Genomic DNA, 72,089 nt, shown 5'->3' with positions numbered 1-72,089 from the left:
TGGACTTTACAGTGTCCCAAAACCTTTTGGAGTTAGAGCTAAAGGATGTGAATTTCTGCTTGAAAAAGCTAGCCTTTGCTTTCCTAACTGTGTATATTGATTCCTAACTTCCCTGAAAAGTTGCATATCACGGAGGCTGTTTGATGCTAATGCAATACGCCACAGGATGTTTTTGTGCTGGTAAAGGGCAGTCAGGTCTGGAGTTAACCAATGGCTATATCTTTTCCTAATTCAACATTTTTTGAATGGGGCATGCTTATTTAAGATGGTGAGGAAAGCACTTTTTAAGAACAACCAGGCATCCTCTACTGACGGAATGAGGTCAATATCCTTCCAGGATACCCGGGCCAGGTCGATTAGAAAGGCCTGCTCGCTGAAGTGTTTTAGGGAGCGTTTGACAGTGATGAGGGATGGTCGCTTGACCACAGACCCATTACGGATGCAGGCAATGAGGCAGTGATCGCTAAGATCCTGGTTGAAGACAGCAGATGTGTGTTTGGAGGGCAGGTTGGTTAGGATGATATCTATGAGGGTGCCTGTGTTTACGGATTTGTGGTTGTACCTGGTAGGTTCATTGATCATTCGTGTGAGATTGAGGGCATCTAGCTTAGATTGTAGGATGGCCGGGGTGATAAGCATGTCCCAGTTTAGGTCACCTAACAGTACAAGCTCTGACGATAGATGGGGGGCAATCAATTAAAATATGGTGTCCAGGGCACAACTGGGGGCAGAAGGTGGTCTATAGCAAGCGGCAATGGTGAGAGACTTGTTTCTGGATAGCCAGAAGAGTTCTGTCATACTATCTCTGCTCCGTCCCCTTTGGCAGTTCTATCTTGTCGGAAAATGTCATATGGATGGAAATTTCAGGGTTTTTGGTGGCCTCCTAAGCCAGGATTCAGACACGGCTAGGACATCTGAGTTGGCAGAGTGTGCTGAAGCAGTGAATAAAACAAACTTAGGCTAATAATGTTAACATGCATGAAACTAAGGCTTTTACGGTTACAGAAGTCAACAAATGAGAGCACCTGGGGAATGGGAGTGGAGCTAGGCACTGCAGGGCCTGGATTAACCTCTACTTCACCAGAGGAACAGAGGAGGAGTAGGATAGGGGTACGGCTAAAGGTTATAAGAACTGGTCGTCTGGTGTGTTCGGAACAGAATTTTGGATGAAAAGCGTGCCCAAAATAAACTGCCTGCTACTCAGGCCAAGAAGCTAGGATATGCATATAATTAGTATACAGTGAGGCAAAAAATTATTTAGTCAACCACCAATTGTGCAAGTTCTCCCACTGAAAAAGATGAGAGAGGCCTGTAATTTTCATCATAGGTTCACTTCAACTACGACAGACAAAATGAGAAGAAAAAATCCAGAAAAACACATTGTAGGATTTTTAATGAATTTATTTGCAAATTATGGTGGAAAATAAGTATTTGGTCAATAACAAAAGTTTATCTCAATACTTTGTTATATACCCTTTGTTGGCAATGACAGAGGTCAAATGTTTTCTGTCAGTGTTCACAAGGTTTTCACACACTGTTGCTGGTATTTTGGCCCATTCCTCCATGCAGACCTCCTCTAGAGCAGTGATGTTTTGGGGCTGTTGCTGGGCAACAGAGACTTTCAACTCCCTCCAAAGATTTTCTATGGGGTTGAGATCTGGAGACTGGCTAGGCCACTCCAGGACCTTGAAATGCTTCTTACGAAGCCACTCCTTCCTTGCCCGGGCGATGTGTTTGGGATCATTGTCATTATGAAAGACCCAGCCACGTTTCATCTTCAATGCCCTTGCTGATGGAAGGAGGTTTTCACTCAAAATCTCACGATACATGGCCCCATTCATTCTTTCCTTTACACGGATCGGTCGTCCTGGTCCCTTTGCAGAAAAACAGCCCCAAAGCATGATGTTTCCACCCCCATGCTTCACAGTAGGTATGGTGTTCTTTGGATGCAACTCAGCATTCTTTGTCCTCCAAACACGACGAGATGAGATTTTACCAAAAAGTTATATTTTGGTTTCATATGACCATGACATTCTCCCAATCTTCTTCTGGATCATCCAAATGCTCTCTAGCAAACTTCAGACGGGCCTGGACATGTACTGGCTTAAGCAGGGGGACACGTCTGGCACTGCAGGATTTGAGTCCCTGGCGGCGTAGTGTGTTACTGATGGTAGGCTTTGTTACTTTGGTCCCAGCTCTCTGCAGGTCATTCACTAGGTCCCCCTGTGTGGTTCTGGGATTTTTGCTCACCGTTCTTGTGATCATTTTGACCCCATGGGGTGAGATCTTGCGTGGAGCCCCAGATCGAGGGAGATTATCAGTGGTCTTGTATGTCTTCCATTTCCTAATAATTACTCCCACAGTTGATTTCTTCAAACCAAGCTGCTTACCTATTGCAGATTCAGTCTTCCCAGCCTGGTGCAGGTCTACAATTTTGTTTCTGGTGTCCTTTGACAGCTCTTTGGTCTTTGCCATAGTGGAGTTTGGAGTGTGACTGTTTAAGGTTGTGGACAGGTGTCTTTTATACTGATAACAAGTTCAAACAGGTGCCATTAATACAGGTAACGAGTGAAGGACAGAGGAGCCTCTTAAAGAAGAAGTTACAGGTCTGTGAGAGCCAGAAATCTTGCTTGTTTGTAGGTGACCAAATACTTATTTTCCACCATAATTTGCAAATAAATTCATTAAAAATCCTACAATGTGATTTTCTGGATTTTTTTTCTCATTGTGTCTGTCATAGTTGAAGTGTACCTATGATGAAAATTACAGGCCTCTCATCCTTTTTAAGTGGGATAACTTGCACAATTGGTGGCTGACTGAATACTTGTTTTTGCCCCACTGTATGTGGATAGACAACACTCTAAAGTTTCCAAAACTGTTAAAATAATGTCTGTGAGTAAAACAGAACTGATATGGCAGGTGAAAACCTGAGGAAAATCCATCCAGGAAGTACTATTATTTTGAAAGGCTGTTTTTCCATTGAAAGCCGATCCACCATACAAAGACTTAGGACCCAGTTCTCTATGGCTTCTTATACATGTGGCCAGTCTTTAGGCATTGTTTCAGGCTTTTATTCAGAAAAATGAGAGAGATACAGCACTTTCTATAAGAGGACAGATGAAATTTCCAGTCATGAGCCCAGCGCGTGATCGGGAGCGAGCATTTTTTGTTTACCTTTTCTATTGACGAAGCTTTTGTACGGTTGAAATATTATTGATTATTTATGACACAAACAACCTGAGGATTGATTTTAAACATTGTTTGAATTGTTTCTACGGAACAATTATTTATTGTACTTTTTAAAACTTTTCATCTGGATGTTGTGAGTGCACATTGTGCGCATTGAGGTTTTTGGACATAAAGTGGGACATTATCGAACAGAACAAAACAAACATTTATTGTCTACCATGGAGACCTGGGAGTGCTTACCCAAGGTAAGTGATTCATTTTAATGCCATTTCTGACTTTTGTGACACCTCTCCTTGGTTGGAAAATGGCTGTATGGTTTTCTGTGGCTAGGCATTGACCTAACATAATCGCATGGTGTGCTTTTGACATAAAGCCTTTTTGTAATCTGACACAGAGGTTTCATTAAGGAGAAGTTGATCTTTAATCGTATGTTAACCTGTTGAAGCTATGGGTGCGCTGTGTCATTATTGGATAAAAAGACGTGCCCGTTTTAAGCGCAATATTTTGTCACGAAAAGATGCTCGACTATGCATGGAATTGACAGCCTTGGAAAGACACAACTCTGACGTCTCCAAAACTGCAAAGATATTATCTGTGCGTGCCCCAGAACTAATGCAACAGGCGAAACCAAGATGAAGTTTCATACAGGAAATGCCCCGGATTCTGAAGGCGCTGTGTTCCAATGTCTCCTTATATGGCTGTGAATGCGCCAGGAATGAGCCTGCGCTTTCTGTCTATTCCCCGAGGTGTCTGCAGCATTGTGACGTGTTTGTAGGCATATCATTGGAAGATTGACCATAAGAGACTACATTTACCTGGTGTCCCGCCCGGTGTCCTGTGTGCGTAATCTGTAAGTCCATGCGCGTTCCATTTCTTCAGAATTGAAAGTAAACTGCCACAATGGATTTTATCGTCGATAGATATGTGAAAAACACCTTGAGGATTGATTCTAAACATCGTTTGCCATGTTTCTGTCGATATTATGGAGTTAATTTGGAAAAAAGTTGCGTTTTAAATGACTTACTATGATTAGTTTTTCCTTACCCAAACGCGATGAACAAAACGGAGCAATTAACAGAATCTCCTCATTGAAAACATCTGAAGTTCTTCAAAGGTAAATGATTTTATTTGAATGCTTTTATGGTTTTGTGGAAAATGTTGCATGCTGAATGCTAATGCTAAATGGTACGTTAGCCATCAATACTGTTACACAAATGCTTGTTTTGCAATGGTTGAGAAGCATATTTTGAAAATCTGAGATGACAGTGTTGTTAACAAAAGGCTAAGCTTGAGTGCAAATAGATTAATTTCATTTCATTTGCGATTTTCATGAATAGTTAACGTTGTGTTATGCTAATGAGCTTGCTGATAGATTTACACAATCCTGGATACAGGGGTTTTTTCGTAGCTAAACGTGACGCAGAAAACGGAGCGATTTGTCCTAAACAAATAATCTTTCAGGAAAAACTGAACATTTGCTATCTGAGAGTCACCTCATTGAAAACATCTGAAGTTCTTCAAAGGTAAATTATTTTATTTGAATGCTTTTATGGTTTTTGTGGAAAATGTTGCATGCTGAATGCTAATGCTAAATGGTACGTTAGCCATCAATACTGTTACACAAATGCTTGTTTTGCAATGGTTGAGAAGCATATTTTGAAAATCTGAGATGACAGTGTTGTTAACCTGTTAGTACTCTAGGGGCAGTATTTCATTTTTGGATAAAAAGACGTGCCCGTTTTAAGCGCAATAATTTGTCACGAAAAGATGCTCGAATATGCTTGGAATTGATCGTTTTGGAAAGAAGACAGTCTTACGTTTCCAGAAATGCAAAGATTTTCACTGTGAGTCCCTTAGAACAAATGCTTCGGGCAAAACCAAGATGTATGACCGACCAGGAAATGCACAGGATTTCTGAGGCTACGTTTTCCATGATCGCCTTATATGGCTGTGAATGCGACAGGAATGAACGGACTCTTTCTCTTGTTTCCCCAAGGTCTCTGCAGCATTGTGACGTATTTGTAGGCATATCATTGGAAGATTGACCATAAGAGACTACAATTGCCAAGTGTCCCTCTTGGTGTCTGCGTGGCATTCGGTGCGCAAAAATCAACTCCCAGTATTTTTCCATTCAAATCTCAGAACAAAGCAGGGTACAAGGCCGATGCTTTCAATGGAGAGAAATATGACAAACCACCTTCAGGATTGATTCAAACAACGTTTTCCATGTTTCAGTCGATATTATGGAGTTAATTCAGAAAAAAGTTCGACATGTAGGTGACTGAATTTTCGGTTAGTTTCGGTAGCCAAATGCATAGTAACAAAAGGGAACGATGTGTCCTACACAAGAATCTTTCAGGAAAAACTGGACATCTGCTATGTAACTGAGAGTCTCCTCATTGAAACATCTGAAGTTCTTCAAAGGTAAATTATTTTATTTGATTCCTTGGCTGGTTTTTGTGAATATGTTGCGTGCTAAATGCTAACGCTAAATGCTAAGCTAGCTATCACCACTCTTACACAAATTATTGATTTTCTCTGGTTCTAAAGCATATTTTGAAAATCTGAGACGACAGGATTGTTAAGAAAAGGATAAGCTTGAGAGCAGGCATATTTATTTTATTTAATTTGCGATTTTTAGAAATCGCTAACGTTGCGTTATGGTAATGAGCTTGAGGCTGTAGTTACGCTACCGCATACGGGTTTGGGCGGACTATGAGGTTAACAAAAGGCTAAGCTTGAGAGCAAATAGATTAATTTCATTTCATTTGCGATTTTCATGAATAGTTAACGTTGTGTTATGCTAATGAGCTTGCTGATAGATTTACACAATCCTGGAAACAGGGTTTTTTTCGTAGCTAAACGTGACGCAGAAAACGGAGCGATTTGTCCTAAACAAATAATCTTTCAGGAAAAACTGAACATTTGCTATCTGAGAGTCTCCTCATTGAAAACATCTGAAGTTCTTCAAAGGTAAATGATTTTATTTGAATGCTTTTATGGTTTTTGTGGAAAATGTTGCATGCTGAATGCTAACGCTAAATGCTACGCTAAATGCTACGTTAGCCATCAATACTGTTACACAAATGCTTGTTTTGCAATGGTTGAGAAGCATATTTTGAAAATCTGAGATGACAGTGTTGTTAACAAAAGGCTAAGCTTGAGAGCAAATAGATTAATTTCATTTCATTTGCGATTTTCATGAATAGTTAACGTTGCGTTATGGTAATGAGCTTGAGGCTGTAGTCACGACACCGGATCCGGGATGGCTCGACGCAAGAAGTTAAACACTTGTATCTTTCATCAATGTTTATGATGAGTATTTCTGTAATTTGATGTGGCTCTCTACACTTTCACCGGGTGTTTGTTTGAGAAAATGATTACATACCTTAATAGAGCTTGGGACAATTTTTTCAACATTTTGTTAAAAATCGTGCAAAATTTCAAAGTCCTGCTACTCATGCCAGGAATATGGTATATGCATATGATTAGTATGTGTGGATAGAAAACACTCTGAAGTTTCTAAAACTGGTTAAACCATGTCTGTGACTATAACAGGACGTGTTTAACATGCGAACTCCAAGGAAAACTGTTCACCCCCCCAAAAAAAACAAGATCAATCCGCCAGTTGGCTGTATTGTCTATGGCCTGCGAAAATATATACCTCTCAGTTTACAAGTCCTACAGCTTCCACACGATGTCACCAGTCTTGGCAATTTCCTTGACGTTGTTCCTTGGTCAAACGAAGAAGAGACACTTGATTTCATCCGGTCCACGACAGGAAGTTTTGGAAGAGACAATTATCGACCCTCATTTCAAGACGTGGAGCTATTGAATACACATCGCCCCGCGATCAATTTGATCGATTATTAACGTTTACCTAATACCTAAAGTTGGATTACAAATGTATTTTGTAAAACTCTCAGTATGGTGTCTCCTACTAGCAGCACTATATCACCAAGTAAAACTCTCAGTATGTTGTCTATCACTAGCAGCACCATATCACCAAGTAAAACTGAGTATGTTGTCTATTACTAGCAGCAACATATCACCAAGTAAAACTGAGTATGTTGTCTATCACTAGCAGCACCATATCACCAAGTACAACTGATTACGTTGTCTATTACTAGCAGCACCATATCACCAAGTACAACTGATTACGTTGTCTATTACTAGCAGCAACATATCACCAAGTACAACTGATTACGTTGTCTATCACTAGCAGCAACATATCACCAAGTAAAACTGAGTATGTTGTCTATTACTAGCAGCACCATATCACCAAGTACAACTGATTACGTTGTCTATTACTAGCAGCACCATATCACCAAGTACAACTGATTACGTTGTCTATTACTAGCAGCAACATATCACCAAGTACAACTGATTACGTTGTCTATCACTAGCAGCAACATATCACCAAGTAAAACTGAGTATGTTGTCTATTACTAGCAGCAACATATCACCAAGTACAACTGATTACGTTGTCTATCACTAGCAGCAACATATCACCAAGTAAAACTGAGTATGTTGTCTATTACTAGCAGCAACATATCACCAAGTACAACTGATTACGTTGTCTATCACTAGCAGCAACATATCACCAAGTAAAACTGAGTATGTTGTCTATTACTAGCAGCAACATATCACCAAGTACAACTGATTATGTTGTCTATCACTAGCAGCAACATATCACCAAGTAAAACTGAGTATGTTGTCTATCACTAGCAGCACCATATCACCAAGTAAAACTGAGTATGTTGTCTATTACTAGCAGCAACATATCACCAAGTACAACTGATTACGTTGTCTATTACTAGCAGCAACATATCACCAAGTACAACTGATTACGTTGTCTATTACTAGCAGCAACATATCACCAAGTACAACTGATTACGTTGTCTATTACTAGCAGCAACATATCACCAAGTACAACTGATTATGTTGTCTATCACTAGCAGCACCATATCACCAAGTAAATCTCTCAGTATGGTGTCTATCACTAACAGCACCATATCACCAAGTAAAACTCTCAGTATGTTGTCTATCACTAGCAGCACCATATCACCAAGTAAATCTCTCAGTATGTTGTCTATCACTAGCAGCACCATATCACCAAGTAAAACGGATTATGTTGTCTATCGTTAGCAGCACTATATCACCAAGTACAACTCTGAGCATGTGTAAATATACTTGGTGAATGAAGGTGATTCTGATTCTGATCATAATGGTTTGTAATTGACACAGGCCACCTACAATACTGAGCTCAAATAAACAAGGCAAAATAAAGGACGCACAATAGTACTATAAAAACATATAACATCTGATCAAGTTGTTTCTATAGACTGTGTGCAAAATATGTTTTCCCCTTTCAGTTGTGTAAGTGCCTCTATTTTTCAGAGCAGTATGACATTGCATACCAATCAATCAATCACATTTATTTAGAAAGCACTTTTTACATCAGCAGATGTCACAAAGTGCTATACAGAAACCCAGCCTAAAACCCCAAACAGCAAGCAATGCAGAGGCAGAAGCCAGACACCATGGGATGTAGAAGTGAGATGTGATCCGTGTTAAGAACCTCCCCTCCTGACAGAGGCAACACCATCACTTGGTTTCCCGAATCAACCACCTCACTACTTGTTTGACAACTAGGTTAATCAAAAGGCAATACATTTCTGGCTTTAAGGATCAGTTACTGTAACTATTTTATTTTTTAATATAACTGGACTCTGGATTGTTGTGTGAAGAGACATGGAGGCTATGTTTGGACTACTGTTGGTGCTGTTAACAGGAGTGTCTCATGGTAAGATGCTTCTCATCCTCTTATTCTGCATCAGCTACATGGTTTTTATTGTCTACTTTGTTTTGTAAAGATGTGAATGGTTATTGAGTCAAATGCACATACAGCATCATGCATTAGATGAGTGCCACTATCGCCACAAATTATTTAAAGAGAGACGTAAATTTTTGGGGCATTATGTCTTTCATTGAGATCCCAATGACAAGATTGTGATTATCATTAGTTCTCTCTGTCTGTCTTTCTGTCTCTCTCTCTCTCTCCTCAGCCACAGACATGGTGACCACCTGTAATGCTACTCATAACTCATCCCAGTGTTCCGTGGTTCTGAATGGAACTCTGAATCTCCAGCTGATGACCAACGCGAGTGGATGTGAATTGTTGTTTAAATAGAACCTCATCGATGGTCCCACACTGATATTCTCACTGAAAAGAAACAAGGTGACCTTTAGGGGAACGAGTGAAAAAAGATCAAAGTTCTTTATCAACAATGGGACCTTAAGGTTAACCAATGTGGAGAGGACTGATTCTGGGCAATACCTTGCGGAGATCTACAATTCCAATGGGTTACTTTTGGGAACCAGACGAGTACAACTGGACATTGAAGGCAAGTAACATCATATAACACAAGATATGTTCATCTATATTTTATCCTCCCCTATCTACTAAAATGACCAAATACAAAACAAATGTAATAAGGTGCAGCAGATCAAAGTAGCCATGATACTGCCAGATAAACCATCAATATCTCCATTATGCAGAGGTCACAAGTACTACTTCTTAGACCTAGTAACAATTTCCTTAAACGGCTGGAAATTGCAACAAATTGAGTAACATAGGTGAATACAACATGCTGATACACAGCACATGTGGCAACACTGAAAAATCCACATTCATGTTGGCTTACAAGTGCCTATAGAATGTCTAAACCCCCTTGAATTTCTGAAAATTTTATCGTTTACAAAGTGGAATTAAAATGGATTGCATAGTATTTTTGTTTTGTTTACCAATGATCTAAACATAATACCCTAATGTCAAAGTGGACAAAAAATTCAAACATTTTCTTTAATGAATCCACTCCCAGAAATAAAACGCATGAAACTCCTGTCAATTTGGTGAAAGCCTCTGTTCTATCAGTGGGTAAAATAACAAATGTCCCCATGATTTAACTTCTAAGTGGTCCGTCTGTGAAAGTTAGGAAATTGTTTAGAAACACGTCATAGCTACATCATTCTCGTCACTGGAGATTGGGGATAACAAACTATCACATTTCGTAATGCTTTTAAAACAATTACCAGAAAACCAGATCGCAAAGTCATGACAAAGTATATATTTTGTTTAGATGTGCCCAATCTAAACAGTGTCCCAAATGATTCAACTCGGTTTCTCCTTCAAGTATCATGTCGCAGTGCATCCTGTGTGTCTGGAAAACAGAGATATTACAGAAAGGAGGTGATAGGAATCCCATTGTGCAATGAATGGAGAAACGTCCCACCCAACTGACTGTCAACCCATCACATTCACGTTGTTAAGCTGCGTCATGTGGTTGCTAAACTAATCGTCACTCAATCCCTTCTCAAAGTTAGGGGTATGAGTTGAGAAAACTGCCTATTTTCCTCGAAAGTATGTAATGTCCAAAACTATACGATATTACAGAGAACAAGTTAATTATCTCAAATGACTCCCATTCACTCCTTGAAGGAGAGCTCTCAGAATCACCCAGAATGCACAGCACGGTCCATACACAATGAGCGTTAATACGAGTCTATTGGAGTTTCCCATCTCCTCAAAAGTGGGACAGAAACATGCTCTGCTCTCACTCTGGGCAGAGATGAGCAGCAAGTTGAATTCAGTGAGATAGAGTCCTAAATTGATAGTGCAGTTTGTTTAGCCGATTTTACAGCTACAGTAGCTAGCTACTTCACATGCTGATATAGAGTAAGATGGTGCAGACAGACATGGCAGCTCTGCTTCTAAGCAACTTTGCAGTATTTCGTTTTTTTGGTGTGTTATTTCTTTCATTATTTGCCCAGAATTTGTTTTTGTGTTATTACATACTGCCGGAAATAACTTTTGGATATCAGAGCGGCGGTAACTCAACAGCACTACAACCAGGAATACGACTTTCCCGAATTGGATCCTTTGTTTGTTCTCCCCAGGGCAATTGAACTTATCCCGAGGCTTCTCCAAGACGCCGCCGGTGGAGAAGAGGTATTCAGAGTGGACTTATAATCCGATTCAGGAGGCGTGCACACCATCCACCACTTCTGAGTATATCACTTGCTAATGTTCTGTCTCTGGACGAGCTCAGGGTGAGGATCTCTTTCCAGAGAGACATCAGGGACTGTAACATAATATATTTCACGGACTCATGGCTCTCTCGGCTCATGGCTGTCCCCATCCATAGAGCCAGCTGGGTTCTCAGTTCATCACGCAGACAGGAATAAAGAACTCCCCATGCTAGAAGAAAGGCAGTGGTGTATGTTTCATGATTATCTACTTGTGGTGTGATTGTGATAACATACAGAAACTCAAGTTCTTTTGTTCACCCAACCTAGAATAGCTCACAATCAAATGCCGAACGTATTACCTCCCATGAGAATATTCTTCGGTTAAGGTCACAGCCATTTATATTCCCCCTCAAGCCGATACCACGATGGCCCTCTAGGAACTACACTGAACTTTTTACAAACTGGTAACCACAACTCCTGTGGCTGCATTTATTGTAGTTGGGGATTTTAACAAAGCAAAGCAGCTAGCTACTTCACATGCTGATATTGACTTTATTATTGTGTGTAACTATGTTTTTTTTAGCTAGCTAGCCAGCCAGCCAAGAAATAGAGTGCATTGCATTGTGGGCTTTGTTGTAGATTTGAGTTGCAACAGATTTCCCAAAATTATTTTCACATGTTTCTACCAACATTGACATAAGAACAAAATTAAGCATTAGTTCACCTACACAACATACAGTTGAAGTCTGAAGTTTACATACACTTAGGTTGGAGTCATTAAAACGTGTTTTTCAACCACTCCACTAATTTCTTGTTAACAAACCATAGTTTTGGCAAGTCGGTTAGGACATCTACTTTGTGCATGACACAAGTAATTTTTCCAACAATTGTTAACATAAAGATTATTTCAGAAGTTTACATACACTAAGTTGACTGTGCCTTTAAACAACTTGGAAAATTCCAGAAGTTATGTCATTGCTTTAGAAGCTTCTGATAATTTAATTGACATCATTTGAGTCTATTGGAAGTGCACCTGTGGATATATTTCAAGGCCTACCTTCAAAATCAGTGCCTCTTTGCTTGACATCATGGGAAAATAAAAAGAAATCAGCCAAGACCTCAGAAAAATCCATTGAGACCTCCACAAGTCTGGTTCATCATTGGGAGCAATTTCCAAATGCCTGAAGGTACCACTTTCATCTGTACAAACAATAGTAAGCAAGTATAAACACCATGGGACCACGCAGCCGTCATACCGCTCAGGAAGGAGACGCTTTCTGTCTCCTAGAGATGAACAAACATTGGTGCGAAAAGTGCAAATCAATTCCAGATGTTGGAGGAAACAGGTACAAAAGTATCGATATCCACAGTAAAACGAGGCCTATGTCGACATAACCTGAAAGGCCGCTCAGCATGGAAGAAGCCACTGCTCCAAAACCGCCATAAAAAAGCCAGACTACGGATAGTAACTGCATATGGGGACAAAGATCGTACTTTTTAGAGAAATGTCCTCTGGTCTGATGGAACAAAAATAGAACTGTTTGGCCATAATGAACACTGTTATGTTTGGAGGAAGAAGGGGGATGCTTGCAAGCCTAAGAACACCATCCCAACCGTGAAGCACAGGGGTGGCAGCATCATGTTGTGGGGGTGCATTGCTGCAGGAGGGATTGGTGCACTTCACAAAATGTATGTCATCATGAGGAAGTGAAATTATGTGGATATATTGAAACAACATCTCAAAACATCAGTCAGGAAGTTAAAGCTTGGTCGCAAATGGGTCTTCCAAATGGACGATGACCCCAAGCATACTTCTAAAGTTGTGGCAAAATGGCTTAAGGAAAACAAAGTCAAGGTATTGGAGTGGCCATCACAAAGCCCTGACCTCAATCCTATAGAAAATTTGTGGGCAGAACTGAAAAAACATGTGTGAGCAAGGATGCATACAAACCTGACTCAGTTACACCAGCTCTGTCAGGAGGAATGGGCCAAAATTCACCCAACTTATTGTGGGAAGCTTGTGGAAGGCTACCTGAAACGTTTGACCCGAGTTAAACAATTTAAACGTTACCAAATACTAATTGAGTGTGACCCACTGGGAATGTGATGAAAGAAATTAAAGCTGAAATAAATCATTATCTCTGCTATTTTTCTGACATTTCACATTCTTAAAATAATGTGGTGATCCTAACTGACCTAAGACGGGGATTTTTTTATCATTTTTTATGTATTTGGCTAAGGTGTATGTAAACTTCCCACTTCAACTGAATATATTTATTAACACTATTTAACACGGTTAATCCCACAATTAGTTTTTTGGGGTGGATAATTCCTTTAACAAAAAATAAACGCCAATATACAGTACCTTGATAAGTATTCACTCCCTGAGTCAATACATGTTAGAAACATGCAGTGATTACAGCTGTGATTCTTCTTGAGTAAGTCTCTAAGAGCTTTGCACACCTGTATTGTGCAATATTTTCCCATTATTCTTTTCAAAAGGTGTCTGGGATCATGGCTGGAAAGCAATTTTCAAGTCTTGCCTTAGATTTTCAAACAGATTTACGTCACAACTTTAACTTGGCCACTCAGGAACATTCACTGTCTCCTTGGTAAGCAACTCCAGTGTAGATTTGTGTTGTATGTTATTGTCCTGCTGAAATGTGAATTCCTCCCAGAGTGTGTGGTGTAAAGCAGCCTGAAGCAGGTTTTCCTCAAAGATTTTACCTCTGCTTTGCTCCATCTCACTTCTTTTCATCCTGAAAAACTCCCCAGTCTTTGCCAAAAATAAGTAGGCAGTTACTCAGTGATGTGTTGTGTTGGATTGGCACCAAACATAAAGGCTTTGCATTTAGGCTAAAAATGGTATTCCTTTGCCATGTTTTTTTTCAGTATTACATTAGTGCCTTGTTGGAACATTTTCATTCTGAATATTTGCATTCTTCTTTTCACTCTGTCATTTAGGTCATTATTGTGGAGTCACTACAATATTGTTGATCTATCCTCAGTTTTCTACCTTAACAGCTTTTCAACTCTGTAGCTGTTTTAAAATCACCAATGGCCTCATTGTGACATTCAAAGGGGGTAGTCATTCAAAAATCATGTCAAAGCATATTGTTTCAGTCCATATAACTTATGTGATTTGTTAAGCCACATTTTACTTCTGAACTAACTTAGGCTTGTCTAAACAAAAGGGATGAATACTTATTCCATGACTATTGGAGTTGTTACATTTTTATTAATATGAAAAACAATTATGTAAAATGTTCTTTCCACTTTGACATTTATGGAGCATTTTGTGTAGATCAATGTAAAACAAATTAAAATTAAATAATTTAAAATCCCACTAACAAAATTAGACTTAGACTTCTATAGACTCCGTATGTATAAGGGGCTTAAAAGCCATGGAATCATTGAATGCAAACAGCCAGTAGGAGTTTAAGAAAAATGTAGACCTTCAGTTTAGGATGCTATACTTGTATTCTCAAAAAGGAAGTGGTCAGTATGCTATATTTGCTTCTGCGTTACCACCTTCTGTAGATGAGTGCTGTTGTTGTGCTCTGTGGGTGTTGTTGCCTGGTAACGGTGGCCTGAATTCAGTCAGGGGGTCCTCATCAGCTATAAACAGGGCTGCCCATATGGGCCTGTTTCAAAAATAGAAATGGAAACTGTACCAACTGTCTCTGTTTCCAAATGTCAATATGTATAGGCCAATTCATTATGGCCTCATCACAGATTGTAAGCAAGTAAGTTACATTAACTCCTAGTAACTGGTCTAGAGAGGACTAAATTATTGACAGTAGGAAAAGAGTGGCTATCAGCTGATCATAGTGAATGATGTAATTCTGCTAGCTAGTGTCGTGTCTTTGGAATCATTAAAGTGAAGACTGTTATTTTATCAAATCAATTCTCTGTAATTATTATTACGTGATTAAACTAATCTTGTATATGTAATTAACTAGGAAGTCGGTGCACCAAGGAAAATCTTCAGATTACAAAATTATAATTTTCCTAATATAACACTTCAGATAATTTAATATCTGATCAATTAGTCTTCTTGTCACGTTCTGACCTTAGTTCCTTTGTTTTGTCTTTGTTTTACTATGGCCAGGGCGTGAGTTGGGGTGGGCTGTCTGTTTGTTTTTCTATGTTGTATTTTGCGTTTGGCCTGGTATGGTTCTCAATCAGAGGCAGGTGTCGTTAGTTGTCTCTGATTGAGAATCATACTTAGGTAGCCTTTTCCCACCAGTGTTTCGTGGGTGATTGTTTTCTGTGTCTGTGTGTTCCACACGGAACTGTTTCAGTTTTCGTTTCTGTCTTTCTATTTGTTATTTTGTATTTTCGTGTTCAGTGATTTTGTTCATTAAAACATGATGAACACAAGGGGCCTCCCGGGCGCAGCTGTGCCTTCAGAGACTCTGGGTTCGCGCCCAGGCTCTGTCGTAACCGGCCGCGACCGGGAGGTCCGTGGGGCGATGCACAATTGGCCTAGTGTCGCCCGGGTTAGGGAGGGGTAGGCGGTAGGGATGTCCTTGTCTCATCGCGCACCAGCGACTCCTGTGGCGGGCTGGGTGTGTGCGCTAGCCAAGGTGGACAGGTGCACAGTGTTTCCTCTGACACATTGGTGCGGCTGGCTTCCGGGTCTGTGTTAAGAAGCAGTGCGGCTTGGTTGGGTTGTGTATCGGAGGATGCATGACTTTCAACCTTCGTCTCTCCCGAGCCCGTACGGGAGTTGTAGCGATGAGACAAGATAGTAGCTACTAAAACAATTGGATACCACGAAATTGGGGAGAAAACGGGGTAAAATAAAAAAAAAAATTAAAAACATGACGAACATGTACCACGCTGCATATTGGTTGCATATCGAGATCGATAGTCTCAGAGTTGAACCATTTCCCGTCGTGTACCCAATGCTCCACGTGGTATGGTTAGGAATTCAACAACAATTGCAACCTTAGCTTAAACTGAGGTTTTTGTGATCTGAAGAGGATATCCTCAGGGGTGGGGGGTTAGAAAAGGGCTGTTCCATGACACCAGATCATGTCTGTGCTCATGGGGGCGGGCCAATGACTTAGTTAAACTTTAAAGGGAATACAATTCTTTCACACTAAAGGTTTAACATCACATTACATCATTTCACAAATTACTTCATCTTTACTCATTCATTTAATACCAGACTTAGATGCAAACCCCATTATTGAGAAATGTACACTTTCAGAGATATAGTTATGAGTGTTTCCTGTCCTCTCTGAGGTCACCAAATGAAACACACTCGTTATACCTCACAAGTGGACATTTTGTATCAAATTCTCATTTTGGGGATGTAGGAGTTCGCCATGTGAAATCCTTTATTCTCTCTGTGTCTCTCTTTCTGCATGGCCAGGGGGAGAGAGTCTACACCAGGAATTTACGACCTGAGATAACAGAACTTGGGTGTAGGAGGAGAGAGAGAGAGAGAGCGAGGGGGATGCCACGATCTATACCCAGAAAGGGCCACGTCATGACACCAGCTAATTGGCTGTGGTGTCTCATTTTTAGTTGATTTGAGTTTTTTCTGGTGCTGCTGCTGACATCTGCCTCATACAAACAAGCAGTCCAATGGCTACCTTCGCTGCCCCTAACAGAGAGAGATACACATTACCGGTCCAACTCAAACATAGCCTTCCAGTATGCACACTCTCCTCCCAGTGTCCGTAGTCAGAGTCCACTGCATGGAGAAGTCAGACACGTGAAAATGTGGGGCTGGAGTGTGGGTGAGGGGCTGAAGTGCAGGGGAGGGGACCTTTTCCAAGATTCAAGTTTATGAAATGAGCCAGTTTGATGTGCACTTTCTTACATTTAAAAGTAAAACATTTGAAAGAGACTGAAAGTATTTCTTTCAATGACTATTACATTTGACAAAATGCCACTATGCTGCTAGGGCACTTTTTTTTTAATAAGAGGGCACATCTACACTGAGAGTACAAACACTAGGAACACCTATTTCCATGACAAAGACTGACCAGGTGAATCCAGGTGAAGCTACGGTCCCTTATTGATGTCACTTGTTAAATCCACTTCAATCAGTGTAGATGAAGGGGAGGAGACAGGTTAAAGAAGGATTGTCTTGAGACAATTGAGACATGGATTGTGTATGTGTGCCATTCAGAGGGTGAACGGACAAGACAAAACATTTCAGTGCCTTTGAACGGGGTATGGTATTAGGTGCCAGGCGCACCAATTTGTGTCAAGAACTGCAATGCTGCTGGGTTTTTCAGGCTCAACAGTTTAGTGTTTATCAAGAATGGTCCACCACTCAAAGGACATCCAGCCAACTTTTCACAACTGTGGGAAGCATTGGAGTCAACATGGGCCAGCATCCCTGTGGAACACTTTCGACACCGTATAGAGTCCATGCTCCGACAAATTGAGGCTGTTCTGAGGGCAGAAGGGGGGTTGCAACTCAATATTGGGAAGGTGTTCTTAATGTTTTGTACAGTCAGTGTATGTTGTGTCGTGTTTATTACTATTCATTAATATGCTCATCACCTCTCCACCATGTTAACGTTCCTCAATTTAGGACCAGGTTTACCCATGGTGCTCATCTTGGGGTCAGGTTCAGCTGTTGGTCTCCTCCTAGCAGTGATGCTGGTAGCCTGCTGTATTCAGAGGAGAAGGAGAAGTCCAGCACCACAGGTTAGAACACAGCAAGCACCCCACCTATAATCTTACCATAGTTACTATCAATGAGGCTACAGTACAGCACATATGTGTGTCACCACTACTTAGGATCTGACTTACTGTGTCATCACACCACTGATTTACCTCATCTCACATTTCAGATGGAGAAAACTAAGGACCTCAGCCTTCAGAATGAGGAAAGCGGCGACCAAACCTTTGATACCTGCTAACAGAGGGGAGATAGAGGTTTAGGACTCATTAGTAGGCTTCCAGAGAGTAGTCATTGATAAGTAACTAGAATGGAGACAAAATACTCATTCCTTTTTCAAAACAGCCAAAACAATTTCCTTTGTTTTTTCTGTGTGTGCATTAAATATTTTTATGGTAGTAGCTTATTTTTTATTCATTGTTTTTCTGTTTTGTTGGCAGCTGTGAATCAGCACTGGTATTAAATTACATGAATACTTTTTCTGAGGATATTGAAAAAATACTTTTTCTCATGACAGTTATTATAGCCTAAAAATCACTCTTGTTTTGCAGCTTTCTCTTTTCAGAGAAGCTAAATAATGTTAAATGATAATTTTACTCAAATAGAACAACCTGTACTGGCACATGTGAACAGTCCTGATACAAATTTCTGAATAGAAATTCAATGGTTCAGTGGATCAGTCTAACATTTGCACATACACTGCTGCCATCTAGTGGCCAAAACCTAATTTGCGCCTGGGCTGGAATAATACATGATGGCTTTTCTCTTGCATTTCGACGATGATGGTACAAAAAATAGAGATTTGACCAGATCTTTCACCAGATCTAATGTGTTATATTCTCCTACATTAATTTAACATTTCCACAAACTTCAAAATGTTTCCTTTCAAATGGTATCAATAATATGCATGTCCTTGCGCCTGGTCCTGAGCCACAAGCAGTTAGATTTGGGTATGTCATTTAGGTGACATTTTTAAATAAAGGGGCGGATCCTTAAAGATTCAATGTCCATTTCTCATTTTTGCTTTATTTCTCTCTTCATACATTTAGAGGATTGTAATAGTTATAAATGTATGTTATTGTCATGTTCAAGCCTCAAAATCAGATAATTAGATTATAAACAATTGTACCATTGCATTGTTTAATACTCGTTTTTGATTGGCTTGAATTGCATTCTAGAGCGTGCATTATTTCACTATATCGCACGGTATAATTGCTTCCTGTAATTCAATGACTTTGAAGCTCATTCTTACATGTTTTATTTTTTAGCTGCTTTTGAAAGCAAACATAAAATTGAAAACATTTAATGGTATTGTTGAATTCGACTTTCATAATAGTAAGCAAGAGTGATGGTTTGGTTAGCTGAGCTAGCAATTATTATTTTTATTATTATTACCAAGACAACTACTGTACTGTAGCTATTTAGCTAGCTATACTTGCTAGCTACTTCAGTGGCTGTTGGCACATTTCTATTGGCAAAGGAATACATTCTAGAGGAAAATATGTTAATTTATAGCCATGGTATGAAATGAATAATCAATTCAGGGCTCTGTGCCTTCTTCGGAAAATAATGCAACTCCACGATGCCTTAGCAGACCTTCCACATCGTGCACTATATTCCAAAGAATGCAATTCAGGCATGTTAACCTCCTCCGGTGATGCTAGAGAGAGTGGATGTCAGTGTTATGGAGCTCTGGGAGGTACTGTCTATCTCCAGCTGACTGATACCAAGGGATATACATTCTTATTATAAAAAGACCCCAATGATAAAGCTACAGACATAGTCAACATTTTAAATGATTTAGTGAGAATGCATGACTCCATTAAAGCTAGATCAGAGTTCTTCATGAACAACAAGACATTTAGGATGGATAACACAGAAAGGACGGATTCTGATGAATACCTCTTAGAAACATTTCATTCTAATGGAAGTTCAATGGCCACCAGAAGACTACACCTGTTCATTGAAGGTAAAGGGCTATCTCAACAACAACAAAAAGACATATGACTATTAGCTTCCAAAGAAATATACAGTAATATGATACATAATGTAGATATTTGTTTTGTCTGTTTGCTGAAGTTGCCTTATTCCCCACAGCTCCAGTGTTCTTCCCATGGAGAGATGAGGGTGTCCTGCTCCTCTGAGGGGGACGGTAGTGTAACAGTACAGCTGAACTCTGGGTGGACAGATACTGAGAGACACTGAGACCTCTCCTGGTGAAGAGATAAACACCATCACTCTGAAGAAAGGCCTGTCAGGAGATCTCACCTGTACCGTCAGAAACAACATCAACAGGTGTCCAGGTAAGCTACTGTACGGTCACATTTTCATTCTTATATCTGTGCCATTATTTGTTTTGCTTTAGCAGACACATCATGCAAAATAATACATGATCATATTAATAATGATGATGATGACGATTGATGGCATCATAATCATCATTGTCATTATGACCTCTAGGGTCATTCCACGAAATGAGTTCCTTTGCGTCCCTTTGATATTTTTTTTATATAGACAACATGGAGAACTAAATATATCTGATTTTTGACAAATTTGATTAATTAGCTGAGCACTTAATTTAAGTTTTATTCTGTCTCTCGTCTGTCCCCCAGGACCAGGGTTCAGTGTGTTTGTTAATTTCCAACCTGCTGAAGTCTTCATTCTGCTGGCAGTCTGTCTGGGATCATACTGTTTCTACAGGAGAAAACCTGTCCTCAAGAACAATGTCAGTAACCATGCATTGTACATTTAATTAAGAGAGAGATTCCTCTAGAACAGGGTCAATAATGCATCATTGTACATTTAATTAAGATGAGGCTGTATATTTGTTTGAGGAAGCTTATCATTTTATTCTGTTCAACTATCCTAATTTCTCTATATCTTTCTCTCCTCCCTCTCTCTCTTATTCACTCTCTCTTCATCATTCTATCACTCTGTCTCTCTCTCCTGGGCCATATACAACGTTCCTCATTGAGTTCCCTGAATTCCTATTGGACCTTGTAGTCATAGCAGATAATATTCACATTTTTGGTGACTTTAATATTCACATGGAAAAGTCCACAGACCCACTCCAAAAGGCTTTTGGAGCCATCATAGACTCAGTGGGTTTTGTCCAACATGTCTCTGGACCTACTCACTGTCACAGTCATACTCTGGACCTAGTTTTGTCCCATGGAATAAATGTTGTGGATCTTAATGTTTTTCCTCATAATCCTGGACTATCGGACCACCATTTTATTACGTTAGCAATTGCAACAAATGATCTGCTCAGACCCCAACCAAGGAACATCAAAAGTCGTGCTATAAATTCACAGACAACACAAAGATTCCTTGATGTCCTTCCAGACTCCCTCTTTTAAGCCAAGGACGTCAGAGGACAAAAATCAGTTAACCACCTAACTGAGGAACTCAATTTAACCTTGTGCAATACCCTAGATGCAGTTGCACCCCTAAAAACTAAAAACATTTATCATAAGAAACTAGCTCCCTGGTATACAGAAAATACCTGTGCTCTGAAGCAAGCTTCCTGAAAATTGGAACGGAAATGGCGCCACACCAAACTGGAAGTCTTCCGACTAGCTTGGAAAGACAGTACCGTGCAGTATCGAAGAGCCCTTACTGCTGCTCGATCATCCTATTTTTCCAACTTAATTGAGGAAAATAAGAACAATCCGAAATTCCTTTTTGATACTGTCGCAAAGCTAACTAAAAAGCAGCATTCCCCAAGAGAGGATGGCTTTCACTTCAGCAGTAATAAATTCATGAACTTCTTTGAGGAAAAGATCATGATTATTAGAAAGCAAATTATGGACTCCTCTTTAAATCTGCGTATCCCTTCAAAGCTCAGTTGTCCTGAGTCTGCACAACTCTGCCAGGACCTAGGATCAAGAGAGACACTGATGATGAAAATAATCATGGCCTCTAAACCTTCAAGCTTCAAGACCCTATTCCAACTAAACTACTGAAAGAGCTGCTTCCTGTGCTTGGCCCTCCTATGTTGAACATAATAAACGACTATTTTTCCACCGGATGTGTACCAAACTCACTAAAAGTGGCAGTAATAAAGCCTCTCTTGAAAAAGCCAAAATTTGACCCAGAAAATATAAAAAACTATCGGCCTATATCGAATCTTCCATTCCTCTCAATTTTTTTTTAGAAAAGGCTTCCTGAAGACAAACAATGTATACAAAATGCTTCAGTCTGGTTTTAGACCCCATCATAGCACTGAGACTGCACTTGTGAAGGTGGTAAATTACCTTTTAATCGCATCAGACCGAGGCTCTGCATCTGACCTCGTGCTCCTAGATCTTAGTGCTGCTTTTGATACCATCGATCACCACATTCTTTTGGAGAGATTGGAAACCAAATTGGTCTACACGGACAAGTTCTGGCCTGGTTTAGATCTTATCTGTCGGAAAGATATCAGTTTGTCTCTGTGAATGGTTTGTCCTCTGACAAATCAACCGTAAATTTCGGTGTTCCTCAAGGTTCCGTTTTAGGACCACTATTGTTTTCACTATACATTTTACCTCTTGGGGATGTTATTTGAAAACATAATGTTAACTTTCACTGCTATGCAGATGACACACAGCTGTACATTTCAATGACACACGGTGAAGCCCCAAAATTGCCCTTGCTAGAAGCCTGTGTTTCAGACATAAGGAAGTGGATGGCTGCAAACTTTCTACTTTTAAACTCGGACAAAACAGAGATGCTTGTTCTAGGTCCCAAGAAACAAAGAGATCTTCTGTTGAACCTGACAATTAATCTTAATGGTTGTACAGTCGTCTCAAATAACACTGTGAAGGACCTCGACGTTACTCTGGACCCTGATCTCTCTTTTGACGAACATTTCAAGATTTTTCCATCTACATAACATTGCAAAAATCAGAAACTTTCTGTCCAAAAATGATGCAGAAAAATTCATCCATGCTTTTGTTACTTCTAGGTTAGACTACTGCAATGCTCTCCTTTCCGGCTACCCAGATAAAGCACTAAATAAACTTCAGTTAGTGCTAAATATGGCTGCTGGAATCCTGACTAGAACCAAAATATTTCATCATATTATTCCAGTGCTAGCCTCCCTACATTGGCTTCCTGTCAAGGCAAGGGCTGATTTCAAGGTTTTACTGCCAGAAAGTGTTACATGGGCTTGCTCCTACCTACCTCTCTGATTTGGTCCTGCCGTACATACCTACACGTACGCTACGGTCACAAGACGCAGGCCTCCTAATTGTCCCTAGAATTTCTAAGCAAATAGCTGGAGGCAGGGCTTTCTCCTATAGAGCTCCATTTTTATGGAATGGTCTGCCTACCCATGTGAGAGAGGTAAACTCGGTCTCAAACTTTAAGTCTTTACTGAAGACTCATCTCTTCAGTGGGTCATATGATTGAGTGTAGTCTGGCCCAGGAGTGTGAAGGTGAACGGAAAGGCTCTGGAGCAACGAACCGCCCTTGCTGTCTCTGCCTGGCCGGTTCCCCTCTTTCCACTGGGGTTCTCTGCCTCTAACCCTATTACAGGGGCTGAGTCACTGGCTTGCTGGTGCTCTTTCATGCCGTTCCTGGGAGGGGTGCTTCACTTGAGTGGGTTGAGTCACTGATGTGATCTTCCTGTCTGAGTTGGCGCCCCCCTTGGGTTGTGCCGTGGCGGAGATCTTTGTGGGCTATACTCGGCCTTGTCTCAGGATGGTTAGTTGGTGGTTGAAGATATCCCTCTAGTGGTGTGGGGGCTGTGCTTTGGCAAAGTGGGTGGGGTTATATCCTTCCTGTTTGGCCCTGTCCGGGATGTATCATCGGATGGGGCCACAGTGTCTCCTGACCCCTCCTGTCTCGGCCTCCAGTATTTATGCTGCAGTAGTTTATGTGTCGGGGGGCTAGGGTCAGTTTGTTATATCTGGAGTACTTCTCCTGTCCTATCTGGCGTCCTGTGTGAATCATTGTTATTATTTTTATTTATTTTGAATTTCTCCCCAATTTCGTGGTATCCAATTGTTTAGTAGCTACTATCTTGTCTCATCGCTACAACTACCGTACAAGCTCGGGAGAGACGAAGGTTGAAATTCAAGTGTCCTCCGATACACAACCCAACCAAGCCGCACTGCTTCTTAACACAGCGGTCATCCAACCCGGAAGCCAGCCGCACCAATGTGTCGGAGGAAACACTGTGCACCTGGCAACCTTGGTTAGCTCAAACTACGCCCGGCCCGCCACAGGAGTCGCGCTGAGACAAGGATATCCCTACCGGCCAACCCCTCTCTAACCCGGACGACGCTAGGCCAATTGTGCGTCGCCCCACATACCTCCTGGTCGCAAACCCAGAGTCTCTGGTGGCACAGCTGGCGCTGCAGTACAGCTCCCTTAACCACTGCGCCACCCGGGAGGCCCGTCCTGTGTGAATTTAAGAATGCTCTCTCTAATTCTCTCTTTCTTTCTCTCTCTCAGAGGACCTGAGCCCTAGGACCATGCCTCAGGACTACCTGGCATGATGACTCCTTGCTGTACCCAGTCCACCTGGCCCTGCTGCTGCTCCAGTTTCAACTGTTCTGCCTGTGATTATTATTATTTGACCATGCTGGTCATTTATGAACATTTGAACATCTTGGCCATGTTCTGTTATAATCTCCACCCGGCACAGCCAGAAGAGGACTGGCCACCCCACATAGCCTGGTTCCTCTCTAGGTTTCTTCCTAGGTTTTGGCCTTTCTAGGGAGTTTTTCCTAGACAGCTGCCTCTGATTGAGAACCACACCCGGCCAAACAAAGAAATACAAAACATAGAAAATAAACATAGAATGCCCACCCTAGTCACACCCTGGCCTAACCAAAATAGAGAATAAAAGCCTCTCTATAGCCACGACAGTAAAGACAGTACCTCCCCCCCCCCAAAGGTGTGGACTCTGGCCGCAAAACCTGACTCTAAAGGGGAGGGTCCGGGAGGGTCTTCTTTACGGCGGCGGCTCTGGTGTGGGACGTGGGCCCCGCTCCACCTTAGGCGTGGCCCACTTAGGTGGCGCCTCTGGAGTGGGGACCCTCGCCGCCGACTCTGGACTGGGGACCCTCGCAGACAGCCCCGGACTGGAGGGAGACTCTGGCAGCTCCGGGCTGGAGGGAGACTCTGGCAGCTCCGGGCTGGAGGGAGACTCTGGCAGCTCCGGGCTGGAGGGAGACTCTGGCAGCTCCGGGCTGGAGGGAGACTCTGGCAGCTCCGGGCTGCAGGGAGACTCTGGCAGCTCCGGGCTGGAGGGAGGCACAGGACTCACCGGGCTGGGGAGACACACAGGAGACCTTGCTCTGGGAGCAGGCACAGGACTCACCAGGCTGGGGAGACATCCAGGAGGCCTCTTCCTTGGCCGAGGCACAGGATACACTGGGCCTTGGAGGCGCACTGGTGGTCTCGAGTGCAGAGCTGACACCACCCGTTCTAGCTGGATGCCAGCTTCCACCCGGCAAATGCGGGACTCTGGCACCGAGCACACCGGCCTGTGAATACTCGGCTGAGACACAGTGCGTATCACCTCATAGCACAGGGCCTGACCAATCCCATGCTCGTCACAGTAAGCACGGGGAGTGGGCTCAGGTCTCCAACCTGACTCTGCCACACTCCCTGTGTGCTTCCCCCCAAAAAGGCCTCTCGGGCTTCCTTGCCAGCCGTGTTCCCTCAAATGGGGCGGCAGGGTAGCCTAGTGGTTAGAGCGTTGAACTAGTAACTGGAAGGTATCAAGTTCAAATCCCCGAGCTGACAAGGTACAAATCTGTCTTTCTGCCCCTGAACAGGCAGTTAACCCACTGTTCCTAGGCCGTCATTGAAAATAAGAATTTGTTGTTAACTGACTTGCCTAGTTAAATAAAGATAATAAAGGTAAAAATCACTGGTTCCCTTCTCCTGCTGCCTCCACCTGTTCCCATGGGAGGTGATCCCTTCCAGCCAGGATCTCCTCCCATGTGTAGGATCCCTTGCTGTCCAGTATGTTCTCCCATGTCCATTCCTCCTTTTTACCAAGCTGCTTGGTCCGTTGGTGGTGGGTAGTTCTGTAACACGTTGTTGGTGGAAGAAGGTGAGGACCAAGGTGCAGCGTGGTACATGTTCATCTTTTTATTTTGAACTGAACACTGAAAAATAAAACAAAAAAGAGAATGACCGAAACAGTTCTGTCTGGTGCAGACACAAAAACAGAAAACAACTACCCACAAAACCCATGTGGGAAAAAGCTACCTAAGTATGGTTCTCAATCAGAGACAACGATAGACAGCTGCCTCTGATTGAGAACCACACCCGGCCAAACAACAAAGAAATACAAAACATAGAAAATGAACATAGAATGCCCACCCTAGTCACACCATGGCCTAACCAAAATAGAGAATAAAAGCCTCTCTATGGCCAGGGTGTGACAACTCCCCTCTTTATCTCTCTCTCTCTCTCTCTCTCTCTCTCTCTCTCTCTCTCTCTCTCTCTCTCTCTCTTGTCTACTACTGTTTGTTTAAAGCACAACAAACTAACAATTATTTTTGAAATACGAAGCGGGGACCCCCTTTGTGAGTCAATGGTTGCAGGACATACTATGACATATCTATAAACATTTGTTGTGACAGACTATCAACATGCTTTTCTCATTGACTTGACAGACACCGTCATACTGAAGAAGTGTGAGGACAGAAGCAAGTACAGGTAGTGAATATTTAAAAACAAACAGACATGAGGCAAAAGACGGACAGCGTCTGGGCAAGGTATACATAATGACCTTAATGCTGACACGGGGATGAAACATTGCTGATATAGTTTGGCATGCAACAGGTAAGAGTCCCCACAATGTCCTTCTTGTCACGCCTTCTCAACATAAAGCTGTTGTTTTAGAGAATTTTGCAGTACGTCCATCCGGCCTCATTCTCTAAAACAACAGCTTTATGTTGAGAAATTCACATTCAATTCTCTGTCAAGTGTTCTGGTGGACATTCCTGGAGTCAGCATGCCAATTACATACACCCTCAAAGCTTAAGACAACTGCTGCATTGTGTTTTAGTGACAAAGCTGCCCATTTCAGAGTGGCCTTTTATTTTCCCCAGCACAAGGTGCACCTGTGTAATGATCACACAGTTTTATTTAACCTTTATTTAACTAGTCAAGTCAGTTAAGAACAAATTCTTATTTACAATGACAGCTTAGGAACAGTGGGTTAATTGCCTTGTTCAGGGGCAGAACAAGATATTTTCACCTTGTCAGCTCAGGGATTTGATCTAACAACCTTTTGGTTACTGGCCCAACACTCTAACCACTAGGCTACCTGCCTCTACCTGACTCTGTTTAATATGCCACACCATTCAGGTGGGTGGATTATCTTGGCAAAAGAGAAATGCTCACTAACAGGGACATTTGTGCACAACATTTTAGAGAAATAAACTTTTTGTACATAATGAACATTTCTGGCATCTTTTATTTCTGCTCATGAAACATGGGACCAACACTTAACATGGTGCGTTAATATTTTTTATTCAGTGTAATAGGAGATCCAAATGACCTGGATTGCAGTTGAGATTACATTAAAAGTATTCCACAACACGGATTCCACGACACAGCCTTTACGACTGGAACCCCATGTTTGTGTCCCGGATTCCTGTTAAGTAGCAGTTAGCTGTTACTTAAGCTAGTTAACCCAGCAAGCTAAAGCAAGCAGTAGGCTGGAAACAACATTTTTAACAACGTTTTTTTTCTGATAAAAACAAGTCAATTGAATCCGACATGGAGCCCGGTTTCATAACACAGATAGAACAATGAGACAGATATTTCACTGGATGTATGAAGCAAAGGCTTGGCAGCCCACTGGCAGTGGGAGAAGATGGAATGAGATGGATTTTGACCTACATTCTGCAACTGATCTCATCGATGAAACATTTGATCTCAATACAGTTTTTTGTTCCCAAAAGTAGAATCCGAGTGGACTAAGTTTTGTAGACTTTAGCCTTTGACAAAAAAAATGTAATCACGTTGTTTAGGAGGAGTGCAATGTCGAATTGAGTTATTGCACACGCGCATTTCACAGAGTAGGCATTCCCTAATGGAAATATGCAAATGTATGCTAGAACGGGCCAATAGAACCTCACTAGCTCATGCTTGCCTCTGTCCACCTCCTTGCTTGTTCTGCCCACCATGACTAATCTGTTCCCATTGGAAACGAAAACATATTTTAGGGTATTTTTCACCCTGCTAGCTCCTATTAGTTCTATTGACCACCGGGGCACCAACCCACCTTCGGAACGTTCTATACCTCGACGGCATTACCTCACATAACTTTTTTATTATTATTATTATTACATTTGCAGGTACTTGTTAAGCAGCCTCACTGTTCGCCTGGCTACTCGTTGTGGTGACCTATAGTGCTAGAGATGGCTGGCACATAGCCATCAAACGTTAAACATTTTCTGTTCATGGTTAACCATATTTTCTTCCTTCAGAAAAAGGTGTCCAGCCTAAAGGAAAAGCACTTCCATGTCTTCGTTTTCAAGATGTGGACGATTTAAACAGCCAGAAGGCATTTTTTAATTAATAAATAACCATTTTCTTTGTACGATATGTTGTTTCTAAATGGCTGCTGGGTAATTTTATATGCATAGAAATCTGTTCTCAGTCATCGAATTGAGTGAATGTTGCAAATGGCAAGGCACACTTAATTAAGGCACACTTAACCAGCATGGCTGCCACAGCATTCTGCAGCGATACAACATCCCATCTGGTTTGCACAGGACAATGACCCAACACACCTCCAGGCTGTGTAATGGCTATTTGATCAAGAAGGAGAGTGATGGAGTGCTGCATCAGATGACCTGGCCTCCACAATCACCCTACCTCATTTCTGAGGTTGGTAACGCTAATGAACCTATTCTTTGCAGCAGAGGTAACTATGGGTCTTCCTTTCCTGTGGCGGTCTTCATGAGAGTCAGTTTCATCATAGAGCTTAATGGTTTTTGCGACTGCACTTGAAGAAACGTTCAAAGTTCTTGAAATTTCCCAGATTGACTGACATTCGTGTTTTTAAGTAATGATGGACTGTAGTTTCTCTTTGCCTATTTTAGCTGTTCTTGCCATTATATGGACTTTGTCTTTTACCAAATAGGGCTATCTTCTGTATACCACCCCTACCTTGTCACAACACAACTGATTGGCTCAAACACATTCAGAAGGAAAGAAATTCCACAAATTAACTTTTAACAAGGCACACCTGTTAATTGAAATGCATTCCATGTGACTACCTCATGAAGCTGGTTGAGAGAATGCCAATAGTGTGCAAAGCTGTCATCAAGGAAAAGGGTGGCTACTTTGAAGAATTTCAAATGTACAATATTTACCTCAACATGACCCTCTCTTGCACAAGAAGGCAGAGTGCTCGCTGCTGCTGCTTGTGGCGGGGCTTGTTGACTTGGCTACTTGTGCGAAAGAGCGCCACGATGCTGGTTGATGAATTTTACAATGAATGTCCAAGGAAAATAGTTTTTTCTCCACCAGAGGTTACTGAATTAATGTTTAGGATTATTGACAATGATTATTGAAATAGTAATCAAGTATAATTTTAATTATTGAGCATAAAAACAGGTACTAATAAAATAAACATGATTCATCATTATATTGATTCACAGTAATCTGTTAAATGCTTTTTCAGTCCTTGACTGAAGCACTTGCATTAGCAGTGTGGAAAGAAAGAAAGAAAAAAGTGCATGTGGGAGTTTTCCTGTGGGGAGGAGGTGTACCAGGGAGAATTAATGTTCAGAAATTGTATTTGTGGTCTTATGCTGCCATCTATTGGAATTATTTAGCAACTGCAGTAGTACTGAAGTTTACTGTATATCCTTACAAAAGTAGTCATTACTCAGAATTGCAGCATTTTCTAGTTCATTTTATTACTTACAACCATAAACTATGAAAATGAAGTCACACTCCATGTATAAACTCCCAGCAATTGAATGGGTATTTATCAATGTTTCAGCATCACTCTGCCTTCCAGGGTGTTTATAGTTTATTCACCGTTAGTCAGCACCTACACACAAACAATTATTTCTGGAAGTACGCCAGCTCATGTTCCCACAATTGGTGTATGGATGATCCATAGTAAAGGCTGGGTTCGTGCAGATAACCAACAATTTACAGCGTTTGGAATGAGACTAATGTGAGGTACATAGAATTAGATCCAAATCCCATTATTGAGAAATGTACATATTCAGAGATATAGTTATGTTGGTTTCCAGTCCTCTCTGAGGTCACCAAATGAACACACTCATCATACCCGCCCCTTAAGTGTCCACAGACCATTTCCACCGTCTCACAAGTGGACATTGTGTATCAAATTCCCATTTTGGGGATTTAGGAGTTTGCCATGTGAAATCCTTTGTTCTCTCTATGTGTCTCTCTGTCTGCATGACCAGGGGGAGAGAGTCTCCTCCAGGATTTTACGACCTGACATAACAGAACCTGGGTGTAGGAGAGAGAGAGGGAGAGGGGGAAGCCATTAGCTATACCCAAAAAGGACCACGTCTGAAAACGTGCATTGTCGCGCAGCAACACAACAAATAAACAACACTGACAATAAAACAATCTCTGACAAAGACATGAGGGGAAACAGAGGCTTAAATACACAACAGGTAACGAATGGGATTGAAAACAGGTGTGTGGGAAGACAAGACAAAACCAATGGAAAATTAAAAATGGATCGATGATGGCTAGAAGACCTGTGACGTCGAACGCCGAGCACCGCCCGAACAAGGAGAGGCAATGACTTCGGCAGAAGTCGCGGCCCCAGCCGTGCGTCGACACCGGCCTCGGGGACGACCCGGAGGGCGAGGTGCAGGGCGATCCGGATGGAGACGGTGGAATTCTGATAACATGGAAGGATCTAACACGTCCTCCACCGGAACCCAGCATCTCTCCTCCGGCCCGTAACCCTCCCAGTCCACGAGGTACTGAAGGCCCCTCGCCCGACGTCTCAAATCCAAAATGGATTGAACAGAGTACGCCGGGACCCCCTCGATGTCTAGAGGAGGTGGAGGAACATCACGCACTTCAGCCTCCTGGAGCGGGCCAGCCACCACCGGCCTGAGGAGAGACACATGGAACGAGGGGTTAATAAGGTAATTAATGGGCAGTTGTAACCTATAACATACCTCGTTCACTCTCCTCAGGACTTTAAACGGCCACAAACCGCTGACCCAGCTTCCGGCAGAGCAGGCGGAGGGGCAGGTTTCGGGTCGAGAACCAGACCCTGTTCCCTGGTGCGAACACTGGGGCCTCACTGCGGCTACGGTCTGCGCCAATTTTCTGGCGCCTTATGGCACACTGAAGGTGGACGTGGGCTGCCTCCCAGGTTTCCTCAGCGCGCCGAAACCAATTGTCCACCGCAGGAGCCTCGGTCTGGCTCTGATGACAAGGAGCCAGAACCGGCTGATACCCTAATACACATTGAAAAGGGGTAAGGTTAGTGGAGGAGTGACGTAGCGAGTTCTGAGCCATCTCTGCCCAGGGCACGAACTTCGCCCACTCCCCCGGCCGATTCTGGCAATAAGACCGCAGAAACCTACCCACATCCTGGTTAACTCTCTCCACCTGCCCATTACTCTCGAGGTGAAAAACTGAGGTAAGACTAACCAAGATCCCCAGACGCTCTATGAAGGCCTTCCAGACCCTTGATGTGAACTGGAGACCCCGATCAGACACTATATCCTCAGGCACCCCATAGTGCCCAATTATTACAAAGTGAAAACAGGTTTTTAGAAAATTTTGCAAAACTATTTCAAAATAAAAAAACAGGAATAGTATTCAGACGCTTTGATATGAGTCTCGAAATTGAGCTCAGGTGCATCCAGTTTCCATTGATCATCCTTGAGATGTTTCTACAACTTGATTGGAGTCCACTGGTGATAAATTAAATTCATTGGACCTGATTCAGAAAGGCTCACAACTGTCTATATAAGGTCCCACAGTTGACAGTGCACGTCAAAGCAAAACCCAAGCCATGAGGTCGAAGGAATTGTCCGTAGAGTTCCGAGACAGGATTGTGTCAAGGCACAGATCTGGGGAAGAGTACCAAAACCTTTCTGCAGCATTGAAGGTCCCCAAGAACATATTGGCCTCCATTATTCTTAAATTGAAGAAGTTTGGAACCACCAAGATTCTTCCTAGAGCTGGCCGCCCAACCAAACTGAGCAATCGGGTGTGTAGGGCCTTGGTCAGGGAGGTGATCATCAACCCGATGGTCACTCTGACAGAGCTCCAGAGTTCCTCTGTGGAGATGGGAGAACCTTCCAGAAGGACAACCATCTCGGCAGCACTTATGGTAGAGTGTCCAGACGGAAACCACTCCTCAGTAAAAGGCACATGACAGCCCGCTTGGAGTTTGCCAAAAGACACCTAAAGGACTCTCAGACCATGAGAAACAATGGTCTGATGAAACCAAGATTGAACTCTTTGACCTGAATGCCAAGCCTCACATCTGGAGGAAACAAGGCACAGCTCATCACCTGGCCAATTCCATCCCAATGGTGAGGAATGGTGGTGGCAGAATCATGCTGTGGGGATGTTTTTCAGCAGCAGGGACTGAGAGACTAGTCAGGATCGAGGGGAAGATGAATGGAGAAGAGAGATCCTTGATGAAAAGCTGCTCCAGAGCCCTCAGGACTTCAGACTGGGGTGAAGGTTCACTTTCCAACAGGACAGCGACCCTAAGCACACAGTCAAGACAACGCAGGAGTGGCTTCGGGACAAGTCTCTGAATGTCCTTGAGTGATGCAGCCAGAGCCCGACTTAAACCTGATCAAACATCTCTAGAGAGACTAGGGCTGTCGAAGTCATGACGTTTCATCAGCCGGTGATTGTCAAGCAAATAACTATCGGTCTCACAGTAATTGACCGTTAATTAACATAAACACATTTAGCATCTCCTGGTTTTGTCACGTTCTGACTCTAGTTATTGTGTTAATTGTTTGTTTTAGTTGGTCAGGACGTGAGTTGGGTGGGCATTCTATGTTTTGTGTTTCTAGGTTGGTTTTCTGTGTTCGGCCTAGTATGGTTCTCAATCAGAGGCAGGTGTCGTTAGTTGTCTCTGATTGAGAATCATACTTAGGTAGCCTGGGTTTCACTGTTGTTTTGTGGGTGATTGTTTCCGTGTCTGTGCTTTTCACAACATGGACTGTTTCGGTTTTGTAATTCACGTCATCATTTATTGTTTTTGTTCTAGTGTTCATTTTGTCTTCATTAAATACATTATGGACACTTACCACGCTGCATCTTGGTCCGATCCTTGCTACACCTCCTCTTCAGACGGAGAGGAGGAAAACCCTTACAGGCTTCCACACACAGCCTACAAGCCATTAAAAAAATGATTAAATCCATGTAATAATAAATCCATGATTTATTTTAGACTGGTCTAAAGAAGCATGATATGAAGATAATGTAGTCTATTTCAGAGGATAATAATAGCATACTCTGAGTTGTTCTTATGTTAGGTCCTGATGTGGCTATGCCAAATGGCTGTGGGCTACATTCATTCATTTAGCAGACAAGATTTGCTTATAATTCCGTGGCATTATTTTATAGTGTGAAAATACAATTGAGCAAAGCTGAATAAAATATAAATATTTTCTCTGAGCGATTTGAAGGGGTGCGCACATGCTGCTTTTCTGTGTTGAGCGGTTAACAAAGAAATAGGTACTCCTATATGTTTCATTTAGATTTAATAATGTTACTTTAGTTGTTCTACAAATGTCGGGCTATATGTTTAGATGTTTAATACGTTGTAAGGCTGCATGATGAGACTCTAATGATGATTTGAAAAAAGTCACTTGAAAGGCATGAGCTCTGCTTTGTTTTCTGCACAGGCTGTACACACTTCATCAGTCTCTCATTCCCAATTTGACAAGCACTTGATAATGCCTCGAATTTCACAGCGGCGTCCCCTTTGTGGCCGTAATGTACCCTAAAAAACTCCATGCCTTTTTGTGGCCCGGAGTGCTGCATTATGCAGCTCACATGGCTCTCCGTCACTTGATCAGGTCTTTCTCACAGGCTACAAGGGAAGACAGACACCAACTGTGTGCGTCCTTATCCAATTCCGAGGTGCATATTGAAGATATTGGAAGAACTGTCCAAAATAACTTTTGTTCAGCCAGCAAGATGAGTAGGCCTAACGAAAAGCAAAACCACTAGCCTATATCAATCTACTATCCCCCACAGTACAAAAGTCGACCTATTCTATTCTGTGCGAGAAATAAATATTCCAAACATAGTCTGGGACAGCTGTGGGATGAGATCGATCTCAAATTAATACAACCACTAGCATCAAAAAAACGATTTTATGCAATGTGGCTGACGCAACAGATCAGAACGTTTAGCTTAGAATGTTGATTACTATTAGGCTATTTCTTCACATTAGAAGCGCAGCAATGTGAACACGGCAGTAGGCTATAAGCACAAATGTTCCATTAACAGAAACACCATTATAAAAAGTGACCGCAAATGCAATAATGCATGTAAAGCTTTTATTGGGAAGGTTCATTTTTATGGTGAAAATTATCTTCCCCAAACTTGAAATTCACGCACTGCTTATAAATGCCAGTTAGGCTCTACACCCATTGTAAAGCGGATTAATGTGCTTAATTTTCTGACATTATTTGGCCACTTTACTTGTGATAAAAAATATTATTAAAACATTTAGTCCTATGGGCTAGGTGTCTCGACTTCCGCCGGAGTCAGCTCCTCTCCTTGTTCGGGCGGCGTTCTCCTCTCCTTGTTCGGGCGGCGTTCTCCTCTCCTTGTTTGGGCGGCGTTCGGCGGTCGACGACACCAGCTTTCTAGCCATCGCTGCTCCATTTTTCCATTGTTCCATTTGTTTTGTCTTGTTCCCTGCACACCTGGTTTACATTCCCCAATCACACTGCATGTATTTATTCCTCTGTTCCCCCCATGTCTATGTTGTTCGTTACGTTTTTATTTTTATTTTTTACTTTTGTGTAAACATGTGTAAACATTTTTACCCCTTTTTCTCCCCAATTTTGTGGTATCCAATTGTTTTAGTAGCTACTATCTTGTCTCATCGCTACAACTCCCGTACAGGCTCGGGAGAGACGAAGGTTGAAAGTCATGCGTCCTCCGATACACAACCCAACCAAGCCGCACTGCTTCTTAACACAGCGCACAACCAACCCGGAAGCCAGCTGCACCAATGTGTCAGAGCGCACCAATGTGTCAGCACCGTGCACCCTTGGTTAGCGTGCAATGCGCCCGTCCCGCCACAGGAGTTGCTGGTGCTTGATGAGACAAGAATATCCCTACCGGCCAAGCCCTCCCTAACCCGGACGACGCTAGGCCAATTGTGCGTTGCCCCACAGACCTCCTGGTCGTGGCCGGTTACGACAGAGCCTGGGCGCGCAAACCCAGAGTCTCTGATGGCACAGCTGGCGCTGCAGTACAGCGCCCTTAACCACTGCGCCACCCAGGAGGCCCTTCGTTTTGTTTTTTTGTGTGACGCGCCAGGCTGTTTTTTTTCGGGTATTGTTTTGTACCCGTGGTATTTTTATGGTTGTACATTATTTTGTGTGACTAGGGCGCTATTCGCTTTTGCCTTTGGCTGGAGTTTTGTGACGACGTTGCGTCCGAATGTTTTGCTTCTGCCAAATAAAGTGTGCCTGTTCACTCATCTCTGCTCTCCTGCACATGACTCCAGTTGACCAGTTGCACAAACGTTCTGATAGAATTTCACACCACCCATGGAGACAGCAGAAGCAGGTACCCCGGTCAGAGGAGTCGAGGAGCGCATCCGGGAACATTTGGCAATGCTGCAACATCTTGGTGCCACAATAGAGCAAGTCTGGAACCATGGACCATTGGGAGAGACAGGAGGTCTCTCCAGCGCCTCGACCAGAGCATCCGGGGTTCCTTCTACCCGTCCCGTCCGGAACCAGTCCCAGTGGGATGTGTCTCTCCCTTCCCAGGGAGTATGATGGGATGGCAGCACGGTGCCAGGGGTCCCTATGACAGTTGGACTTATACCTGGCCACCATTCACCCAGCTCCCTCGGGAAGGGAGAGGGTGTCCGCCCTCGTCTCATTCCCCTCGGGGAGAGCTCTGGAGTGGGCAAACGTCGTGTGGGGAGAAGGAGATGCAGCGTTGGACCACTTCGAAGAGTTCACCTTTGACCATCCGCCCGAGAGTAGAGCGGCGGGGGAGCGGCTCTTCCACCTGAGGCCTGGGGACGAGGAGCACCCAGGAGTTTGCCCTGCAATTCCGTACCTTGGCCGCCGGAGCTGGATGGAACGACAGGGCCCTTATCGACCACTACTGATGCAGCCTGCATGAGGACATCCGACGGGAGTTGGACTGCAGGGATGGCACCATCACTTTTGACCAACTGGTGGATCTGTCCATCCGGTTGGATAGCCTGCTTGTTGCCCGCGGATGTCCAGAGAATGCTCTGATTTAGAATAGACCATTATCTTGCACCTGTATTGAAACAGTGGCAGCGGGAAAAATACATGTCATCTCTGCACTTACATAGGGAATGGAGGACACTTATCCCCTTATCCCACTTATTCACTTATTTTCATGCCAGCCAGGTAGGCTATACCCCTGTTGTAAATATAGGCAATGTGATTAATATTAGGAAAGTTGAGAAATAAATACCTGTATATTAAAGCCTATAGAAAGCTGATGGGATCCTCATCTTTTTATTAACGGCCATCACTCTGTTTTCACCCGCAATTACATAGCCTATAAAAATGTTGCGGAACATGAGCTCATGGGCTCTCATGAAGTGTTTGATTCGATTTTGAATACATTTGCATTGATGTCAGAGTGATTAGAGGGACAATAGAATGCTGAGTACAAGGCAGTTATCAAGTTTGGTTGGCTACTAATGACCAGCAGCAGCATCAGAGATTGGAGAAGCCTAATTACCGTGACTAAACAGGTATTGTGGAATTTGACTGCCTTCATTACTCATGACCGCCAGTGTGGTGGTAATACAGTCACCGCAACAGCCCTAGGAGAGACCTGAAAATAGCTCTGCAGCGATGCTCCCCGTCCATCCTGACAGCGCTTGAGAGGATCTGCAGAGAAGAATGGGAGAAACTACCCAAATACAGGTGTGCCAAGTGTGTAGCGTCCTACTCAAGAAGATGAAGACTCAAGGCTGTAATCGCTGCCAAAGGTGGTTCCACAAAGTACTAAGTAAAGGGTCTGAATACTTACGTCAATGTAATATTTGTGTTTTTATTTTTTATAAAAAAAAAACTGTTTTTGCTTTGTCATGGGATATTGTGTGTAGATTGACGAGGGGGGAAAACGATTGAATCCATTTTAGAATAAGGCTGTAACGGAACAAAATGTGTAAAAAGTAAAGGGGTCTGAATACTTTCCAAATGCAATGTATTTTCATGAAATATACATGAACAACTAAACTGTATACACTGGCCGTAGTGAGACCTTCTGTTATTGACTGAACATGTTTTTTACCCTTTAAAGTCTCAACATACAGCCATACTAACCATTTCCATCTACAACATGGTATTGTGTCTAGCCAACAGCTGCAACCCAAAAGGAATCAGCTGTAGCCGGCCGAAGACACCAGAGAGTCACAAACCACTATTAGGGAAACATTGAACTTTGATCTGCTGGTCCTCTCTGTTTCACTTCTTATTTCCCTCACCTCTCCTCCTCTCAAATACCTGTTTTTCTACCTCTCTCACTTGTTCATTTACTTTTTCTAATTATCACAATCTAAAATGGAGTGAAAGAGCCTACTTATTGTGAAGAAGAAAGTAGTGTCTTCATGTCAGTGTTGGACAGCAGGGTGTGAGAGCTGATCACTGCCCTGACACAACAAATGAGGTGTTATATTCTCAGGCGCAAACATCTCTTCTTCACACTCAAAAGAAACCTCACTTATCACATCCTGTGTTTGACATCTTAACTAAATCCATCACACATGAGACATGAAGCCATTCTGGTGGTTTGTATAATGAATAAGTGAGACTTTGATGGGGCTCATCCTCTTTCCTCTGAGTTAGAACCTATGAATAGGTTCAAAATTTAACTTCTTCTTTTGCTTGTCACAAACTGGTTGAGGTCTTCTGAGTGGCAGGAACAGCTATTTCTCATACTTTCCTTGCATTGGTTTCGTTTGTGCCGTAACACAAATTCAGCTCTGAATAGAAAATAGAGGACCTTTTTGAAATACCGAAGTTAATTTGATAAACTGAGACCCTGCGTTGTAAAGAGACATGGAGGCTGTTTTAGGACTGTTGGTGATCTCAGCAGGAGTGTCTCATGGTAAGAAACATCTTTATATGTGTTCCTTTCCCTCTTCTTTTATGCAGAATATAATATCAGGAGTCTTCTATACATGTAGCAGAAATGACGGATGGTGATAGACAATATTCAGAACACGGTAGAAGACAGTTGTCCCATGATAATGATCACTGACTTAATGATCCCTATCACCTTGATGCTGTTGGTTTGGTTGTACTGTTAGTCGCTTGTATCCTCATCTGTAAAATGATACATGACTTGACATGGTTTAGAACAGTGATAGTCACTACAGTGTCTGTTTTTCTTCTTGATCTTCAGGCTTGGAGACTTCCTGTGATGCTAGAGAAGATGGATCTCAGTGTTATGGACCTCTGGGAGGAACTGTCTATCTCCAGCTGGTGACTGATACCACGAGGTATGATGATCTCTCATTTTGGAAAGGCTCAACTGGTGCTAAAACAAAGATACTCAAAATTAAGATGGGCAAACGGGTAATAACATACACCCCCATTGAAGACAGAGTACACTTCTTTATAAACAATGGGACATTGAGGTTAAATAACACAAGAAGGAATGATTCTGGTGAATACCTGCTCGGAAAATATGATTCAGAAGGGAGATCATCAGGGACCATAGGACTACAACTGTTCATCGAAGGTAAATAACTTACTTGCCAAGTAATTTAACTTTCACAAGCTCTACATATTGCTCTGGCTAAACTACACATATGTGACTGCTTAATAATCAAAATAATGAGAAATGCATTTTATGTGTAGTCATTCAACAGGAGTCATTTTTATTTTCATAGTCTACTGTAGTTGGTACATAGAGTCATAACCACATCCATCAACATTAAATCATCTGTTGGTTATTTGAAATACAGTCATTGTGTGTCATGAATCTGCTGCTCCTGTCGACTACAGTAGTTTCTGTGACTTTAAAGAAGAATGGCTGGTGTTGTGTTGTAATGTGTTTTTCCCTCTTACTACAGTTACATATCCTTCTTCCCCCACAGCTCCAGTGTCCAGTCCTCAGCTGTCCTCTGAGTGTCTGTCCCATGGAGAGATGAGGGTGTCCTGCTCCTCTGAGGGGGATGGTCCCCAGTACAGCTGGACTCTGGATGGACAGACGCTGAACGAGACTGATGCCCCTCCTGATAATAAGACAAACACCATCACTCTGAAGAAAGGCCTGTCAGGAAATCTCACCTGTACCGTCAGAAACAACATCAACCGTAATACTGTCAGCAGGAGAATCTCACACTGTCCAGGTAATCTACTGTTCAACTTACTTTGTTAAAAATACATTCTGATCAACAATATCAAATATGAATGATAATAATAATGATGATTATAATGATCAATGATCAATTCTTATCAATAAGAATTGACCTGTTTCAAAACAGCACTATCCATTTGCCAGTATTTACATGTAATTCAGATACGAATGTGATTACTGTTGTTTGGATTGCCTACAGGGCTGATATATGTTAACTGCACGTTATCCAACGGGACAAAGATATCAGAGTGGGTGATTACCCTGTGTGTTGAGTCTACAACGGTGGCGACTGTGACTGAGGCCCCCACCAGTAAAACCTCCACTGGTAAGGGATAATGTTGATATTGATGATGATGATGATGGTTATTATTATTATGATGGACATCATGACCTCTAGGGTCGTTCCACAAAATGAGTCCCTAATTGATCTTTTTTCAATCTAGACCACATGGAGAATAAAATATCTCAGATTTTTTATATTTATGAAGAGTTCCTAAAGTGCCAAAATGCAGCATTTTGACGTGTCCCTCTGTCACCCTCTGTGACCTCTAGGAACATTTTAACCCACTTAATCCCAAAATGTCTCCAAGTGTTCACCATTATTGTAAAGCCTTATTTTGTTGCTTTGCCAAAGTAATTTCTGGTGATTTGTCTTTATTTCATGTGAACATATTTTTTTTAACCTTTATTTAATTAGGCAAGTCAGTTAAGAACAAATTCTGATTTACAATGACGGCCTACCAAAAGGCAAAAAGACCTCCTGTGGGGACGGGGGCCTGGGGTTAAAATTAATACAAATATACAATATAAATAAAGGACAAAACACATCACAACAAGAGAGACAACAAATACTACATGAAGAGAGACCTATGACAACAATATAGCAAGGCAGCAACACATTACAACACAGCATGGTAGCATAATAACAACATGGTAGCAACACAACATGGTAGCAGCACAAAACATGGTACAAACATTATTGGGCACAGACAACAGCACAAAGGGCTAAAAGGTAGAGACAACAATACATCACACAAAGCAGCCACAACTGTCAGTAAAAGTGTCCAAGATTAAGTCTTTGAATGAAGAGATTGAGATAAAACTGTCCAGTTTGAGTGTTTGTTGCAGCTCGTTCCAGTCGCTAGCTGCAGTGAACTGAAAAGAGGAGCGACCCAGGGATCTGTGTGCTTTGGGGACTTTTTAAAGAATGTGTCTGGCAGAACCGATGTTGTATCTGGAGGATGTGGGCTGTTGTAGATATCTCAGATAAACAGGAGTGAGGCCTAAGAGGGTTTTTATAAATGAGCATCAACCAGTGGGTCTTGAGAGAAGCCCAGTTTACAGAGGTGACCAGTTTACAGAGGAGTATAGAGTGCAGTGATGTGTCCTATAAGGAGCATTGGTGGCAAATCTGATGGCCAAATGGTAAAGAACATCTAGCCACTCGAGAGATTAGTGATTCATTTTCAGGTTACACTACCCAAAAGGGACTCATTTCACAGAACGACCCTCTTGAAGTAGCAGCATCATAGCACTTGGCACATCTCAACTCAGATATGTGATTCCTTTAAACGTTTTATTGCCACCAGGGTTTATATACTGTAGGTTAACTGTATTAATTGTTATTTATTAGGGATCCCCATTAGCTGTTGCCAGGACAGCAGCTAGTTTTCCTGGAGTCCAAACACATTAAGGAACGAAAGATAAACAGCAAGTCATAAAACATTACTACACCACAACATATCTGCAATACAAAATGTAGAATAAGACCATACAACAATATTACAATGTACGTGTGTGAATAGTGCATGTGCTAGCGTTTGTGTGCGTTTGTCTGTACCTGCGTGTGTGTCTCTCACAGTAGCCACAGTTCCATAACCGCTAGCGGAACCCCCCCGCAACATCCAGGGAAAGTGCAGGGCGCCAAATTCAAAACAACAAAAATCTCATAATTAAAATTTCTCAAGCATGCAAGCATTTTACACAATTTTAAAGATAACATTTTCGTTAATCCAGCCACAGTGTCTGAATATAAAAAGGATTTACAGCGAAAGCACCACAAACGATTATGTTAGGTCACCACCAAGTCACAGAAAAACACAGCCATTTTTCCAACCAAAGAGAGGAGTCACAAAAAGCAGAATTAGAGATAAAATGAATCACTTACCTTTGATGATCTTCATCAGATGACCCTCATAGGATTTCATGTTACACAATACATGTATGTGTTGTTTGATAAAGTTCATATATATATAAAAAAATCTGAGTTTACATTGGCGCTTTACTTTCAGTAGTTCTAAAACGCGCGGTGATTGTGCAGAGAGCCACATCAATTTACAGAAATACTCATAATAAACATTGATAAAGATAGACTATTATACATGGAACTTTAGATAAACCTCTCCTTAATGCAACCTCTGTGTCAGATTTCAAAAGAACTTTATGGAGAAAGCAAACCATGCAATAATCTGAGTACAGCCTTTAGACAACAAAGCAGCCAAAAAGATACCCGACATATTGGATAGTCAACATTACTCAGAAATCGCATTTGAAATATTCACTTACCTTTGATTATCTTCATCAGAATGCACTCCCAGGAATCCCAGTTCCACCATAAATGCTTGATTTCGATAATGTCCATCAGTTATGTCCAAATATCTTCTTTTGTTAGGGCGTTTGATAAACAAATCCAAAAGCGCGTTCAGGTCACGCCGAACGTCAGACGAAAAGTTCAAAAAGTTCCATTACAGCCCGTAGAAACATGCCAAACCAAGTATGGAATCAATCTTTAGGATGTTTTTAACATAAAACTTCATTCATCTTCCAACCGGACAATTCCTTTGTCTGTACAAATGAAGTGGAACGTAGCTACCTTTCACGTGAGCGCGCCAGACCGAGGCTGTGGCACCCTGCCAGACCACTACCTCAAAGAGCCCTTATGAGCCCCTCCTTTAGAGTATAATCCTCAAAACAGGTTATAAATACTGTTGACATCTAGTGGAAGCCTTGGGAAGTGAAACATAACTAATATCACACGGTATCTTCAATAGGGGCTAAGGTGATAAACTACAAACCTCAGATTTCCCACTTCCTGCTTGGATTTTTTTCTCAGGTTTTTGCCTGCCGTATGAGTTCTGTTATGCTCACAGACATCATTCAACCAGTTTTAGAAACTTCAGTGTTTTCTATCCAGATTTTCTAATTATATGCATATTCTAGGTTTTACGGCTGAGTAGCAGGCAGCTTAATTTGGGCACGTTTTTCATCCAAGCTACCCAATACTGCCCCCTACCCCAAAGAAGTTAAACAGCTTGTCAACACTTCTTACAAAAACAGGTAGTGATGAAGTTAATCTCTCCTCTACTTTGAGCCATGAGAGATTGACATGCATATTATTAATGTTAGTTTTACATTTACATTTAAGGGCCAGACAATCCAGTGTTACTTCAAGCAGTTTAGTCGCCTCAATTTACTCAATTTGCACACTATTCATTGCAAGATTTAGTTGAGGTTTAGTGAATGATTTGTCCTAAATACAATGCTTTTAGCTTTTGAAATATTTAGGACAAACATATTCCTTGCCACCCATTCTGAAACTAACTGCAGCTTTTTGTTAAGTGTTGCAGTCATTTCAATCGATGTAGTAGCTGACGTGGATATAGTGTTGAGTCATCCACATACATAGACACATTGGCTATTTGAGCATGTCAAGTTTTTTTTTTACTGGCTCAAATTTATTTATTTATTTTTAGTCATTCAAGTAGTTGGCAATATAAGTGGGTTTTGTGATGAATGAGCCATCTGATTCAATGAATGTTGGAGCTGAGTTCGCCTTTTTTTGCCCAACATTTCATTTAAGGTGTTCCAAAGGTTATTACTATCCATGTTTATGTCATATATCTTTGTTTCATGGTATAGATTCTTCATATTTTTATTCAGTTTAGTCACATGATTTCTCAATTTGCAGTACGTTTGCCAACCGGTTGTGCTGCCAGACTTATTTGCCATTCCTTTTGCAACATCCGTCTCAGCCATACCATTTTTCAATTTCTCGCCAATCCAAGGGGATTTAACATTTCTTCAGTCATTTTCTTAATGGGTGCATGCTTATTCGTAACTGGAATAAGCAATTTCATAAATGTGTCAAGTGCAGCGTCTGGTTGCTCCTCATTGCACCACAGACCAGCAAATCGTTTTTACATCATCAACATAAGAATCACTACAATACTTATCGTATGACCTCTTATACCATATATTAACTTTGGTTTTCCGATATGTGGCTACTATATTGTGATCACTACATCCAATGGATTTGGAAACTGCTTTAACCTCTTAAGTCGACCCTCTACTTTTTTGAACATTCTGTTAAAAATCGCGCAACATTTCAGCGCCCTGCTACTCATGCCAGGAATATAGTATATGCATTTGCTTAGTCTGTGTGGATAGAAAACACTCAGACGTTTAAAAAACTGGTTAAATCACTGCTGTGGCTTTACCAGAACGGCATTTACATCGAAAAGCACAGGAAAAACTGATCACTGAAAATGGGAAAATATATCCATGCGCCACTTGAACCCATTGATAAAGGTGAACCACAATTAATTGACTGAGGTTGCAGTACCTACAGCTTCCAGACGGTGTCTAGAGTCTTGTCATTTCCCTTCGAGTTTTTTCTTGGTCAAACACATGCAGGACACCGTATCTCCTCCGGTCTAGGACCGGATATTTTCGTTGAGTTTCTAGCCGGACATTTTTCCAGACGGACAGCTAATGATCTTTACATCGCCTCCTGATTAATTTTATCGCTTATTAACGTTTACTAATACCTAAAGTTGCATTACAAACGTATTTCGAAGTGTTTTGTGAAAGTTTATCGTCGACTTTTTGAATTTAAAAAATGACGTTACGTTTTGAAACGATGTTTTTTCGTTTATCACACAGTCTACATATAACGATATCTAGGCTTTATATGGACCGATTTAATCGAAATAAAGACCCAAATAGTGTTTATGGGACATCTAGGAGTGCCAACAAAGAAGATGGTGAAAGGTAATGAATGTTTTCTATTTTATTGTGCGGTTTGTGTAACGCCGAAATGCTAATTATTTTGTTTACGTCCCCTGTGGGTCTTTTGGGGTGTTGCATGCTATCAGATAATAGCTTCTCATGCTTTCGCCGAAAAGCATTTAAAAAATCTGACTTGTTGCCTGGATTCACAACGAGTGTAGCTTTAATTCGATACCCTGCATGTGTATTTTAATGAACTTTTGAGTTTTAACTAATACTATTAGCATTTAGCGTAGCGCATTTGCATTTCCAGAGCTCTAGTTGGGACGCAAGCGTCCCGAGTAGAAGCAACAGGTTAACTTCTTGCGTCGAGCCATCCCGGATCCGGTATCGTGACTACAGCCTCAAGCTCATTACCATAACGCAACGTTAACTATTCATGAAAATCGCAAATGAAATGAAATGAATCTATTTGCTCTCAAGCTTAGCTTTTTGTTAACAACACTGTCATCTCATATTTTCAAAAATATGCTTCTCTACCATAGCAAACTAGCATTTAGCATTTAGCGTTAGCATTTAGCATTAGCATTTAGCGTTAGCATTTTAGCAGGCCACATTTTCACAAAAACCAGCAAAAACATTCAATAAATAATTTACCTTTGAAGAACTTCGGATGTTTTCAATGAGGAGACTCTCAGTTAGATAGCAAATGCTCAGTTTTTCCTGAAAGATTTTTTGTGCAGGAGAAATCGGTCCGTTTGGTGCGTCACATTTGGCTACCAAAAAAAAACGAAAATTCAGTTATCCAAACGCCGAACTTTTTTCCAAATTAACTCCACAATATCGACTGAAACATGGTAAACGTTGTTTAGAATCAATCCTCAAGGTGTTTTTCACATAGTTCTCTTCGATGATATATCGTTCGTGGAAGTCTCCTCTCTCCCCTGAATCACATGAATGAATGAGTGCAGCTTGTAGATTACGCAGCAATTTCGACAAAGGACACCGGGTGGACACCTGGTAAATGTAGTCTCTTATGGCCAATCTTCCAATGATATGCCTACACATACGCCACAATGCTGCAGACATCTTGGATGAACGGCAGAGCGCATAAGCTCGTTCACAGCATATTCACAGCCATATAAGGAGACGTTAGTAAAACACAGCGTCAAAAATCCTGTTAATTTCCTATTTGAAGTTTCATCTTTGTTTCGCCTGTAAGATCAGTTCTGGGGTACTCACAGATAATATCTTTGCAGTTTTGAAAACGTCAGAGTGTTTTCTTTCCAACGCTGGCAATTATATGCATAGTCGAGCATCTTTTCGTGACAAAATATTGCTCTTAAAACGGGCACGTTTTTTTATCCAATAATGACATAGCGCCCCCATAGGTTGAAGAGGTTAAAGCAAATTTCTGCTAAATTAGTAAAAATGTGATACATGATGATGATTTAATTCCTGTGCTGTTTATAGATATTCCTTAATGCAACCGCTGTGTCTGATTTTTTTTAAAACTTGCAAACCATGCAATAATCTGAGACGGCGCTCAGAAAAATAGTCAAAATAGCCGCCATGTTGGTGTCAACATAAACAAGAAATTACATGATAAATATTCCCTTACCTTTGATGATCTTCATCAGAAAGCCTCCCAGGAATCCCAGGTCCACAATAAATGTTTGTTTTGTTCGATAATGTCCGTTATTAATGTCCAAATACCTCCTTTTTTTTAGCTCATTCTGGTCAGCGTTACGTCGGACAAAAACTTCAAAAAGTTATATTACAGGTCGAAGAAATATTTCAAACTAAGTACAGAATCAATCATTAGGATGTTTTTAACATATAGCTTCAATAAAGTTCCAACCGGAGTATTCCTTTGTGTCTTGATGAGCAATGGAACGCAAATGGATACCATGAGGTATGCGCGTGATCAGAAAATAGCTGACTGCCAGTCACCTGATACATTCTGCTCTCATTCAGTCCCACAACACAGTAGAAGTCTCATTCAAATTTCTATAGATGGTTGACATCTAGTGGAAGCCCTCGGACATGCAACATGAACATACACAAGGGACCTTGTGAAGATGCTGGAGGAAACTGGTACAAAAGTATCTATATCCACAGTAAAACGAGTCCTATATCGACATAACATGAAAGGCCGCTTTGCGAGGAAGAAGCCATTGCTCCAAAACCGCCATAAAAAAGCCAGACTACGGTTTGCAACTTGCAAGCCGAAGAATACCATCCCAACCTTGAAGCACGGGGGTGGCAGCATCATGTTGTGGGGGTGCTTTGCTGCAGGAGTACCTGGTGCACTTCACAAAATTGATGTCATCATGAGGGAGGAAAATTATGTGGATATATTGAAGCAACAACTCAAGACATCAGTCTGGAATTTAAAGCTTGGTTGCAAATGCGTCTTCCAAATGGACAATAGCCCCAAGCATACTTCCAAAGTTGTGGCAAAATGGCTTAAGAACAACAAAGCCAAGGTATTGGAGTGGCCATCACAAAGCCCTGACATCAATCCTATAGAACATTTGTGGGCAGAATTGAAAAAGCATGTGCGAGCATGGAGGCCTACAAACCTGACTCCGTTTAACCAGCTCTATCAGGAGGAATGGGACAAAATTCACCCAACAGTTTGTGGGAAGCTTGTGGAAGGCTACCTGAAACGTTTGACCCAAGAAAAACAATTTAACGTCAATGCTACCAAATACTAATGGAGTGTATGTCAACTTCTGACCCCCTGGGAATGTGATGAAAAAATAAATGCTGAAATAAATAATTATCTCGACTATTATTCTGATATTTCACATTCTTAAAATAAAGTGGTGATCCTAACTGACCTAAAACAGGGAATTTTTACTAGTATTAAATGCAGGGAATTGTGAAAAACTGAGTTTAATGTATTTGGCTAAGGTGTATGTAAACTTCCGATTTCAACTGTATACGCGGACACTGTGAATGACTTCATCAGGAAGTGTATAGGTGATTTTGTTCCAACTGTGACTATTAAAACCTACCCAAACCAGAAACCTTGGATAGATGGCAACATCCGTTCAAAACTGAAAGCGCGAACAACTGCATTTAACCTTTTCAAGGTGACTGGGAATATGGTTGAATACCAGCAGTGTAGTTATTCCCTCCGTAAAGCAATCAAATTGGCAAAACGTCAGTACAGTGGATGCCAGTCCAGACGGTCTAGCAGCTTCCTCAGAGCATGCGCAGACCAGCTGGCTTGAGTATTTACATACATATTCAATCTCTCCCTATCCCAGTCTGCTGTCCCCACTTGCTTCAAGATGTCCACCATTGCTCCTGTACAAAAGAGAGTAAAGGTAACTGAACTAAATTACTATCACCCCTTAGCACTCACTTCTGTCAGAGAGAGGCTAGTTAAGGATCATATCACCTCTACCTTACACCCTAGATCCACTTCAATTTGCATAGTGCCCCAACAGATCCACAGGCGATGCAATTGCCTTCACACTGCACAATGCCCTATCCCCTGCACTTCAGGAAACAGCAGTGGGTTGCGTGCCCCTATCCACATCGACGGGACCGCAGTGGAGAAGGTGAAAGGCTTCAAGTTCATCGGCGTACACATCACTGACAATCTGAAATTGTCCACCCACACAGACAGTGTGGTGAAGAAGACGCAACTCAACAAAACAGGTGCACCAAGAGAGAGACTGAAAAACAGCTTCTATCTCAAGACCATCAGATTGTTAAATAAGCATCACTAGCCGACTACCACCCGGATGCTCAACTGAATATATGTATATACTGTATTCTATTCTTCTGTATTTTAGTCAATGCCACTCTGACATTGCTCGTCTTAATATTTATATATTTCTTATTTCCATTATTTTACATTTAGATATATGTGTATTGTTAGATACTACTGCACTGTTGGCACTAGGAACACAAGCATTTCACTAAACCAGCAATAACATCTGCTAAATATATGTATGTGACTAATAAAATTTGATTCGATTTCACACATATTATCTAGATAGTGACTGTTAGGACTTGGTGGTCAGTAGCAGCTTCCCACAATAATGGAATTTAGGTTAGGCAGATTAACCTGTAGCCATATTATTTCCACAGTATTTAATATGAGATGTTTTAAAAGCTTTAAAGGAATGTGGTTCTGAATATAGACTGCAACACCACCCCATTGATATTTCTGTCCATTATGTTACGTTACAGCCTTATTTTAAAATGGATACGATAGTTTTTCCCCCTCATCAATCTACACACACCATAATGACAAAGCAAAAACAGGTATTTATTACATTTACATCCAGACCCTTTACTCAGTACTTTGTTGAAGCACCTTTGGCAGTGATTAAAGCCTCAAGTCTTCTTGGGTATGATGCTACAAGCTTGGCACACCTATATTTGGGGAGTTTCTGCCATTCATCTCTGCAGATCCTCTCAAACTCTGTCAGGTTGTATGGGGAGCATCGCTGCAGAGCTATTTTGAGGTCTCTCCAGAGACATTTGATCGGGTTCAAGTCCGGGCTCTGCCTGAGCCACTCAAAGATTTTTGGAGACTGTCCTGAAGCCACTCCTGCGTTGTCTTGGCTGTGTGCTTAGGGTTGCTGTCCTTTTAGAAGGTGAACCTTCGCCTGAGTCTGAGGACCTGAGCGCTCTGGAGCAGGTTTTCACCAATGATCGCTCTCTACTTTGCTACGTTCATCTTTCCTTCGATCCCAATTAGTCTCCCAGTCCCTGCCGCTGAAAAACATCCTCACAGCATGATGCTACCACCACCATGCTTCACCATAGAGATATTGCCAGGTTTCTTCCAGACATGATGCTTGGCATTCAGGCCAAAGAGTAGAATCTTTGTTTCATAAGACCAGAGAATCTTGTTTCTCATGGTCTGAAAGTCTTTAGGTGCCTTTTGGCAAACTCCAAGCAAGCTGTGATTTGCCTTTTACTGAGAGTGGCTGTCATGTGCCTTTTACTGAGGATTTGCTTCCGTCTGGCCACTCTACCATAAAGGCCTTATTGGTGGAGTGCTGCAGAGATGGTTGTCCTTCTGGAAAGTTCTTCCATCTCCACAGAGGAACTCTGGAGCTCTTTCAGTGACAGTTTGGTTCTTGGTCACCTCCCTGACCAAGGCTCTACTCCCCCCGAATGATCTGTTTGGCCTAATAATGGCCTCCATCTGAGAAATACGGCCAGCTAGGCTTCTGTGTCTCTTTCCTTACAGGATGAACAAATGAACAAAAATATCTCACAATAATGGCAAAATCCAAAAAGCAGAAATATGTTTCCTCCTTTAAATCCACACGAAAGCAATGTCATTGCACATACTGTTGGTCACAGCATCAGTTAATGTTGGTAGCCATACAATGCAGTTCCAGCCAGGTCATGTTGCAGGGAAAAGGCACAGGCAGCAGGGAATCCAGCCGCAATTAGTGTGGGAAACCTCTGAGGTCCCAGACACAAGGGTTGGGAAACCTTGCTAGCTTGATACTGATAGCTACCAGCTAGGCTAGTAGCTAAGCTACGGTAAACAACTTCAGGCTTTTTGGTCTGGAAGGATCCCGGGACAGATTGTAGCTGTCACAGCAGCTGAGGCTAACCGCGATGCAGGATCCAAAGTAAAAAAGTATGTAAATAAAACTTTGCAAGGAGACACTGTCATAACTTTCAAAAACAATAAAGTGAGGAGACAAAGATTTCAGGGTGGGTTATTGAGGGTAATAATACCCTACAACAGTGGCCTCCACAACTGTGATAGAGGCAACCACTGGTAAGAGGCATGAAACCTTAGTAACACGTCCCAGCCACAGAAAATGATTTACTGCTGTCTCCCTTTATCAGAACATTCAGTGGAAATTTCCTCATGGGCTGGTAGGTTTTATGTTGATAGCAGATCTTACTGCAGTTCATGTTCATGGATTATATTAATTCGCTGATTAGTTAATTTAGGTGTTATACCTTCTCCCTTCTGTCCCCCAGGACCAGTGTTCAATGTGTTTGTTTATTTCCAACTTGCTGAAGTCTTCATTCTGCTGACAATCTGTCTGGGATCATACTGGTTTTACAAGAAGAAAACCTGTCCTCAAGAACAAGGTCAGTAACGCATCATTGTACCTTTGTTTTAATGTATTTTGTTTGATAAGTAAAATGTTATTATTATTCTTAATTCGCTCTCTCTCTCTAGCTCACTCTCTCTCGCTCACTCTCCTTTTCTCTCTCTCCAGATGATGGTGAGTAAGCAGAGTGTTTGCAGACTCTCAGGTGGATCACGGTGGGACTCTAAGAGGGGTGTTGATGTCATGAAAGTTGCCATGGGGACCATGACTGATGACTAATGATGATGTTATACTGCTTATTGCTGTTTTAATTTTAATCAAGCTCAAACTCAAAGCACAGTAATGTATTTAGATCTTTTGACATATTTTCATAGTTTCAGAATGTTCCTTCAGACCTGCCCTTAACAAAGTAATAATGAATGATCCATGTGATGGTGTTAATTTAATGGATTTTAACTCTTGAATTGTAGTGTTTTAGTGGATTTCATTTGTACATACAGTTACATAAAGGAATGAAAATGCTATTGTGTTTTTGAAAATACATTTTCTTTCTTATTTGAATGTGACCTAAGACCTTCATAAACACAAACACATTTTTTTTGCGATAGCAAATATGTAGAGTTCTTGCACTCAAAACCATGAAAAGGAATAACCCATGAATGACGACATGAATAACATACAGCTGGCGGGTATTAAGCTTTTTTGACAGGATAGAACAGCAACCTCTGGTAAGACAAGGGGTGGCAGTCTGTGTAAATTTGTAAACAACAGCTGGTGCACGAAATCTAAGGAAATCTGGAGGTCTTACTCGCCTGAGGTAGAGTATCTCATCATAAGCTATAGACCACACTATTTACCAAGAGAGTTTTCATCTGTATATTTCATAGCTGTCAAAATACCACCACAAACCGATGCTGGCACTAAAACCGCACTCAATGAGCTGTATACGGCCATAAGCAAAATGGAAAACTCATCCAAATGCGACTTTCCTAGTGGCCGGGGGCTTAAAATGCAGAGAAACTCAAATTTGTGTATGTTAACATACCAGTATGTTAAATGTGCAACCAGAGGAAAAAAAAACCTCTAGACCACCTTTACTCCACACACAGAGATGCGTACATAGCTCTCCCACGCCCTCCATTTTGGCAAATCTAATCTTAACTCTATCCTCCTGATTCCTGCTTACAAGCAAAAACTAAAGTAGGAAGCATCAGTGACTCAGTCAATAAAAAAGTGGTCAGATGAAGCAGATTCTAAGGTACAGGACTGTTTTGCTAGCACAGACTGGAATATCTTCCGGAATTCTTCCGATGGCATTGTGTAGTACATCACATTAGTCACTGGCTTCATCAATAAGTGCATCGATGACCTTGTCCCACAGTGACCGTACGTACATACCCCAACAAAAGGCCATGGATTACAGGCAACATCCGCACTGATCTAAAGGGTAGAGGTGCCACTTTCAAGGAGCGGGACTCCAACCCGGAAGGTTATAAAAAATCCCGCTATGCCCTCCGACGAACCATCAAACAGTGTGTCAATACAGGACTAAGATTGGATCGTACTGCACTGGCTCTGATGCTCTCCGGATGTGGCAGGGCTTGCAAACTAATACAGTCTACAAAAGGAAGCACAGCGATGAGCTGCCCAGTGACACGAGCCTACCAGACGATTTATAATATTTATATGCTTGCTTCGAGGAAAGTAACATTGAAGAATGCATGAGAGTATCAGCTGTTCCGGACGACTGGATCAAACACATTAAGAAATAAATAAATATATATATAGAGAGTGTTTCTCTGACACCAACTCAGTCAGTTCTCAGGTACTATCTCAAGTACTAGTTTAACTTAATGCACTTCCCCAAGGAGGAACAACCATCGCTGGTGCAAGAAAGGTTGAGAAACACTGTTACACAACACAGGACATGTGTTCACTCCGTGGTGGTAGCAAATTGTCACACTTGAGTAAATGAAAAATACCTTAATAGAGCATGATTCAAATAAAAGTGAAGGTCACCCAGTAAAATACTCCTCGAGTAAAAGTCTAATTATTTGGCTTTAAATATAGTTATGTGTCAAAGTAAATGTAATTGCTAAAATATACTGAAATATCAAAAGTATACATCATTTCCAAGTCCTTATATTAAGCAAACCAGGCAGCACCATTTTTTAAAGATAGCCAGGGGCACACTCCAACACTCAGATATCATTTCCAAATGAAGCATGTGTGTTTAGTGAGTCTGCCAGATCAGAGGCAGTAGGGATGACCAGGGATGTTATCTTGATGTGTGAATTGGACCATTTTTCTGTCCAGTTAAGCATTCAAAATGTAAAGAGTACATTTGGGGAAAAGTATGGAGTAAGAAGTATATTATTTTCTTGTTGTCAAAAATATAAGTAATAATGTTACGGTCATTAAAAGAAGAGGGAGTGGACTAAAGTGCAGCGTGGTAAGTGTTCATGATTTATTTTCAATAAAACACTTGAACAAAATAACAAAGAGCAAAACGACAATGAACAGTTCTGTCAGGTGTAGAACAACAAAACAGAAAATAACTACCCACAAACCCAGGTGGGGAAAAGGCTACCTAAGTATGATTCTCAATCAGAGACACCGATAGACAGCTGCCTCTGATTGAGAACCACACCCACCAAACACAAAGAAATAGAAAACATAGACATAATGAAACTAGAATGCCCACCCTAGTCACACCCTGGCCTAACCAAAATAGAGAATAAAATCATCTCTATGGCCAGGGCGTGACAAATAAAGTACTGTCGTGATGTTTTATTAGTTAATGTGATGACTGTTGCTCATCGAATGATTACTAGTTTCTAATTGCGTGATTAACTGAATCAAGCAATTATTAACTCATTAACCTGGGGCACCATGGGAAAACTAGTTTTTATTGAGTTTCTTTTTCCCAAATTAACTCAAAGAATATCAGAATATCGATTTTACAACAGCCGCTAATTAACCAGTTACCTCTACAATCTACAAAGGCAGAATGGTTCAAACTGTTTTCTAAAGCACATCTTTTTTTTGCATCCAATAAGAAACCCAATTCAACAAGGTTTGAGCCCCCACAAAGTGATATATCCATTATAGTATATAACATATATCCAGCCCATTATAAAGTCATGTTATTGTGTCTAGCCAACAGCTGTAACCCAAAAGGAATCAGTTGCAGCCTGTCAAAAACACCAGTCACAAACCACGGTGTGGAGGGCAGGGAAACACTGCTGGTCCTCTCTTTTTCACTTCTTATTTCTCTCACATCTCCTCCTCTCAAATTCCTGTCTTTCTATCTCTCTCTCTCACTTGTTCATTTCTTTTTCAAACGGTAACAATCTAAAAGGAAGTGAAAGAGCCTACTAATTGTGTAGAAGAAGGTAGTGTCTTCATGTCAGTATTGGACAGCAGTGTGTGAGAGCTGACCACTGCCCTGACACAACAAATGAGATGTTATATTCTCAGGTGCCAACATATCTTCATCACACTTAAAAGTAGCCTCACTTAACACGTTTTGCTTCTTCACTGATATAATCACACAAAAGACATGTAGCCAGCCTGGCTGTTTAAATTAAGAAGTGAAACTCTGAGGCTCTTCCTCTTTCCTCTGAGTCATAACCTATGAATAGGTTTATGACAAAATTACACTCGTAGAAAATGGAGGACTGATAAAAAAATGTAAGATTTTGTATAAGTACAGTAGGTTCCTTTGCTAAGTTGCTGCTTTGTGAAGAGACATGAGGCTGTGTTTTGACTTTTTGTGATGTTAGCTGGAGTCTCATGGTCATTCTATTCTTTGTTTGGGTTCCTATGTAGTTGTCCTTTTATTGCATTGAAAAGGCTAGGCTAAGTCAATCTTTAATGTTTTGTGTCCCCCAATCATGGCAGATATATTATTGGTGTATGGAAGACAAATATATGACAAAAGCCTTTCATACTAATACCATACCAGAGAAGATCATGTTAAAGTCCATTTCTTGTTTCTACTTTATTTCTCTCTTTATACATTTAGAGCATTGTAATGTTATACTTTTATATTATTAGCAAGTTCAATCATTATTAGCCACAGAATGCGATAATTAGATTATAAAGAATTATACGAGTTGTGTCAGAATTGTGACAACATTGTCACTCTATCCTCAGGCATGGAGACCCACTGTGATCTTGGTAGAGAGTATGGATCTCAGTGTTATGAAGCTCTTGGGAGGAACTGTCTCTCTCCAGATGATGACTGATGCCATGGGATCTGAACTCATTCAGAAAAAAAACACTGGTGTCACACATACTCTGTTTTATATTGCTAAAATATTAAGATTTCCGAAAGGGAAACACTTCAACTAATTGTAATTTTATATAGTCTTTATTCATAAAATATTAGTTTTTATAACCAGAATAGGCTACTTTATTGAAAATAGGTTGAAAACAAACAAGTAATTCCTATTTAATTGCTTTTATAATAATAACTGTTTTTTCACCTAAATTAATACATGTTCATATCACAAATGCAGCTGACAGTACTATCCTGTTTCTGGGGGTATACATTCTCTTTATGACATAGTATTTATGATAGTCTTTATGGTATTGCCCTGTAGTGGCATAAAGATGGTCCAGTCTGTTTATGGTGTGTAGTCAACTCCTCTCTGTGTTTCTCCTTTGCCATTCCAAATGTCTCATTTAGAGTTAAAGTTAGTTAGAAACAGTTATTAAAGTATCACTCCACAGTGAACCAATCAACAAACAAAAAACAATCCTAGTCAAACACATTTTCTATTGGCGTCATCTATAATTCATGACATCTATACATTATTGGAATCAGTTATTATACATTACATCATATGTTGCATAAACAAAAAAACAACAAAGTAGCCTTCTCTGACACCAGGTAGCCTTGAGGTCAGAGTGTTGGCCCAGTAACTGAAAGGTCGCTGGCCCCACAATGATAGCAGTACAATGACAGAAGAGGTGTCTACAGAGCATATACAGAATGGAACCAGGCAAACATATAGAGGCATCAACCCATTTCTTCGACAAAAAGCATTTACGGGAAAATATCTGACCTGTCCACAACATTTTCTGTGGCCCTCAACGTTAATTCATTTCACAAACTAAAGCTCTATAAAAACACACTCTCACCTTGATGTTCTATGTTTAAAATGTTTCCCCATTCCCCAAACAAGGCCACCATTAGGAGGTTCACATTGAACACATGACCTGTGTGGTGTAACATTGTTTCTCAACCTTTCTTGCGACAGTTAAACTAGCACTTGAGATCGAGTTAGTGTCAGAGAAACACTAACAGACACAGCTGTATAAAGGGAATAGTGTTTACTAAATAACTTACAGTATAGATTTGACATGGACCTACCATAGGGCTCGGTCTGTGGTGCAGAAATACAAAGTCCTCAAAGGCTGTGTGACAATTTCTTCTGTATCACATTTCCTCTTTTAGCCCTCATGGAAATCTTGTCTCAAGATCTCTTGTTCACTTGTGTGTGTGGTGTATCTTACTTCTTGTTGTATCTTATTTAATGCCTTATTGTTTATAACATAGTCATGCATTTGTCTGTGAAATAAAGAAGTGAGATCAAGACTGTGTTCAAACACTTCCTTTTTCATCCCTGATGGGACACAGTCTATCGTGTGTTTTGCTCAAACATCCCAGTCACACGATGTGGCAGGTTGATTGAGTATGGCATCTGAGTTTGGGATTTGGGTCGTGAATCTATAGTTGCCAACATATATAACACATATCAGTGGTTGGCCATTGTGAAGACAACATGCTTGAAGTGTTTGGACTCCTGGTGATGTTAACTGGACTCTCTAATGGTAAGAGGCTACAGTTGTTTGTCTATGGAGGTCATGTATGTTCTAATAATAAGGCAGTGTTATAAAGGGTAACTGAATAATTACAGCAGAGTACAATGCTGTGTTATAATGAGGAGATAAGAAACAGACATAAATCAGTGTAATAGGCCTATCACAGTGCACATCATGTTTGATGGCTTTAATACCTCACAAGCAAGCTGAAATGATTTACTTGTCAAATGAGATCATTTTTTTACCCCTTATTTTACCAGGTAAGTTGACTGAGAACACATTCTTATTTACAGCAGCAACCTGGGGAACAGTTACAGGGTAGAGCAGGAGGGATGAGCAGGAGCCAATTGCAAGCTGGGGATGATTAGGTGGCCATGATGGTAAGGGCCAGATTGGGAATTTAGTCAGGACACTGAGATTAGCACTGCTACTCTTACGACAAGTGCCATGGGATCTTTAGTGACCACAAATAGTCAGGACACTTGTTTCGTGTCCCATCCGAAAGACAGCTTCCTACACAGGGCAATGTCCCAAATCACTGCCCTGGTGCACTGGGATATGTATATAAAAATAGACTAGAGGACAAGGTGCATCCTACTGGCCCTCTAACACCATTTCCAGCAGCATCTGGTCTCCCATCCAGGCACCAACTGTAATGTGGTCTGTGTGTAGCTTGTGTAGAGGAGTCGAGGCGCAGGACAGCAGATAAAGTAATTTACTCAAAATATAATATAATATAAAGCGAGCCCACATAACGGACCGTCTTACATACAAACAATTACTCACAAACAAACATTGGGGAACGGAGGGTTAAATAATGAACAAGTAATTGGGGGATTGAAACCAGGTGTGTAAGACAAAGACAAAACAAATGGAAAATGAAAAGTGGACGATGGCTAGAACCCTGACCACCAAATGCCGCCCAAACAAGGAGAGGGACCGACTTTGGCATAAGAGTGACACCACCCTGCTTAGCTTTAGAGGCAAGCCAGCAGTGATATGCCTGCTGGGACATTCATAATGTCACAAAATAACATTTTATTAGAGTTTCAGATGAAGAATAACAGTAATCATTATCAACAAAAGTGTCCTTTTCCCCTTCTTTCCTCAGGCACGGAGGAGAAATCCTGTGATGCTAGACAGAACATGTCATGTCACGGAGCTCTGGGAGAAACTGTCTATCTTCAGCTGATGAATAATGCCACAGGGTCTGAACTAATATTCAAAAAAGACCCCACTGGTGCAAGTATAAAGATATTCACAATGAAAAACAACACAGTGAGAATCCATGACTCCATTAAAGCTAGATCAGAGTTCTTTATCAACATCGGAACATTTAGGATATCTAACACAGAAAAGAGTGATTCTGGTGAATATGTCTTAGAAATCTATTATTCAAATGGAACACATTTGAGCACGGGAGGAGTACAACTGATAATTGGAGGTGAGGAGCTAAAAAGCTCATGTCTCTTTGCCAAATAAGAATCTTCCAAAGAAGCTAAAGGCTTCTTGAATGTTGACATGCACTTGTGATCAAATGTTTTTTGGGGTGCAAAATGCTCCTTTGACTGCTTACAGTTGTCATTCACTGCAGAAGTCTGTGATGGAGACGATGTCCCTGTGGTGTACAATTCTGTGAAACACAATCCTTACTGTAATAGTCAATGGCAGAATGGGTCAAACAGTTTTATAAAGCAAATCTTTTTTTTGCATCCAATAACAAACCCAATTCAGCAAGGTTTGAGCCCCCATAAAGTGGTATATTAACCCAGTCCATTATGAAGTCATGTTATTGTGTCGAGCCAACAGCTTCAACCCAAAGGAATCAGTTGCAGCCGGTTGAAGACACCAGAGTGTCACGGGTCCGACCGAGGGTGTTTCCCCTTCCCGGGCGGGTGGCTCTCGGCGGTCGTCGTCACCGGCCTATTAGCTGCCACTGATTGTTTTTTCCTCCCCCTCCTTGTATGTTTAGTGGTAGCACCTGTTCATGTTTAATTAGTTTGTCTTTATTAGACAGCCGGCCCGCCTGGTTGTTGTGTGGGATTATTTCTATGTAAACTTCGGCTCTGTTGTAGAGGTACGTGTTAGTGCCTGGTCGTGATTTTTCCAGTGTACATTTTGATTCCCTGTGGTTGGGAACGTAACTTTTGTGAGCACCCTGTGATGTGTTGGTGCTATTAAAAGACGCACAGCATTGAACTCTGTCTCCTGCATTTGACTCCACACCCACGACACCCGGAGCATTACACAGAGAGTCACAAACCACTATTAGGGAGACATTGGACTTTGATCTGCTTGTCTTCTCTGTTTCACTTCTTATTTCTCTCACCTCTGTCTCTGCCCACACATTTTGTAAAAAAAAGTAAAATAAACAGTGGAAAGAGGGGATTGTGCTGCAGCCTCTACAAGAAACGGTAAGTCTCTAGCACAAACATGGGGTCTATTCAAGATTCAAAATGGCGCATTTGACTCTGTACAGTAGTGTCAATGAACTTTAGTTTGGGGTCATTTGGACCCCACCAAAAATATCTACTTCTACCTACAGTAATTTGATAAATAGGTCCTTAATTTGATATTATGTCTCCAGAGAAACCTACATACAAGTTATCCATACCACCAGAGGGTGGAGGGGGACCTGCATCAGTTATCTTGACCAGATAGAGAGATCCCGTAAGCTCCCCATGTACTCTCCTATGATTGTACTTTTCTGTACCACATATCGTATAACTGTACAATACCAAAACTGACACCGCCACTCTTCATTTTAGGGATGGTGTCATGTGTCCTCCAGATGTGACGCCTGGCCTTCTGGCCAAATTGTTCATTCCTGGTTTCATCAGACCAGAGAAATGTATGAGAGTCTTTAGATGGCTTTTGGCAAACTCCAAGCGGGCTGTCATGTGCCTTTTACTGAAGAGTGGCTTCCTTCTGGACACTATATCATAAAGGTCTCCACAGAGGAACTCTAGAGCTGTCACAGTGACCATCGGGTTTCTTGGTCACCTCTCTGACCAAGGCCCTTCTCCCCCGATTGCTCAGTTTGGCTGGGTGGCCAGCTCTAGGAAGAGTCTTGGTTCCAAGCTTCTTCCATTTAAGAATGATGGAGGCCACTGTGTTCTTGGGGACCTTAAATGCTGAATTATTTTTCTGGTACCCTTCCCCAGATCTGTGCCTCGACATAATCCTGTCTCGGAGTTCTATGGACAGTTCCTTCGACCTCATGGCTTGGTTTTTTCTCTGACGTGCACTGTCAACTGTGGGACCTTATATAGAGAGGTGTGTGCCTTTCCAAATCATGTCCAATCAATTGAATTTAACACAGGAAGACTCCAATCAGGTATACAAACATCTCAAGGATGATAAATGGAAACAGGATGCAGGAAGCTCAATTTCGAGTCTCATAGCAAAGGGTCTGAATACTTATGTAAATAAGGTATTTCAGTTTTTCATGTTTAATAAATCTTTAAACAATTCTAACAATCTGTTTTCGCTTTCTCATTATGTGAATTGTTTGTAGATTAGTGAGGCGTTTTTGTTATTTAATCCATTTTAGAATAAGGCTGCAACAAAATGTGGAAGAAGTAAAGTGTTCTGAATACTTTCCGAAGGCACTGTATTTGTTAGTTGCAGTCAAAACAGCTCATAAAAGTCTGTCCATTTTTTTGAAGACCTTGTAGATCTGTAATCCAGAAACCAGCTACCCTCTGATTGTACAGATTGCTGTGTTGGTATATTTTCTGATTCTTTGAAATTATACCATGGGAAGTGTTCTATGAGTGAAACTTGTTAAGGTATTTGGGTTGCTATAACATTTGGTTTGAAGTACCTTTGAGGGTTTGTTCATGCTTTATGAAGGGCTGCGCTTCTCAGGCTCTGCACACTACTGGATTGCACCCTACCTGGCAGGTTGCTCCTACCAGGTGGTGTGGAGAGGATCTGTGTCTGCACCACATGCTCTCACTGCTGGTGTCCCCGAGGGCTCGGTTCTAGGCCCACTCCTCTTTTCTATATACACCAAGTCACTCAGATCTGTCATCACTGCTATGCGGATAACCCTCAACTACTCTTCTCCACCTCCCCTTCTGACACCGAGGTGGCGACACTTATCTCTGCGTGCCTGGAAGACATCTCAGCTTGGATGTCGGCCCACCATCTTAAGCTCAACCTCGTCAAAACAGAGCTGCTCTTCCCACTCCAAGACCTCTCCATCACGGTTGACAACTCCACGGTGTCCCCCTCCCAGAGTGCAATGAACCTTTCAGGATCAATGGATGAAGTCAAGGGGTGTGAATACTTTCTGAATGCACTGTATGTTAACTGCACCTTATCCAACAGGACAAAGATATCAGAGTGGGTGAATGAGGCTATTCACACCCTGTGTGTTCAGTAGCGGTGCATGGGTAAAATCACTGAAGAAGCCAAGCCAGTAAAACAGCCATATTACAACCTACAGTATGTTGTGATAATTGCGTTGTTTGCTCTATAACCCATTCGCACATACTCCACTGTCATACATAAAAAGGCGGTGACTGTCACGTTCTGACCTTAGTTCCTTTGTTATGTCTTTGTTTTAGTTTGGTCAGGGCGTGAGTTGTCTATGTTCCTTTTTCTATGTTGTGTTTGGCCTGGTATGGTTCTCAATCAGAGGCAGGTGTCATTCGTTGTCTCTGATTGAGAATCATACTTAGGTAGCCTTCTCCCACCTGTGTTTCATGGGTGATTATTTCCTGTTTAGTGTTTTTTCATTTCACCTTACGGGACTGTTCGTTTGTCGTTTGTTGTTTTGTTCAGTGTTCAGTTATTTTATAAAAAATATGAACCCTTACCACGCTGCGCTTTGGTCCTCACCTTATTCCACCACAGACGATCGTTACAGTGACAACAAAAAGACAACAGCCACAGAAATTCAACTACACATACATTTGCTTCATCACAAAACCGGAGAGCAACATCTGTCCGGGGAAGTTCACAAAGCAAATATTGCATTTCACAAACAGTTATATGACCTGCAGCATGGTTTAGCAAGGACATTTTTTTAACAGATTACTAAACAACTACAGATTTAGAACCACAGAGTTACCGCAAATCAGCACAAAGATAACAGGAGCACTGCCTCCGCTATTCCAGCACCATTTCAATTTAAACATGTAAACATTGTCACTATGTGTCGTTTTAGGGTGAGGATCATAGCCCTCTCTCTCTCTCTCTCTCTCTCTCTCCCACCACAGGTTTGTGACGGTCATAAATACCTAAAACTCTTTACCCCACTCTGACAAAATGAAGGTTAAGAATCCCTTTATAACGTCAAAAGGTTGAATAATGTAGCAATATTTCTCTATTCCAACCAGTTGGAGTGGTCCATGGACACTTCATGAACAGTCATATCGAGATTGCTTCATTTGGTCATCTCATGAAGGACAGGAAACACACATTACTGTGTCTTTGGTTGCATACACTTCTCAATTATGGGGTTTGCATCTGAATGTTGTATACAATATATGACTAAATAGGAAACTATTTGTGTGAAGATGTAATGTGATGTTAGCCTTCTAAACGAGATAATTGTTTTCATATGAAGTCTGAACCAAGTCAATGGCTATTCCCCCGTGAGCACAGCAATTACACAGCGTCATGGAACGCCCCCTTTTCTACTTCAGTATAAAACCCACTTCCGACAAAATGTACATTAGACCAAAACGTGCCAGGTGATGTTGGTGTGTGAAGTGGTTCAAACTACAACTCTACCAAAGGACAAGACCAGGAAACGTAGAAGCTGTCGCTACATGTTGAAATGGTTGGCAACTCTACCAAAGGACAAGACCAGAGAATGTGGAGATCATTCCCATGTTGAAATGGCTAAGAAATCTACAAACTAAAGAACAATTATTCAGGCTGCAGCTGTTTAAGTACTTTTGTCTAGTAAACGCATCTCATCTAAGAACATTTCCGAATGGTACTCTGACGTATCCATTATAACAACCTGATCTCTGGTGGACGCAACCAGAGACTTTCTGTCGACAATCTATCCAACAGATTGAACGGTGATCGCAGACAAGGACAACAAAGGCATACACTCGTAAATGTGTAAATTGCCATTTTTTTCGAATGAGGGGTTGTTCATTTTCAAAGTATAAGCATTTCCATGAGTGTAGTGTATGTACCGGCGATTTACTCTGAGATGCCCGCTCTTGAGCTGGCCCCACCCTATTCCTTTGTCGTCATATTGGCTTAGCCCACTAGAGACTTTTCAGTGTATCCTGTTGGTAACCAATGTGAAACTATTGTGTGTTTGTTTATGGAATTCTGTGATTGATTAGTTAGTTAGTAAATAAATAATTAAGACAATTTGTATATGACTGATTCATGATTTGTGATGCTAGGGTTCGTGCAGATATCCAAGGGTTTGCGACATTCAGGACTGAGATTGATGAGTTAATAGAAGACTGTAATCGATAGATTATGAAAATATCTGAAAAGTTAATTTGGGAAATAGAGACTCTATAAACATTTTCCAGTGGTGCCCCGACTTCCTGGTTATTTAAAGTTAAATGATTAGTTGAATCAACTAAGGAATAATTACGAATAGAGAATTGATTTGATAATTTAACAGTCGTCACATTTAATGATAGTCAATGCTACATCAAATCAACAACGCTATATATGCTTAGTGTAATACACTGTAAACAAACTTGAAGCTACCAAAAACCATTTAGCCAAATCAATGTTGCAAAATATCAAATCAAATTGTATTTGTCACATGCGCCAAATACAGCAGGTGTAGACCTTACAGTGAAATGCTTACTTACAAGTCCTTAACCAACAATACTTTAAGAAGTTTAGAAAAAAAATTAGGTGTGAAGTAAAAAATAAATAAGTAAAAAATAGAAAATAGAAAATAAATGTAACAAATAATTAAACAGCAACAGTAAAATAATATACAGGCGGTAGCGGTACAGAGTCAATGTGCGGGGACACCGGTTTGTTGAGGTAATTAAGGTAATATGTACAAGTAGGTTGACGCTACCCATCCCGGCAGCGGGATAATTGTCATCAGCAACCGCTGAATAGCATAGAACCACAGTCAAATAATATTGCAAAAAAATATTCATATTCATGAAATCACAAGTGCAGTATTGCAAAACACAGTTTTGCCTTTTGTTAATCCACCTGTCGTCTCAGATTTAGAAATTATGCTTTACAGCGAAAGCAATCCAAGAATTTGTGTAAGTTTATCGATAGCATAACATAACATTATGTACACTAAGCATTATTAAGTAGCTAGGTCAGGAAAATCAGCAAAGCAATCAAAAAAATAGTTTACCTTTGATGATCTTCGGATGTTTTCACTCACGAGACTCCCAGTTACACAACAAATGTTCCTTTTTTTCCCATAAAGATTATTTTTATATCCAAAATACCTCAGTTTGTTTGTCGCATTATGTTCAGAAGTCCACAGGAAAGAGCGGTCATGACAACACAGATGTATATTCCAAATAATATCCATAATGTCCACAGGAACATGTCAAACGTTTTTTATAATCAGTCCTCAGGTTGTTTTTAAAATATATATTCGATAATATATCAACCGGGTCAGTAGCTTTTTCAATTGGACCGGGAGGAACAATGGCCGCTTTACTTTGTAGTGTAAAACTCACTCTGAGAGCCCCCAGCTATCCACTTACGCAATGTGATCTTTCACGCTCATTTTTCAAAATAAAAGCCTGACACTATGTCTAAAGACTGTTGACACCTTAGGGAAGCCATAGAAAAAGGAATCTGGTTGATATCCCTTTAAATGGAGGAAAGGCATGCATAGGAACAGAGAGGTTTGAAAGTAAGAGGCACTTCCTGATTGGATTTTCCTCAGGCTTTCGCCTGCAATATAAGTTCTGTTATACTCACAGACAATATTTTTACAGTTTTGGAAACTTTAGAGTGTTTTCTATCCTAATCTGACAATTATATGCATATTCTAGTTTCTGGGGCTGAGAAATAGGTAGTTTCAAATGGGTATGTTTTTTTAGCCAAAAACGAAAATACTGCCCCCTAGACGCAAAAGGTTAAAGTGACAATGCATAGATAATTAACAGAGAGTAGCAGCAATGTAAAAGAGGGGTCTGGGTAGCCTTTTGATTAGATGTTCAGGAGTCTTATGGTTTTAGATGCCTCTACTTGGGACGCTTCTTAGCTCTGAAATGCAAATTGGGGTTAAAACTCAAAAGTTCATTAAAATACACATGCAGGGTATCAAATTAAAGCTACACTTTGGAATCCAGGCAACAAGTCCGATTTTTAAAATGCTTTTCGGCGACAGCATGAGTGCTATTATCTGATAGCATGCACCAATACACTACAACAGAAAAGCACAGCAGGGGACGTAAACAAAATAATTAGCATTTCGGCGTTACACAAACCGCACAATAAAATAGAAAACAGTCATTACCTTTCACCATCTTCTTTGTTGGCACTCTAGATGTCCCATAAACACTATTGGGTCTTTATTTCGATTAAATCGGGCCATATAAAGCCAAGATATCGTTATATGTAGACTGTGTGATAAACGAAAAAAACAGCGATTTCACAACGTAACGTCATTTTTTAAAATTCAAAAAGTAGGGTACGTTTGGCTGTATTAGTAAACGTAAAAATCTTGTGATCATTATCGTCTTGGAAAAAATTTCAGGAGAGAGCTCTTCCGGAATGATCTGACACCGCCGGTTCAACCAAGAATCAAAGATGATTAAATTCACAAGATGACAACACGGGGATGCTGTGGGAGTTGAAGTCTTATCTAAGTGCTCACTGTTAACAATTGCTGGAAGTGGCGCAAGGATACTTATTTCCATTTTCTGTGATCAGGTTTTCTGCGCTTTCCGATGGACGTTATGTAATGTCGGATTTAACCAGTTTTAAAAACGTCCGAGGGGAACGTACTATATTCCTGGCATGATAGCAGGGCGCTGAAATGTTGCGCGATTTTTAACAAAATTTTCAAAAAAGTAGAGGGTCGACTGAAGAGGTTAAGAAGCCTTTTGGATCTCAACTTGGCGCTCCGGTGCCTCTTGCTCTGCGGTAGCAGAGAGATATGTCCACGACTAGGGTGGCTGGAGTCTTTGACAATTTTTAGGGCCTTCCTCTGACACCGCCTGGTATAGAGGCCCTGGAGGGCAGGAAGCTTGGCCCCAGTGATATACTGGGCTATACGTTACGTACTACCCTCTGTAGTGCCTTGTGGTAGGAGGCTGATCAGTTGCCATACCAGGCAGTGATGCAACCTGCCAGGATGCTCTTGATGGCGCAGATGTAGAACCTTTTGAGGATCCGAGGACCCATGCCAAATCTTTTCAGTCTCCTGAGGGGGAATAGGTTTTGTCGTGCCCTCTTCACGACTGTCTTGGTGTGTTTGGACCATGATAGTTTGTTGGTGATGTGGACACCAAGGAACTTGAACCTCTCAACCTGTTCCACTACAGCCCCGTCGATGAGATGGGGGCGTGCTCGGTCCTCCTTCTCCTGTAGTCCACAATCATCTCCTTTGTCTTGATCACGTTGAGGGAGAGATTGTTGTCCTGGCATCAGCCGACCAGGTCTCTGACTTCCTCCCTATAGGTTGTCTCGTCGTTGTCGGGGATTAGGCCTCCCACTGTTCTGTCAAACTTAATGATGGTGTTAGAGTCATGAGTGAACACAGAATAAAGGAGGGGGTGGCTGTCCATGGGACTGACTTTAGTGTGTGTGTGTGTTTGTGTGTGTGTGTGTGTGTGTGTGTGTGTGTGTGTGTGTGTGTGTGTGTGTGTGTGTGTGTGTGTGTGTGTGTGTGTGTGTGTGTGTGTGTGTGTGTGTGTGTGTGTGTGTGCGTGCGCAAGTAAAAACATTTTTTTTATTCACTACTTGTAGACTAGTTGAATGCCAATGCCAACCTCCTCTCTTTCATGTTGGCAAAACAGTTTATGGCTCTGTCATACAGTACAACTTTAGTTTTTTTCGTCATAGGCTACCTAGCTAAAATGCTTGTTAGCCTAACTTCCTCACATGGGAAACAATGAACCAGCTAAGTTAGCTAGCTAGTTAACGTGCGCCTACTAGACTCAAAGTAGAGTCGAAATTCAACAGCTCAGATACGAGACGTGTGTGGCAGAGTCTACAGTCAATCACGGATTTCAAAAAGAAAACCAGCCCCATCGTGGACTCCCATGTCTTGCTCCCAGACAAACTAAACAACTTCTTTGCTCGCTTTGAGGACTATACAGTGCCACTGACACGGCCCGCTACCAAAACCTGTGGGCTCTCCATCACCGCAGCCAACGTGAGTAAAACATTTAAACGTGTTAACCTTCTCAAGGCTGCCGGCCCAGACGGCATCCCTAGCTGCGTCCTCAGAGCATGCGCAGACCAGCTGGCTGGTGTGTTAACGGACATATTCAATCAATCCCTATCCCAGTCTGCTGTTCCCACATGCTTCAAGAGGGACACCATTGTTCCTGTTCCCAAGAACAGAAATGACTATCGTCCCTTAGCACTCACTTCAGTCATCATGAAGTGCTTTGAGAGACTAGTCAAGGATCATATCACCTCCACCCTACCTGACACCATAGATCCACTCCAATTTGCTTACCGCCCCAATAGGTCCACAGAATACGCAATCGCAATCACACTGCAAACTGCCCTAACCCATCCGGACAAGAGGAATACCTATGTAAGAATGCTGTTCATAGATTTCAGCTCAGCATTTAACACCATAGTACCCTCCAAACTCGTCATTAAGCTCGAGACCCTGGGTCACGAACCCGCCCTGTGCAACTGGGTACTGGACTTTTTGACGGGCTGCCCCCAGGTGGGGAGGGTAGGAAACAACATCTCCACCCCGCTGATCCTCAACACTGGGGCCCCACAAGGATGTGTTCTCAGCCCTCTCCTGTACTCCCTGTTCACCCATGGCTGGGTGGCCAGGCACGCCTCCAACTCAATCATCAAGTTTGAAGACGACACTACAGTGGTAGGCTTGATTACCAACAACAACGAGACGGCCTGCAGGGAGGAGGTGAGGACCCTTGGAGTGTGGTGTCAGGAAAATAACTTCACACTCAACGTCAGCAAAACAAAGGAGATAATCATGGACTTCAGGAAACAGAAGAGGGAGCACTTCCCTATCCACATCGATGGGACAGCAGTGGAGAAGATGGAAAGTTTTAAGTTCCTGTGCGTACACATCAACGACAAACTGAAATGGTCCACCCTACAGACAGCATGGTGAAGAAGACGCAACAGAAATTTGGCTTGTCACCAAAAACACTTTTACAGATGCACAATCGAGAGCATCCTGTCGGGCTGTATCAATGCCTGGTACGGCAACTGCTACACCCACAACCGTAAGGCTCTCCAGAGGGTAGGGAGTTCTGCACAACGCATCCCCGGTGGCAAACTACCTGCCCTCCAGGATACCTACACCACCCGATGTCAGGAAGGCCAAAAATATCATCAAGGACAACAACCACCCGAGCCACTGCCTGTTCACCCCGCTATCATCCAGAAAGCGAGGTCAGTACAGGTGCATCAAAGCTGGGACCGAGAGACTGAAAAGCAGTTTCTATCTCAAGGCCATCAGACTGCCATTATACTGACTCAAATCTCTAGCCACTTTAATAATAAAAAAATGGATGTAATAAATGTATCACTAGTCACTTTAAACAATGCCACTTTATATAATGTTTACATACCCTACATTACTCATCTCATATGTCCAGTATATACTGTACTCTATACCATCTACTGCATCTTGACTATGCCGTTCGGCAATCGATCATCCATCCATCGATCATCAATCGTACATATTCTTGTTCATTCCTTTACACTTGTGTGTATGAGGTAGTTGTTTTGAAATTGTTAGATTACATGTTAGATATTACTGCACGGTTGGAACTAGAAGCTCAAGCATTTCGCTACACTTGCAGTAACGTCTGCTAACCAAGTGCATGTGACCAATAAGATATGATTTTATTTGATCTAGGCTACATATTAAACTTCAATCATCTCAGGCCAGTGGCATAACATATTAATTCATGGTTAGATCAGAACCGCTGTCAAAATCATTGGTCTGTACAGAGAATTAAGTCCAAACCACAAGTCCAAATCCCCCTCTCCGTCCAAGTCTTAGGAAAGGGCTGAAACAGACACATTTTTATGAAAATGATGTTTTGTATAGAAAGAGATTTGATTGGTCTGAAGCCAAATCCAAACTGGCCTCCCTTGGGGGACGTTTTGCTACACTTGGACAACCCACAGCTCAGCTCAGCTCAACGCTGATTGGCTAATTATTTTATAATTGTTTTTATCAAGGGAGGCCAAAATGCTTGCTGGCATCAGTCTATCAAATGCTACGTCGGCAAAATGTCATAATCTTTTGTTCCAGACAGCATCAGGTACATGGACTAGACATACGGAGACAGAGGGGTGCTATTTCCCTCACTCGCACTGTGTATGTTGCGTCTACTACAGTCATGGCCAAAAGTTTTGAGAATGACACAAATATTAGTTTTCACAAAGTCTGCTGTCTCAGTTTGTATGATGGCAATTTGCATATACTCCAGACTGTTATGAAGAGTGATCAGATGAATTGCAATGAATTCCAAAGTTCCTCTTTGCCATGCAAATGAACTGAATCCCCCCAAAACATTTCCACTGCATTTCATCCCTGCAACAAAAGGACCAACTGACATCATGTCAGTGGTTCTCTCATTAACACAGGTGTGAGTGTTGACAAGGACAAGGCTGGAGATCACTCTGTCATGCTGATTGAGTTCAAATAACAGGCTGGAAGCTTCAAAAAGAGGACTCTCCCCAGACCTTAATCCCATTGAGAACTTGTGGTCAATCCTCAAGTAGCGGGTGGACAAACAAAACCCCACAAATTCTGAAAAACTCCAAGCATTGATTATGCAAGAATAGGCTGCCATCAGTCAGGATGTGGCCCAGACGTTAATTGACAGCATTCCAGGGCGGATTGCAGAGGTCTTGAAAAAGAAGGGTCAACACTGCAAATATTGACTCTTTGCATCAACTTCATGTAATTGTCAATAAAAGCCTTTGACACTTATGAAATGCTTGTAATTATACTTCAGTATTCCATGGTAACATCTGACAAAAATATCTAGACACTTAAGCAGCAAACTTTGTGGAAATTAATATTTGTGTAATATTTGTGTCATTCTTTTGGCCACGACTGTACAGTGGTCCCCACGACTTTGACAGAGGCCCCAATCAGTAAGAACTTGACTGGCCTGCACGGAGCCCTGACATTAACTCCATCGAACACCTTTGGAATGAATTGGAACGCTGACTACGACTAATCGCTGAACACCAGTGCCCAACCTCACTAATGGTCTTGTGGCTGAAGAGAAGCAAGTCCCCGCAGCAATGTTCCAACATCTAGTGGAAAGCCTTCCTAGAAGAGTGGAGGCTGTTATAGCACCAAAGGGGGGAACAACTCCATTATAATGCCCATGATTTTTGAATGAGATGTTGGACGTGCAGGTGTCCACATACTTTTAATCATGTAGTGTAGATGTAATATTTTAGTGGAGGTAATTTGGAACTTCCTGCTCTTACTAAGCAGAATTTTTTTTCAAACAATGTAATGAGAACATTGCAGAAGCTTTTGGGGAACTTAGCATCTCTCTTTCTCTCTTTCGGTCTCTCTCATTTTTAGGCATCAAGTTCTCGCAGACTAAATTTAGTGTGACTTTCTTCTGTATCACATTTGATCTTACAGTCCTCATGCAAATCTATTCTCCAGATCTCTTGTTCACTTGTGTGTGTGGTGTATCTTACTCCTGTGTTGTATCTTATTTAATGCTTTATCGTATACATTACAACATTTTCATGTATTGGTCTGTGAAATGAAGAAGTGAGATCAAGAGGTTATTCAAACACTTCCTTTCCCCTCCCTGAAATGACACAATCTATTGCGTGTTTTGGTCAAACATTCTAGTCACACGATGTGGCAGGTTGATTGAGTTTGGAATCCGAGTTTGGAACTTCAATAATGAATCCACTGATTGTGGTGTTTGGACTTTTGATGTCAGAAGAACTGTCTAATGGTAATATCCAATGTGTGCACTTGTTTGCACAATTTTTTTTAAATACTAGAACCGCTGGGCCTCGGTGATCCCCTTCAAGCCAATGAGCAGTCACTTCGACTGCAACGTTCTCAGTGTAATTAACACATTTAATATACAGTTCATTCGGAAGTATTCAGAACCCTTTATATTCTCTACATTTTGTTACGTTACAGCCTTATTCTTAAATGGATTAAATCATTTTAATCCTCATCAATCTACACACAATACCCCATAATGACAAAGTGAAAACAACAGGTTTTTAGAAATGTTATGACATTTTATAAAAGAAAGAAACACCACATCCTGTTTCCATTGATCATCCTTGAGATGTTTCTACAACTTTATTGTAGTCCACCTGTGATAAATTCATTTGATTGGACATGATTTGGAATGGCACACACCTGTCTATATAAGGTCCCACAGTTGACAGTGCATGCCAGAGAAAAAAACAAGCCATGAGGGCAAAATAATTGTCTGTAGAGCTCTTACAAAGGATTGTGTCAAGGCACAGATCTCGGGAAGGGTACTAAAAAATATCTGCAGCATTGAAGGTCCCCAAGAACACAGTGTCCTCCATCATTCTTAAATAGAAGAAGTTTGGAAACACCAAGACTCTTCCTAGAGCTTGCTGCCTGGCCAAACTGAGCAATTGGGGGAGAAGGTCCTTGGTCAAGGAGGTGACCAAGAACCCAATGATCACTCTGACAGAGCTCCAGAGTTCCTCTGCGGAGATGGGAGAACCTTCCAGAAGGACAAACATCTCTGCAGCACTCCACCAATCGGGCCTTTATGGTAGAGTGGCCAGAAGGAAGTCACTCCTCAGAAAAAGGCACATGATAGACAGCTTGGAGTTGCCAAAAGGCACCTAAAGGACTCTCACCTAAAGGACTCCTAAAGGACTCTCGGGCCATGAGAAACAAGATTGAACTCTTTGACAAGTCTGGAGGAAACCTGGCACCATCCTTACGGTGAAGCATGGTGGTGGCAGCATCACGCTGTGGGGATGTTTTTCAGCAACATGGACTGGGAGACTAGTCAGGATCGAGGGAAAGATGAATGGAGCAAAGTCTCAGAATGTCTTTGAGTGGCCCAGCCAGAGCCCGGACTTCAACCCTATCGAACATCTCTGGAGAGACCTGAAAATAGCTGTGCAGCAACGCTCCACATCCAAACTGACAGAGCTTGAGAGGATCTGCAGAGAAGAATGGGAGAAACTCCCCAAATACAGGTGTGCAAAGCTTGTAGCATCATACCCAAGAAGACTCGAGGCTGTAATCACTGCCAAAGGTGCTTCAACAAAATACTGAGTAAAGGGCCTGAATAGTACCTATGTAAATGTGATATTTCAGTTTCTTATTTTAAATAATTTGCTAAAATTAAAAAACTGTTTTTGCTTTGTCATTATGGAATATTGTGTGTATATATTTTTTAGATTAAGGCTGTAACATAACAAAATGTGGAAAAAGTCAAGGGATCTGAATACTGTAAAAATGTATTTCCTTTTGATGTGGCATGAACACAACCAGTCTTGATGTATTAATCTGATTGCCAAATAAATCACTTCAAAAAGTAGGTTACCTTTGCATGTTCGTCCAAAATATTTCCAGCATCTGAACAGTGTACTGTGCAACCGCCAACTTTCCTTCAATTCGC

General features: G+C 41.5%; 1 protein-coding gene and 1 long non-coding RNA gene across 4 annotated transcripts; both read left to right on the top strand.

Moving 5' to 3' along the window:
* Positions 1–8,068: 8,068 nt before the first annotated feature.
* LOC135571777 (uncharacterized) lies at positions 8,069–18,347 on the top strand. The gene is made up of 4 exons (XR_010463931.1): positions 8,069–8,995; positions 9,258–9,596; positions 17,780–17,895; positions 18,042–18,347. It is a non-coding gene; the product is annotated as an uncharacterized LOC135571777 (long non-coding RNA).
* Positions 18,348–37,971: 19,624 nt separating this feature from the next.
* On the top strand, positions 37,972–51,011 carry LOC115129345 (T-cell surface antigen CD2-like). Of its 3 annotated transcripts, XM_065018524.1 has the most exons (8): positions 37,972–38,167; positions 38,465–38,803; positions 39,162–39,416; positions 39,624–39,749; positions 47,710–47,769; positions 47,951–48,106; positions 50,411–50,524; positions 50,656–51,011. In XM_065018524.1, exons 1-8 carry the CDS (start codon positions 38,119–38,121, stop codon positions 50,667–50,669), a joined length of 1,113 nt encoding a protein of 370 aa, XP_064874596.1. In that variant the 5' UTR covers positions 37,972–38,118; the 3' UTR covers positions 50,670–51,011. The 3 variants fall into 3 exon arrangements, with proteins under 3 accessions (XP_064874596.1, XP_029515447.2, XP_029515448.2); XM_029659587.2 differs by lacking the exon at positions 47,951–48,106 and having other exon boundaries at positions 37,975–38,167; XM_029659588.2 differs by lacking the exons at positions 47,710–47,769; positions 47,951–48,106 and having other exon boundaries at positions 37,983–38,167.
* The last annotated feature ends 21,078 nt before the right edge of the window (positions 51,012–72,089 follow it).

The sequence above is a fragment of the Oncorhynchus nerka genome, linkage group LG5 (genome assembly GCF_034236695.1).
Source record: "Oncorhynchus nerka isolate Pitt River linkage group LG5, Oner_Uvic_2.0, whole genome shotgun sequence".
Classification (NCBI taxonomy): Eukaryota; Metazoa; Chordata; class Actinopteri; order Salmoniformes; family Salmonidae; genus Oncorhynchus; species Oncorhynchus nerka.
Note: the sequence above shows the minus strand (reverse complement) of the source record. Positions and strands in the feature narration are given on the sequence as shown.

Bases quoted from the DNA above. Each gene is read 5' to 3' on its own strand.
- LOC115129345 (XM_065018524.1), top strand. From the start codon at position 38,119: ATGGAGGCTGTTTTAGGACTGTTGGTGATCTCAGCAGGAGTGTCTCAT. The intron at 38,804-39,161 runs GTAAATAACTTA...CTTCCCCCACAG, and splicing joins ACTACAACTGTTCATCGAAG to CTCCAGTGTCCAGTCCTCAG. The intron at 48,107-50,410 runs GTGCACCAAGAG...TCTGTCCCCCAG, and splicing joins GACGCAACTCAACAAAACAG to GACCAGTGTTCAATGTGTTT.